We start from the raw sequence: 72,089 nt of genomic DNA, 5'->3' as shown, positions 1-72,089 counted from the left end.
GGCCGCGCCCCTTTCTGAGACCAGACATCCAGACAGCCTAAAGACACACAGCATTACACTCATGTGGAAACAAGGGGCAGAGTGCATGATGGGAGTGTCTCACCTGAGAGTCTCCAGTCTGCAGGGGGCGCTCTTCAGTCCATCACACAGCAGCTCCACTCCTGAGTCCTGGAGGTCATTTTGACTCAGGTCGAGGTGTGTGAGACTGGAGGAGCTGAGGACTGAGGCCAGAGGACCACAGATGCTGTTTGTCAAGTTACAGCCGGACAGACTGAGGACAGAGAGGGAGATTAGAGCGCACTCACACCTGATCGTGAACAAAGTGTCAACTATGAGGTCCGTTTGGCCGATGTCAGTCTGATTTGTGCTTCAGTGATGCTGCTGGAGGAAGTGGACCTTATGAAAGTCTGTGTGTAGTTGAACTTTAGGATTATATGGCCTCAAGGACATGTTTATGTACCAGTGTTTTCACATTTTAGCTGCTTTTGTTGGACACATTACCCTGGAATGTTCTGCCGTTTGTATTTAGGGTAGACTTAGAGTTGAGAGTGTTAACCACTCTGCCACAGTGTAGTTTGTACTCACATGGCTTTGGTGGAGGCCTTGATAACCGGCAGCAGATTCAGCAGAGCCTTCTCTGAGGGACAGTATTTCCTCAGGTCAAACTCCTCCAGGTCTGAGTCTGTAGACAGTAAGAGAAAGGCCAAGGCTGACCACCGAGCAGGAGAAAGTTTATCTGCCTTCAGGCGTCCTTCTCTCAGGGTGTTTTGGATGTCCTGCACCAGACTGCGGTCGTTCAGCTCGTTCAGACAGTGAAACAGGTTCAGGCTTTTCTCTGTAGACAGACCCTCATCATTGAGCTTCTGTTTAAGGTATTTTACTGTCTCTTGATTGGTCTGAGAGCCACTTCCTGTGTGAGTCAGCAGACCCTGCAGCAGCCTCTGATTGGTCGGCAGAGAAAGGCCCAGGAGGAAGCGCAGGAACAGGTCCAGGTGTCCGTTTGGACTCTTTAAGGCCTGGTCCACAGCAGAGCTAAAGAAGGCTTCTTCAGAAGAGTTTGATGGGGACAGCAGGTTCTCTCCAGAGCTGAGCAAGGTCTGATGGACGTGAAGAGCAGCCAGAAACTCCTGCACACTCAGATGGATGAAGCAGTAGACCTTATCCTGGTACAGCCCTGGCTCCTCTCTAAAGACCTGTGTGAACACTCCGGAGTACACTGAGGCCGCTGCAGCGTCCAGCCCACACTCGCTCAGGTCACACTGGTAGAAGATCAGGTTTCCTTTCTGTAGCTGCTCAAAGGCCACTTTTCCCAGAGACTTCACCATCTCCCTGGTCTCTGGAGTCCAGTGAAGGTCTGTCCCTGATTCTTGGTGATACTTGATGTTCTTTACTTTGGCCTGCACCACCAGGAAGTGGACGTACATCTGTGTGAGAGTCCGTGGCAGCTCTGGTTCCTCTGTTTGTTCCAGAAGCTTCTGTATAACTGTGGAGAGGATCCAGCAGAAGACCGGGATGTGACACATGATGTGGAGGCTGCGGAAGCTCTTGATGTGGGAGAGAACAAGTGTGACCTGCCGCTCGTCTCTGAACCTCTTCCTGAAGTACTCCTCCTTCTGCGGGTCGGCGAACCCTCGCACCTCTGTCACCATGGAGATGCACTCAGCAGGGATCTGATTGGCCGCTGCGGGGCGCGTGGTTATCCAGAGAAGAGCGGAGGGAAGCAGGCTCCCCCTGATGAGGTTTACCAGCAGCACGTCCACTGAGACGGACTCTGTGGGGTCGCTCAGGACCCGGGTTTGGCTGAAGTCCAGAGGAAGTCTGCACTCGTCCAGACCGTCAAAGATGAAGAGCACCTGGAGCTGTTGGAAGCTGCAGAGAGCGTTGGATGGACTGAAGAAGTGGTGCAGCAGCTCCACCAGGCTGACCTGTGTGTCTCTGAGCACATTGAGCTCTCTGAAAGTGAACGGGAACAGCAGCTGGAGCTCCTGGTTGGTCCTACCTTCAGCCCAGTCCAGACTGAACTTCTGAGTCAGCACCGTTTTCCCCACGCCAGCCACGCCCTTCGTCAGCACGACTCTGATTGGTCCCTTTGTCTGTGCTCTCATTGGTTCTTCTCCGATTGGGAGTTTAAACATGTCTTCACACTTGATGGCGGTCTCTGCAGAGGCCGGTTTCCTGGTCTCGATGTGTCTGACCTCATGTTGCTCTGTGGCCTCTCCCTCTGTGATGTACAGCTCTGTGAAGATCTGCTTCAGTTCAGAGGAGTTTCCTTCTTTAGCGATGCCCTCACACACACAGCTGAACTTCTGTAACAGACAAGTCTTCACTTCTCCCTGAACCTTAGAACACAGACCTGTAAAAAGAGAAATCTGCATCAGACGTGTAACTGGACACAGTTAGAGCAGAGAGAGCTCTGGAGATTTTATGAAATTCAACCCACTGTTACGGCCCCCGTCCTCCCTGTTGTGTGTTTGACTGTAATGTTCCCTGTTCCTGTTTCCTCTGGTTGATGGGCCAATCCACAGTCTTCACCTGCAGCCAGTCCCAGTATTTAAGGACCTGTTGCAGCTGCACAAGGCCATTTGTCTTCTCGTTCATCAGGGCTGTGGTGGTAGCGACTGACTTTGAGTTGAGACATTTGTAGTTTGTTTGTTTGTTTGTTATGTGTCTCCTTTTAAGTTGTCACTTTGATTCTGTTCATGGGCCTTTGTTTAGTTTGTCCTGTGTGACTAGTACCTTTTGGAGACGCTTAACTTGTTTTCTTAGTCGTGTCTGTGTTTGTTCATTTACCTTTGTGTTCCTGTTTATTGAACAAACTTTATTTCACCATTGAACATCTTGGTTTTATTACTTCTTTTACCCTCGCAGTTATAACACGCACACTTTGAAACATCAGAAACATTTGAATCCAGATAATCCTTTCTGATCAGTCCTTTTCAGCCAATAACAGCTGTAGCTCATCACATGAAATGTGCCTGTACCTAAAAAACCTGGAGCATCTGAACTGAATGATTTTCACCCAATAGCACTTACCTTCACTTTATGTAAGAGTGTGGAGCAAACTGTGAGTAAAAACATCATGTCGTCTATATCTAACTGTTTGGACATCTAACAGTTTGCATATGAAAGTCAGAAGTACAGAAGATGCAGCCATCACTCTATATAACACCTTAGCAAAGCACCTTCAGGCCCCTGACCATTATGCTAGAATCCTCTTTGTGGACTTTACATCAGCTTTCAGTTCTATGCGTGTACATATTTGACTGAACAGGCTCATGGACCTCGGTGTTAATGGAGGCATTATCAAATGGGCCAGAGACTTTATGTCCAATCGTTCCAAAGAGATATTTATCCTACTCTGGGTAGGCCCTGCCCACTGGGCGGGACCTTCCAATGAAAAGGTGTTATTGGTTTCAACAGAAACTAAACCTCTTTGTTTTCTATCAAACTAGCCTCTTTGTTTACAATCAGTCCTTTAATGGACTATCAGTAGTGATGCAGACCTAAACCCACGTTCAGGTTCAAGTCCGGATTCGAATCCAGAGCATTAGGTTCAGGTCCGGACTCATTAGGTCCGGACCTAAACCATGCCATATTTGCATAATGTTATAACAGCATAACACAAGCTACTTGGCTAAATTATGTTGAAGACACTTGAACAAGGACGACTATCAAACACAAGCCTTAACTGCAGATTGAAATAAACTCAACTTGTCTGGTTTATTCACAGTTTTTAACAGAAGTTACAACTTACAAATCACAAGCTACTAGCTACGAGCTAGCTGCTAAACTATAGCTTAACTAACAGTTAACACACATTCATGTGTTTTACTTGAGGAACAAGAGCATGTTGAGTATTGTTGACAGGGTCAGTCGGGGTCAAGGGTCAAAGCAGCTGTTTCATCTGATACAATGTTTTGCCTTTAGACACATTTCCATCTTTAATGTTACAGATCCATTGGCATCAAAAGTCAGGTAAAAACCTTCAAACAGACAAAACACCAGTGTAAATAATTAAATAACAGTGTAAAATAACAGAGTTATAAAAACTAGTATAAAAGTCAACTAGAATCACTATAAAGCATCAACTTAGCAGTATCAAAAGTAGAATATGAAAATATTTTACACAACACATCAAAATAATACATCATATTAGCAGCATTAAACACCAGACCAGATTTAACAACTGTAGAATACAAATACAAAATATAAACTCCAATTAATGAATGCAGCAATTAAGCAATATTACTTTGACTTTCCTTTGTATTTACTTAATGCCAAATACATCTCACCACAACATAACACTTAAGTTATTTCATTCATATTTACACAAAGCCCAAAGCACAACCCAGACAAGACCAAGCTGACCCCGCCCCTTTAACCATCACAACATGGCACGCGGCGGCCACAGCTTAAACAGTTCAGATAAAGCCAGCGATCTCACCGGCTTCACTTCAATGTTCACATGTGGACACACGGTTCTGCAGCTCGACACGTACCAGGCGCTCCCGTCTCTCGCATCTTTAAACTTATTTCACCGGCTTTAACTTCTGCCCGGAAGACGCGTGCGTCACTAATTAGGGTCCGTGTGCGCTATTGACGGCGGCGCATGGCAGTGTTTACGTCCAGCGCAAATTTCGCGATCAATGGAAGGTTTAAGATGGTTTAGATTCTAGAACGAAAAGGATATAGTATGTGAGTGCTATATTTTTTTATGAGTCCAGAACCGAATCACCGGGGTTTTTACAAGTCCAGATCCGGTCCGTCGTAGCGGTACACATCCCTAGATACATTATGAAATGTTGAGTGTGACATGCAGATCGTGTATATTTCTAATTGTTTTGATGAAACCAAAGGTAAATAGTTTTCATATTCGTATTATAACAGAAGAATGGTGCATTTGGAGCTCCGCCCCTCTGGTCACCTGACTGTCCAACACACAGAGGGTCCTGATGCCTCTGGTGGACTGTTCGGCTGCTCCGCCGTGACAAAACCTAATATCTAAAGCTAGTTTGTCTCACGACACGTGCTGCTTTCAGGTGAGTAAAGTCCCCGCTCTGAGGGATTATAGACACTTCAAACACCACAGGGACTAGAACAGTGTTTGATTTAGGTTAGCTCCACTTTAAAGGAGCTTTAACTGTGAGGGGCTGCCACACTCTGTTGTAGCTGGACCCAAGACCCTCACACCTTCACAGAGTTCTTAAGCCACGTTTGGACTGGCCCCGGCCCCTCAGACCGGTTTAGAGTTCTTTGGAACGGTTTGCTCCATGCTCAGGGCGCTGAGCAGCAGACGTTACACAAATATAAGAAATACAAAATCTAATCTAAAACCTGAATTATACCTTTGACAAGATGTTTAAAGGCTCGAAATAACAAATGAGCTGAAAACCAAGTGCAAAAGCCACTCTCAGTACTTGGGTACTCAGCCCCCAAAATGTTTGACTTCAGTGCAAAGCCTCTACGCAGAGTGCCGTGCTGCGACAAACAGAAAACAGCTGTTGCTAACGTGCTTTGCCTGCTTTGTGTGGCTAACGTGCTTTGCTAGCTTTGTGTTGCTAAGGCTCAACTTATAAGTTAGCATCAGTGTAAACGTGGCTTTACTGTTCTGCAGCCGCTGGACCAGCTGCTCCTGGTCCATCCTCCTCAGGAAGTCCAGGGTGATGTTCAGAACCGCCTCTCTGCTCGACTCCTCCTCCTCACTCTCAGAGCATTCTGGGTAATCTGAGGCCAGGAGCCTGTGGAGCCTCTGCAGCTGCTGTTTGACATAATCCAGGACCTGCTCCTCCAGACGCTGAAACACAGAGAACACAGAGGAGCAGGTCAGGCCCTGGGATCCACTCTGCAGGTGGAATCTCCTCTAAATGTTTCTGACCATGTGACGCTTTTGGTACAAACCTTGAAAACAGAGTCCAGGTCACAGTCTCCTCTGGGGCCCTCTGCGCTCTCCTCTCTGTGGGACAAACAAACCAATGATACAACATTACACTCTGTCCACTGCAGAACATCAGAGCCAACAAACCCCCGACGGGAGCAACAGGAGCGACAGGAGCGACAGGTGTTGAGAAAAACGTCTTTAAAGAAACAGGATTTGGAGAAGGTTCTTGAGGGACTTACTCTGAATCTGGTCCTGGTTCTTTAAACGATGGAGGTTCATGTCTGGAGCGGTCACTCTTTAAGGACAGGTGGCTCTGTCTGGACCTGGAAACATCAGCTCAGTCACAGAATAAACTGCAGAAGGTTCTAACCATCCAGTCCATACACCAGAGCTTCTCAAACTGTTTCTGCTGCGATCCCTTTAGGGGATTGTTAGTGAGAGCCCGGGACTGTGTGTCTGACACTCGGACCTGCAGTGTGGGGGCGCCCCAGGGCACTGTCCTCGCGCCCTTTCTCTTCACCCTTGACACTGCAGACTTCAGACATGACACGGACAGCTGTGTCCTGCAGAAGTTCTCTGACCACTCTGCCATCATCGGACTCATCACGGACGACGATGATGCGGAGTACAGAGGACTGGAGCAGGACTTTGTGGACTGGTGTCAGCGGAACCACCTCCTCATCAACGCGGGGAAGACCAAGGAGATGGTGGTGGACTTCCGCAGACGCCACGCCCCCCTCACCAGTGAACATCCAGGGACGGGACATTGAGAGAGTGACTCATACAAGTACCTGGTGTTCATCTGAACCACAAACTGGACTGGACTCATAACACAGACGCACTGTACAGGAAGAGCCAGAGTCGGCTCTACCTCCTGAGGAGACTCAGGTCTTTTGGAGTGACAGGGCCACTCCTGAAGACCTTCTACGACTCTGTGGTGGTATCAGCTCCTGTAGGCGTGGCCTGCTGGAGCAGCAGCATCACAGAGAGGGAGAGGAAGAAGCTGGACAAAGTCATCAAGACGTCCAGCTCCGTCCTGGGCTGTGCTCTGGACTCGGTGCAGGAGGTGGGGGACAGAAGGGTCCTGGCTAAACTCACATCTATGCTGGACCATGAGTGTCGCCCCCTGCAGGACACTCTGTCCACTCTGGAGAGCAGCTTCAGTGCCTGATCCACCCTCGCTGTGTGAAGGAGACGTGCTAGCCCTGAACACGTGCAATACTGACTTAACCATGTGCAATACCGTCATATTCATGTGCAATTACTGTCACACTCACACGTTATTAATGTCATTCATGTGCATATAACTGATGTAAATAAGAGTGTTTATTATTATTAGTATTATTTGTCTTATGCCAGCTATTTTTATTTGTATTATTATATTTTATCTTTATTTTCTTCTCTCCATTCCCTATTAAGATATGAGAGGAGTTTTGTTAATAAGAGTTTTTGTTTTTGTACATAAGAGTTCTTCTATTAAGAGTGTTTTTTAAACTTCCTATAAGTTATCTGTCCTTTCCCCCTGTATCTACTGCGTTGTAACACCAACATTTCCCCATGTGTGGACAATAAAGTTATATCTTATCTTATCTTGTTCACGCCCCCCACAGCCTCCAGAAATATAAACTCATCAAATAAAACACATGCACTTTTACTATAAATGCCTCAATTAAAGGCGTAATGGACGATTTTTTGGCCCAAATCTGAGTCTCATTTCCTCGTGGCGTGGACGGCCGATTAGTCCTGCCACGTATCAATCATAAAACGCACCTACTGCTCACCTGCAGCCTCTTTCTGGCTCGTCTCCAGGACAGCAGCACGTTTCACTGTGTCTAAGCGCATGGATCTATCATAATATAGTTCCCTCCGTGTACAGGACAACATTAAGACAGAGAAAGACAGTTTGAGCTCAGAAGAGACGGAAATCTACGGAGACGAGAGACGCGATGTGATCCGTCGCGCTAATAAACAAACGCACGTGTTGCAACGAGGCTTTGATGTGCCTCCGCAGGGGATGAGTGCACATGCGAAAAATCCTCCTTTATTCCTTTAACCTTAAATACACAGCAATAATGAGAGTTTGACATAAATTACATTCATTTTTAGTAAAAGTGTCACTCTCTCTTATGGTTATAGGAACTCTGAACTGCACATGAGAAGGTTCTGGGGTCTTACTCTGAATCTGGTCCTGGTTCTTTAAACGCTGGAGGTGGATCTTTAGAGCGGTCACTCTTTAAGGACAGATTCCTGGGTCTGGACCTGTAAAACACAGTCACAGCTGTTGTTAAAGCTGCTGCTGCTTCACTGAACTGTAACTGTCTAAAGTGTGAAGAGTCAGACTCACGGTGGATCAGTGCTGCCCCCTGGAGGCGGCTCCTTCACAGAGTCACTCATCATGGACCTGAGGAAAAGCACAGGAAACAGTGACTGAGACTGAGCTCACTTTACTCACACTAAAGTTTCCTTTATTCATGGGAAACACAGTGGTCACATATAGAAATAAGTCATTTAAATACAACGTAAAGTGCCTTTCATCTGGCTGTTTGTGTCACATTAAATGTACTTTATGAGTCAGAAAGTTTGATGTGATAAAGCTGCTCTCTAGAGTCACAGTGAGTCATTTGTGAATAAATGACTTGTTTGACCTCATCAATAATCATCAAATCTAGAATAAATTGACTCTGATGAGGATCATTCCGTCTCAATGGATTTAAACGCTCTAATATATTTGGAGAGGCTTTTAGAAAAATGATCAAACTGAACAAGAGACGTCCATAAGAATAACCCAGACTGTGGCATTAGTCCAGGATAAAGCTCAGTTTGTCTCTGTTGTTGTTGTTGTTGTTGTTGTTGTTGTTTTATGGCGGTTGGCATCCGAGTGTTGCAATACCGCCAGACTTTATTCCTCAGACGTTTCGTAGTCCTCAGACTCTGTCGTAGTCCGTAAAAGTACTCCTCCCATTGCTTTGGCGTTACAAAGCCCATGAGGTCATGATATGTTTTTGTGACTAGAATAGTTGTTGTGTCAGAGACCAACCGGCTTTATTCCAGGGAGACTCTTCTTCATCTTCCTCTCCCTCTTTGACGTTCGGTGCTTTGGAAGTACAAAGCCCATGAGATCATGGGACGTCTTTGTTGTTTTACAAAGCCCATGAGGTCATGGGACGTCTTTGTCGTTTTATCCTTTAGAAGTCCTTCTTCCATCACTTTGGCGTTTCTAGGCCCATGAAGTCCAAGCGCGTTAGAACATCCTCTTGCTCCTCATCCTCGGCTCAGTCTCCAACACCCCCCACCTCTATTGCACTTTCCGCACCGGTCCCCATATCATAGCGGGTCCCACCCCCATCATTCAGACAAACCAACTCCCATTGATTGATAAAACCCTCTACCACCTGCCCATACCTATCGGTACCACTACCGCCCCACAAAGCGCTATGCGCATTAAAATCCCCACACCACACGGCCTTTCCCCGAACATCCTTACCGATACTATGTAAGGACTCTGTTAAACTTCCACGTTACAAAAGCTCTTTAAAACACTTTAAAGCTCTTTAAAGCTCTTTAAAGTTCTTTAAAGCTCTTTAAAGCTCTTTAAAGCTCTTTAAAACTCTTACATTTGTGTTTTAGAACACGAGATCCGTCGAGTGTCAGTTTGTGACTCACATTTCTCTTACTTTCACTTTCCTCCAAAAACACGCACACGACTAAAACCGGATTAAAAGATATAAAAGAGATATAAAAGAGGCTTTGAATTAAAGTCACTCACGTTGTGTCGCTTCTTGGTCTCACTTCTCAGTCTGAGGAGATTTTTTTGCTCCTTAAAACTCTATAAACGTCTCTCAAGTTCGAAATAAACGCGGAGCAGAAACTGCGTCAGGTGTTCAAGTTTATGTCGCAGGTAGGTTAGCGGAAGTGGGCGGGGCTTGGGCTTCCACTCGCTTTAGCTCGGAGCATTTGTACTTTATTATGTGTCCCATACCACACGCAGGGGCCACACACGCAGGGGCCACACGCAGGGGCCACAAAACGCAGGGGCCACACACGCAGGGGCCACACGCAGGGGCCGTACTATAAAACGGCTCCGCTTTCCCTTACCTGACCTCGCCCCTCTCTGACGTCACATCCGCCGTGCAGCGCTCGGCCGCAGTCAGACAAAATGGTTGAAGTTGTGAGAAATAGTGACGCCAAATGAAGCCCCATGAACCATTTGAGGCTTCAGCCAATTGTATCGATACATGAGTCGATGCCTCACAAAGTGTTTCACTTGCTCCACTGCGCCATCTTGTGGTCAAATAAATGTAATGCATGTAAGATAGTACAAGCGTCACTGTTAGAATTGTTTTCTCATACATATTGTTATTTACGTGCACTTTATGTTCATGTATTATTTTGTTGTTATATTTGATCACTTCCGGTTGTGACCACTTCCTGGTGTCTTGGCGGGATATAAATTGATTGCTGTTGAGCTCTGCACCTGATGGAAATAAACTGGAACAAAGAAGCTACGAGTGTGTTTTCTTTTCACAAACCAAATAATAACCAATTTTATTGAGAAAATAACATCAATACACAAAAAAATAAAAGATCTACTCAATGATGCATATTTATTCCATAACAACAGCTTGTGTCACATGGTTCAACGATAAGTCCTGATCAGGTCTCGACCTCATGTTCCCCTGGTCCCAGGGCGGATGCAGCTCTGGTCAGACACACAGACTTCTGGAATCTTCAGGTTCATATTAGTATTTATCTATTTCAACTCTCTGATCTTTCTCAGAGCCAGACACTGACACGGATTATGAGACAGTTCATTTGTGCTTGTTCTCCTCCTCCAGACGCTGCTTCAGATCATCTTGATGGAGCTTTAGTTTAAAGTCTGTATCAGAACTTGACTCATTCATCACTGCTGCAAAATGAGTGTCTTATGTCAAAAAGTCTATAATATGAGGGATCATCACACATTGACATAATTGGAGCGTGAGTGAATCAACGCTTTGGGACTCATTCTTTGTTTGTTTTTTTACTCTAATGTGACTCGAAAGCCCAAGTTTTGAACAGGGCTGAATGAGACTTTGAACTCATGTGGAACTGAAGCCACATCATTTTAAACGACTATTGAAGCTCTAAATAAATGATCGAGTTAATCTATTGCCTCTGTCCATCGATTTTACTTTTCTGTGCGACTTATTTTAGCTTTTGTTTCCTCCAAGTGAAATAATGCGGCCGACAACCCATCGTCCAAACATACAAATAATCTGACTGGTTTATTTCTGGTGAGCACTAGTTTAGACCTGGTTTGTTCAACGTTTAGTCCTTGTTTAATTCTGCTTTAGACCTGTTTTGATTCATGGTCAGAGCTGTTTGTACTTGTCTGGTCTCAGTTTAATTCTGGTTCAGTTCTGGAGGAGCAATTTTAAAAAACAATGTTCCTAAAGCATTTTGTATGTTATTTTTTCACAAAAATCTAATCTATCAGTTTTTATTTTATTGTATTCTCTCAATTTATTGAAAACATGTTGGAGATATTTTGTGTGACCCAAACTTGTGTTACAGCAGTGGCCCAGAGGCCCAGGGGCCCAGGGGCCCAGAGGCCCAGGGGCCCAGAGCCAGAGGCCCAGAGGCCCAGAGCCAGAGGCCCAGAGCTAGAGGCCCAGAGGCCCAGGGGCCCAGAGGCCCAGAGGCCCAGAGGCCCAGAGCCAGAGGCCCAGTGGCCCAGAGGCCCAGAGGCCCAGAGGCCCAGAGCCAGAGGCCCAGTGGCCCAGAGGCCCAGAGGCCCAGAGGCCCAGAGCCAGAGGCCCAGAGGCCCAGTGGCCCAGGGGCCCAGAGGCCTTGGCCCCTGAAAAAACTGGCCTTTGGTAAAATAAAGTTGAATAGTCCTGGTTTACAGTTTTTTACGATTGAATAAACACAATTTTGATGGTTTTGTTTTATTTAGTAAAATCCTTCACACAATTATCACAAACACAAACACAATTATAAAACACCTGAGCTGCTTTGCAAAATGAAACACTCTTGTAAAAACTCTACACTAATTTATCAAAACCATATTTTTTGACCATATGAAACAAACACGGTGGTGCATGGGGTGCACGGTGGCAAAGGTGGTTAGCGCTCTTGCCTCCCAAGAAGGAGATCGTGGGTTCGATTTCCACATGATCTCTCTGGGTGGAGTCTGCATGTTCTCTCCCGTGGGTTCTCCCTGGGTTCTCCCTGGGTTCTCCCTGGGTTCTCCCTGGGTTCTCCGGCTTCCTCCCACCGTCCAAAGACATGCATGTGTTAGGCAAAAATTGGTGACTCTAAATTGGCCCTAGTGAATGAATGTGAGCGTGAACTGTCTGTAATGTCTATGTCTCTGTGTTGGCCCTGCGACACAGGGTGCACCCCGCCTAAGGCCCGAAGTCACTGGGATAGGCTCCAGTCACCCGCGACCCCGAAAGGGAACAAGCAGTAGAAAATGGATGGATGGATGAAACAAACACGTTGTATTTGACTTAATAATGTTTGCACCAGTTACACACCAGTTACACACAGTTACACACAGTTACACACCAGTTACACACCAGTTACACACAGTTACACACAGTTACACACAGTTACAGTTTCTAAGTGCACAGAGTCGTGTGGGTGAAGAACACAGTGAACATGGCTCGGATTTGCACAACTGTAAACACAATGTCTGCTCACACTTTGTGCACAACAACACACACAGTGAACACTACACACACTTGTGTGCATCACTGTAGACACCACACAGGACACAAGACTCATGCTGTTGACAACGTCATTTATTTTGTTCCATAAACTCAAGTCAACATGACGGAATAAAAACATTTACCACTTTTCATGAACATTACATTTTATCCAGTACAAAAAAGAACCTCCCAAACTCCTCATGGGTGTGGTCATTTGGCACATGGGTGTGGTCATTTGGCACATGGGTGTGGTCATTTGGCACGTGGGTGTGGTCATTTGACACGTGGGTGTGGTCATTTGGCACATGGGTGTGGTCATTTGACACGTGGGTGTGGTCATTTGGCACATGGGTGTGGTCATTTGGCACATGGGTGTGGTCATTTGGCACAAGGGTGTGGTCATTTGGCACATGGGTGTGGTCATTTGACACGTGGGTGTGGTCATTTGGCACATGGGTGTGGTCATGTGGCACATGGGTGTGGTCATTTGGCACATGGGTGTGGTCATTTGGCACATGGGTGTGGTCATTTGGCACATGGGTGTGGTCATTTGCCACATGGGTGTGGTCATTTGGCACATGGGTGTGGTCATTTGACACGTGGGTGTGGTCATTTGGCACATGGGTGTGGTCATGTGGCACATGGGTGTGGTCATTTGGCACATGGGTGTGGTCATTTGCCACATGGGTGTGGTCATTTGGCACATGGGTGTGGTCATTTGGCACATGGGTGTGGTCATTTGACAGTCAGTGCTTTAGAATTGCAGAAGTGACATCTTGATGTACTTCTGTGTGTAAATGCACAAGTGTGTTGAGTGTTGTAAGTCACTGTGTGTGTTGTTTAGCACAAAGTGTGAACTGACTTATTGTGTTACAGTGGAGCAGATCTGAGGCCCAGTTTTGCTCCTTGAGTTTAAGGTTTTGATATTTGGGCAAAACTTTAGATTTTAGAGTTTATTCAATCGTAAAAAACTGTATCATCACCAAAAGTGGAAATAAAGTGAGTTTATTTAAATAATTCAGATGTAAATGTGGATTTAAAATATGTATTTAAAGAAGTAAATGTTAAATATTCATTTTTGGACATTTAAAAAAACCAAAACACGCTCATGTCAAATAGCGCCCCCTATATTTAGCAGCACCAGCCGCCACTGCTGAAGTCTCATCAATGTGAGTAACAGACGTTCTGTTTCAGCCGCCATTTTGTAACTGTCAAATTCGACTGAAGAATTCAGACAAACTCAAACTTTTAACACAATTTTATCTGAAATACTTTGATAATTGGACGAGCGTCGGAGAACCTGGCGCTCCAGGTTGTATATGTGGCATTTAACGACATTTAATGAAACATCATCAAAACCATAACGCCACCAAAGAAATCAGATCCTCTGATGGAAGTTGTCCAAGACTTGGAGGAAATCAAGGCAGCGCTAAACGGCTTGTCTAAAGATATCGCCACCGTGAGGCAGCAGCAAGTGAAGCTAGTGGCACTGGTGGATGAAGTTAAAGAGCTACGGCAACGTCTAGAGGAAAAAGATCGGGTCATAAATGGATTGGAAAGACGTATCGATGACCTTGAACAATACACACGAATGGAGGACGTGATTATTAATGGGCTAGAAACAAAACATGGCAATTACGCAGGAGCAGCTGCTGGCGCCGGTGCCATGGTGGGACCGGACGCACCGGTGGAGGAGTTGCTAACACTGGAGCAACAAGTAGTTACATTTCTCTCAACTAAAGACATCAAAGTGCCACCTGCTTCCCCGGAAGTGTAGCCATGCCAAACCTGCGATAGTGGTTCACTTTGTGAACAGAAAACACAAAGTGGATCTGCTGCTCCAGGCACACAAGCTAAAGGGGAGCATGGTGTACATTCATGAACACCTCAGCAGCAAGAACGCAGATATCACAAGACATGCACGAATTCTGTGGAAACAAAAGAAAATACAAGCGACATGGACCAGGAATGCTGGTGTTTTTATTGGTCTAAATGGAACTGAACAAGCACGAGTGATCACAGGGACATCAAAGACTTGGACCAGTACAAATGAGGCAAATACTATTCAAATATGACTTTTCTTTGACTGAAATGACTTATGAACTTCATGAAGATGATGGTTTGTTTTGGATTATAGGGATGAGACTTTCTTCTTTAATGGACTATGAACTCTATGAAGATGAACCTTTCGTTTGGATTATGGAACAACTTGTGTTTGGACTAGTGGACTTTTCCAGACATTTTGCCATTATTTTTGTTATTGATACTATTATTATTTATATATATATATATATTTTTTCTTACAACATGCCAGAACTTGGATCCACGGTAGAACAAAATACACACTTAAATGATGAGACCATTAATGATATCGATGATCCAACTGATTTCTACAATAACTTAAATGATTTAAATGTTAAACATGGTAAATATGATGTTGAAAAGGAAATAAATCCTGATACTTATTGTAGTCAGACAAATTGTCAATATTACACAGAAGAACAGTTTAAGAGTGAACATGGAACATGCTTTCTCTGTGAGACATTTTAATAGTAGAAGTCCCATTTATTAAAGATTATTTAAGATTATTCCCAAAGTTTAGTGTAGTTGCTATTTCTGAAACATGGTTCGATGAGGATAAAGTCTCAGCTGTTGAACTGGAAGGACATGAACTGTTTGTAATGAATAGAAAAGACAAGAGGAGGTGGAGTTCTCTCTCTGTAGATTCTAACCTGCATTGTAATGCTATAGAAAGCATGTCTACTACAGTTGATCATATGTTAGAGTGTGTCACGCTTGAGATTCACATGGAGAAACAAACACAAATAACTGTTGCATTTATAGAACACCTGGTTCTTCTCTGGATCATTTGAATGACTTTATATCTAATATGTTTCACTCAATTGGAAATAAGTCTTACATTGTCTGTGGTGATTTGAATGTTGAGCTGCTTAACCAGGTGGACACAAGAAAACCACAGACTTTATCAATACTTTTTATAACAGGACATTATTTCCAGTCATAGTAAAACCAACTAGAATAACAACAGAATCAGCAACATTCATTGATAACATATTTACAAATGAAACTGGTCAAATTGATGGAGGTCTTTTAATGACTGATATTAGTGACCATCTTCCTGTTTTTGCAATTCTTCAAAATGTATTTAAAACACGGTGTAATGAGACGAGCGACATAAGAACAGTGAGACATAGAACACCTGAAGACATTCAGACTTTGAAAATGGAATGAAATAAACAAAATTGGGATGAAATTTATAGGTATGAAAATCCTAATGAAGCATATGAAGTCTTTTTAGCAAAATTACTTGATATTTATAATAATTGTTGTCCACTTAAGACAATAATTTGTAAAAAACAGATGCTGAAACCCTGGTTCACTAAAGGAATAATTAAGGCAGAAAGAAAAATCAACTATAGGAAATTCCTAAAATCCAGAACGCAGGTTTGTGAAAATAAATATAAAGCATACGAGAATAAATGAGTTAATATAATCAGAAATTGTAAGAAAGAATATTATACACAATTATTAATGCAACATAGACAGAAAATCCAGGGAACATGGAAAATAATGAATGATTTAATACACAAGAGACATAATAATAATAATAATAATTATCCTAATTATTTGAACAAAGACAATGACAAAATAAGTCATATTAAGGGAATTGTTCATGAGTTTAATGATTACTTTGTAAACATTGGCCATAAATTGGCAACACAAATTGTGGCCCTCAAAACAATGACATGGAGACTGGGGTCACGTATGAGGGTGTTTTTTCTAAACCCAACAAATGAAAATGAAATATTGAAAATTGTGAAGAGCTGTAAAAACAAACAATCAACAGATAATAATGGGTTCGATATGTTTTTAGTCCAAAAAATCATGGAACATATTGTCAATCCATTTACTCACATCTGTAACTGATCTTTTCAAACAGGAATTGTTCCTAATCAAATGAAAATAGCAGGTTATTCCCTTGTACAAAGGCCGTGACTAACATTTGACTTGTAATTATCGACCCATTTCTTTACTTTCACAATTTTCAAAAAGATGAGAGAAATAGTTTGTTAAAGATGAGATAACTATGTTGAAGTGAAGCATATATTAAATGAGCATCAGTTTGGTTTTAGAGCGCACAGGTCCACAACGATGGCAGTTGTTCATCTGGTTGAACATATTTCCCAATCATTAGATCAAAAACTCCATACAATAGGTTTATTTTTGGATTTACAGAAAGCATTTGATACAATTGACCACACAATTTTATTACAAAAATTGGAAAAATGTGGCTTTAGGGGAAAAGCAAATTCTTGGTTAAATAATGACTTATCGGATCGATTCTGATAAGTTCATCTGAAGGGAGCAGAGTCTAGTTGTCAGAGAATTAGTTGTAGGTGTGCCACAAGGCTCTGTTTTAGGCCCAAAATTATTTGTATTATATATTAATGATATCCAAAAAGTATCTGATGTTCTTAATTTGATGTTGTTTGCAGACGATGCCACAGTTTACTGCTCGGGTCATAATCTTAGTGAGTTGGTGAAGGTGATGGAGAGAGAAGTGCATCAACTAAACAACTGGTTTGCATTCAATCAATTATCATTGAACTGAAATAAAACAAAATTGATGGTATTCAGTAACAAACATGTAGATAATGATATCAAAATTAAAATAAATAGTTATGAAATTGAAAGAGTTAATTATATTAAGTTTCTTGGAGTGATCATAGATAAATTACATGGAAAACACATATTCAAAAACTATTGCAATTTTATACAAATTGCAGTATATTTTGAACAAAAATGCTTTATATTTACTTTACTGTTCTCTCATTACTCCATATTTAACATATGGTATTGAGATCTGGGGAAACACAAACAAAACTAGAACTAAACCAATTTTCATTCTACAAAAAAGGCCATTAGACTGATCAATCCTGCATCTTATAACTCGCCGAGTCCCTTTGTTCATTCAATCTAAGCTTTTAAAATGTTATGATTTGGTAAGACCTGTTTACTGCTATATTTATGTATTTAGTTCAATATAATCAAGTCCCTACATCATTGAGGATAAAGTTTACCCAGAGGGAAAGTAAATATAGTTTAAGGGGAACGTGTATATTTGACAGAGCTTATGTGAGAACCACGCCGAGGGTCATTGTTTGTCAAGTAAAGCAGTTCAATTATGGAACAATTGTTGCGATGAATTAAAAAATGCCACTTCTTTATTTCTGTTGAAAAGGATCTTTAAGAAAACAATCATTGATAAATATTTAGCAGAATGAAACTGCAGCTTTGTTCTAAAACCTTGAATGTTTGTGGAGGAAACTGTGAGCAGACTGTCCAGTTTTATGTGGTGTTGTTTGTGTTGATGAACTGTGGCTTGTGAACTATAAAATGTCCACCAATGTTGAGCGTTTGAGAGAAGGGTCGGCACAATAAGCCTTGGCTTCTGCTACACCTGGTCCAAAAACATGAATGTATCTCGAATTTAGTTTTGTGCTTGAATGTTGAGCACCTTTTGTTTTGTTTTTGACCAAACCACAATAATAAATAAAAAAATGCAGTTAAGATGAATATATTTAAAGTTTTGCTCAACATTATAACGTTTTACCCCAGAATCGCAATTTGTCGGTTGAAAGTCATGTTTTCTGGTGTCAAAAGCCTGGTAAAGACCTAAAAACAGGATCAAGTCTTGGGAGTCAGCGTTGCATCATCAGGTCCATCTAACACAGTCTGGTATTGGAACTAATGTGAGGGTTTTTCATGAAGCCAGTTTGTGCCTCGTTTATGTCCGAAAGGCCAGATTTAAGACGTTTGGCATAAACTGAGGCCAGTATTTTACACTCTGTATTGAAGCGTGTGATTGGACGCCAGTTTTCAATCATCAGCGGATCCTTTTGGGGTTCAGGGATCAGGCAGATCACGCCTTGTTTCACTGAAGCTGACATTTCTCCCAAGGTGACACATTGATTAAGCGCTTTAAACAATGGCTTTTCAATCATGTCCCAGAATGGAGCATTAAAACCCCCTGGAGACCCATCACACCGGGCAATTGGCCTTTTTTTAGGGCTTTTTTCCACTTCCTGTCATTCCACGATCGTTATCGTGAAACATCTGGTTGAGAATCTGACTGATTTCACTTTTTGACAAAAGGATTCAACATATTTCAGAATATCTAGAGACTTAGATAATAACACTTTGTCAGTTACTTTTAGGTCATTCACACCATTTCTTTTTTGGTTCCTTTTTTCTGTAGAAGAAGCTTGAGTTTTCCCCATATTCTCTCCATTTACACGTCGATGTCACAAAAGCACCTTCAGCCGTCTCGTCTTTTAAGCCTTTCATTTCTACTTCCTCCTCTTCACCGCAACTTTTACACTGGGAATATTCTGGAATAATCTTCATCCATTTGACAAAACACATCATGGTTCAATAGATTCACATTCAACTTCCAGAAGCCTCTAATATCTGGTTCTCTTCTGCACCAGCCTGAGGTCAGCTGACGGTCAGAGAATGGGGCATAATTATGACACACTTTGATCGATTGGAATTATGCCCAGAATATTCCTTGATATCAGATTTAGAAAGTGCCAAATGTCCGTCACATTTAGTCGCTCGTTCGTTCTGTGCTTTTAAATGTGGAGGTCAAAACTCTTCTGGGAGGTATTTGATCCACTAAATCATTTGGTGCATGTTTGAAATCACCTGCTACGATTAGACACGCCCGCTGGGATTCCTTTCTCAATTCTGATCATTTATTCACACGTTATAGATGTTGCAAATAATGAAAGTACATTTCTCCTCCTCAATATTGAGAATGATCCATCTCTTTGGGATGAATATGATTTTGAACAGTTCCTTCTGTTCAGTGCGATAGCGGCGGTTGAGGCGTGCTCCGCCCTATTGAACCTCAGCAAATGAACAATCAGTAACTTCATCTTTTCAAAGATCTAAAGTCCGTCATTTATTCACCAAAACAGTTAAAATGACCAAATGTTTAATAAAGAAACACACATAAAAGAGCTGATTTCCACACGAGCCGTCTCATGGTTTTTATTTGGGGTCTTATCGCTCTTCTGTCCAACTCTGTGTCAAACGTCCTGAAGTGTATTAAAACTAGGTCCATGCAAAGTTAGGCCTCATTCTGAGACTGGCTTTTAGGAATATGTGTGTTTCTACCAAAATGTCTATTCCACGGAATGTAAGGGGCCCACATCTGATTAACTACCGAATGAGAGATGTCTCCATCGGCTGCGAGGCCTTGAGATGCCTCGTATACATCTGTGTTTTCTCATGATCTCATTTCTGTAACTTCTCCCCTGGTGCTACCCAAATAAGGATACTTTTACATCTTGTTCTCTCATTGGCTAATCCGTTGGTACATGGATAGGGTCATACCTGTCAGATATTGTTTATCGGTCTTTGTGCGGTTTCAGTATATAAGGCGAGGTGCGCCCAGAGACGGGGTTCGTCTTCCTGATCACCAGCGGACCCAGGGCGCTGTTTTCTGCTGTCCTGTATTTGACACTGCTTTCTCTGTAAATAAACTAACTTGAAAAGTTGCAGAGCTTTGTCAGCGTGAATCCTTTGTCTACACCCTACGCCCCAAACGAGCATTGATCCAGCCACCACAAAATGGCGTCACGAACAGGATGGACCGGCAGGCAGGAGATCCGGTATCTGAACGGCGAGTTGTTATCTTATTGGCTTTGGTCCGGTGCTGTTTGGATGCTGGGGGTTCTTAAATGCCTGTTTCCGTAAAAAACACTGGTGCAGGTGATGCTCGGTGAGGCGCGTGTGTGGGAAAGGGGGACACGTCTAAAAATGTGTTAGTTGAATTTGGAAAGATAAATTGTTTTTGTCTAAATACTGAGGAGACGTAGTGATCAAAGACCCTAGATTTAGCATTATTTACCGTAGGCCTCGGTGAAGAGTCAGACTAGTATCTAAGTGATGATATACGTGTCCAAAAATGTATTTTGAACTAAAACTGAAAATATAGACGGATAACGGAAAGAACCTGTCAGAAATAAAACGGCAGAGAGGTGAGATCTAGCCCTGCCGTCCTGCAGTTCTGTGTGTCTGTGTGCGCCGAGCAGAGGGAGAAGGGGAGAAGAGAGGGGAAGAGAGAGAGGAAGACGTGATGTAAAGTCCTTACGTTAATAGATGTTAACCCTGGCCAGGAGAGAGAGAAAAAAAAGAAAGAAATGCATTATCGTTCCTAAGGTGGTTGTGTTGAAAAGAGAATAAAAAGTACCTGGGAATAGTTTCTTCAAGTTCGAAGAAACGTTGAAGTCTGAAGTTGAGAGTAACGGAAATGCATTATCGGTTCCTAGGACAGTTTTTGAGTGTTTATGGCTAGCAAAGTGTTTGTCTTGGTGTATGTGGATCCAGTGCGTTTTTGTTGATTACCCTGGAGATTGAAACTCCAAACATGTGTGGCGTTTGTCTTTGTGCGTTTACCTGTGTTTACAAAGTGCGTGAAAAAAGTGTTTTCAGAATGCGGTATGGAAGAGAATCGAGATTAAAAAGCATGCAAAAACCTTTCACGTTACTCGAGTTTGTTGTTTGTTTGTTGGTTTTTATGTGGGATTTTGCGGTTTTTGATTATAAGATATAGTTACCTTGTTTGTCTTTGTGTGTGTGAATCCAGAGAGCCTTGTTAGTTATCTTTGAGGCTGGAACTCGAAGGTTATTTTGTCTTTGTGCGTGTTTCGTTGTTTGCAGAGTAAAATTGTGTTTTCAGGGTGCGGTCTGAGAGAGGACACAGATAGTCTTTCTAAGTTTGAAGAAATGTGAAGTTTAACTTTAAGTAAAAAAGAAATTTACTTTAAGTTGAGCAGCAGATGTTGTCTTTGTGTGAGTGCTGATCCGGAGTGTGGAGTCATTTTTGTTGATCATTTTTATATCATTTTCTTCGCTCTGTGGAGTCTGTTAAGAGATGTTTCAAGGGGGACAACTGGACCGCGTTTGAGATAGTTTTTAGAAGTTGGGGGCGGAGTTTAGCTCCTCCTACAGGGTGTGAAGAAAGACAGAGCGGAGAGAGAGCGTAGGAAGTGCTCAGACAGCGGACCGGAAGAAGACTGAGAAGAGAGAACTCTATTGGGGGGCGGAGCTATTGGCTCCTCCCACATGTGTGTGAGGCAGAACAGGGCAAAACAGGGGAGAGAAAGAAAAGCAGTTTCTCAACCGTTTGTTACCACAGGCTGTACTCGATTTATTATTATAGGAGTAATAATAAAAGGGAGGAAGTTTGGAGATAAAGAGGTTAATTAACGAGAAAATAGAAATAAATGAATGAATTAATAAATAAATAAATAGATAAGTGAAGGACGAATGATGGTATTACAAAAATAAGATACTTTATTGGATGATTAAGAAAATTATTCATGATGAAAATTATGTTATGATAATTGTTTGAAATAACCTGAATTGGCAAAGGATTAACGTGAACTAATCACCGTTTTCTCTTTTCTGTTATTGCGACAACATACGAGATCGGAGTGACAGAAGGAGACAGGAAACGGAGCGGAACAGTTTGACGAAACCAAGCAGTCAACTGGAGGAGAAGACCTTGGAAAAGGCCAGTTTGTTTCTATTCACAAACTCTTGCATTAAAAAACACTGTGTAATTACACAGTTATAATCACATACTTCTGTTATACAAAAACTTGGCAATGACTGATTGTTGGGGTTACACATAATTACATAAGATAAGGCGTATCTTTACAATCGAGAACTGTTGCATTGGTGTGGTCCATTGTGAGTTAAGAGAATTGTTTTTATGCTACTTAATCGGATAAAAATTAAGTTGGTCCTATTATATCCTAAGTTGAATAACCAGTGGTACAATATCCTAATTTGAGTCGAATAAGGTACATTTTGGAATTGTGTATTGTTAAGTCAGATAGAAAATAACTTTGACCTGATTTATATTGGTCACCAATTTCAGATTGTTGATGTTGTCCATACGATAAGACATATTTCTACAATTAAGAATTTTACATTTTTAGTTGGTCCACTGCGTATCCTGAGATTTTGCTGAAATTTAACTTCAATTGAATAAAATATAGCTTTGATTTTCTCACATCTTAAGGTTAATTGGATAAGATATCATTTTGAATTTGTTTATTGTTACTCTTTAGTTAGATAAAAATAACTTTGATTTTTGATAGACATTGGATTTATTTGTACTCTTTAGTTATAATTTTGAATTTTGGTTGACATTGGACAACAATTTCTTCCCATCCGCTGAGATTGGCAAACGATCTTTGGAGTTTTTACCAAGGAGCTAAATAACTTGGGAAGTGTTAGAGAAAACACTACGTTGAGGTAAATTCATTTAATAAAAGAAAACAAAATAAATCTAAATAAAATACTTTAAAATATAGCAAAATGGCGACACCAAGACTGATAACTCCAGTGGGATTGGTGCAGAAAAAAAAACCCTCTTGTTGAAAATGTACCGAAGATTTCCAAAAAATGGAGCCGTCGCTGGCCGGACATTGAACAACCCTGGCCAACTGAAGGAACTCTGAATGTGGATGTAATCAAAACACTACAAGTATTGATTACAACATACAGAGTCGACCAGAAGAAAGGAAGAACTGGACGAAGACGCAAAGAGAAGAGAAGAATCGAATTGGGAGTGATGCAATTGTTTGAAAACGAAGGAGAGAAATGGCTAAAGAACAATAAAGAAAAACGGGAGAAAATAAAGACAGAAATGGAAAACAATAAACCAAAAGTGGACAAGCTGATGGAAGAGGTTAATAGACCATACTCACACATGCAGGCGACACTGAAAAAGACGCCGCCACCTTACGAGAAATTACAGGATATTGCAAAAGAATATCCACAGCTCCCAGTGATGACTCAAGATGGAAGATACAAAATTGAAGATGAAAATGAACAAGTAATAGAGACTGGTAAAGCTACAACAACTGTAACAATGTATCCAAAACTCAAAAACAAAAAGAAGAAGAAAAAGACAAGCTCAAAAACCGTGGGACAAAGACTCAGAAAATTGTCCTCCAAAAATGACAAAAGTGATGAAGAAGAAGGAGCAGCGAATGGATACGATCCAGCTGTGAAGAGAGTTTTGGCTGCCGCGGAGAAGAAAGGAAAGAAGTCATTAAAGGTGACATGCAAAACACAAAAGGAGAACAATGACACTGAAACAGAAGACAGCGATGAAGAGTCAGAAGATGGATCGGATTCAAATGAAGAGACTCAAGATCAGAGTGATGATTCTGATTCAACATCCTGGAGAGATGCAGAGAACAGACCGAAGCATCGACTTTCGTTCTCAGAGCCTTCACTTGCGCGACAAGACAGTGACAAAGGGAATAAACCAGAAGATGTGCCCAATAATAATAAAAGGACAACGTTTGGAATACAAGCCATGGCAAAATGTCGATATGTCGGATTTGATGGAAAAGTTGCCCATACTCCAAGATGGTGCACACCCCTGGATAGCTAAACTGGAGGAGATGCTAGTGGGGACACAAGCAGCAATGGGAGATATAAAGAGACTACTAGCAACTATTCTTGGCATGGCAGGGATGCAAGAAGTCTTGACAAAAGCAGGACTGAACCAATATGGGAAGACAGCAGTGTACGACGCAGAGCTGTTCGTTGCTTGTAAGGGAGCCATTTGTAGAGCAATGTGTGAGATGTTTCCAACAAACGTGCATCCAGACAATATCATTCTTCAACCGCTCGGAGAGGAGGAAAACCCGAGAGTATACGTATCAAAAGCTTATCAAGTGTGGAGAAATGTCACTGGCAACAATCCAGAGTTGAATCAAATGGAGAAATCAATTCTGCGAGCTAAAATTCAAAAAGGCTTGCCGATACCAGTAAAAAATAAACTGGCAGAAGTTGTTGGCCTTGGAAGCATGACAAATAAGATTTACACAGACCACATAGCTCACCAAGTGGAGCTATATCGGAAAAAGAAAGAAGATCAAAGAGAGCAAGATCAAGAAGTGCTTCGAAAACTGAATCAAGTAAAAGTTGGAGGAGGAAGAACAACGATTCATGAAGATTACAATTGAGGAAAGACTTCCCATGGGACTAAAACGGAGTCTAAATTTTTTTAAGAAAATTTGGCTGAAATTGAACAAGAATCTGAAAAGGACGATTATTCAAAGACATGGATGACATGATAATTATTCACTGAATAAAGAAATGTGTCATAAAGACTCTATCAAGTGTTACAGAAACTATTGGGAAGAGGGAGACAGAGTCTCAAAAGAAGTTACCATACTGCAAGAAGAATTGGATTATATAATAATAATAAATAAATACATAGCAATAGCTAAATGTACTACATAAATCAAGTGCTAAAAGTCTCACAAAGTAAACAGAACAGCCGAAGAAGCTGCAAACCTTGTGACCGGTGAAAATGCAGTGAGGAGAAGTTCTTTAAGTCACATATTAGGTGAATTTGAAAGAAAATATTACATTAAAGATGATTTTGATTTAAAGATGTTAAAGATTTGATGTTAGACTGTTGGTTCTAATTATTCTTGAAGCACATGGCTTAGCGCATGGTGCAAGGAGGAGGTTAAGAGACAATTAGACACCAACCAGAGACAATATTTACTTTGAACTACTTTCAAAACTTGAACAGAAGAGATGCATAATCTGTTGCCAAGTTTGTGTGTAGTGAAGTTTTGTGTAGACAATCATAAGGAGGTGGAGACTGTCAAACAGAATCTTTCTGGAGAAAGACAGAATTTGTGAATAATAAAAAACTGAATAAATTTTGAAATATAATACAATTAGATCAAATTGGGGTTCAATAGGATTTAAGGAGATTAAACTAGATTAAAGACTAGATTAATGTAGGAAACAAATTAGAAATGGAGTTTTGGAAAATAATCTAGCAAAATAGAGGTTTAAACTGGAAGAAGAGCTTCCACTGACATTGACAACGTTCAAGTGAGTTACAATTTCAAATGAAACCACATGAGTGGTGACGGGTGCACATATGTCAACGCAGCGTTTGCACTAGTGGTAAGAACCATAGTTTAAAGCTATTAGAGAACAAGATGCAAACAGATGTTAAGATATGATGGTACATTTGATGAGAATTTTCTACAGACATTGCAGACAAATCGGTCTGAAATGGGGAAAACAGTGGTGACATTACAACAGAAATTAATCTCCATACTAAGGGTTTAAGCAATTTCCACTGACGAAGTTGATTTGATAACTGGGTTCAAAACCAAATAGGAAGCTAAAATTTAGTAGTGACTAAAAAGGGGAAATCTTGAATTAAGGGAAAATACGGAAGAGAAAATAATCAGAGAAGATATATTCTCTATAATAATGGGAGAAATATCTAGATTAGAAGAAATTAGGAATGGCGTTTTGCATTAGAAAATTATTGGTGAAGACAAAATTATAGATTGGTGCTGTTTAGAAATATTTGCATTAATGATTACATTAATGATTAAGTACAAGATGACTCTGTGAGTGAGAGTCAACGTTGACATCAACATTAACTAGGACAACAGCAAAGATGAAGTTGTCTGTTATAACAGCAAGAACATTGACTATTACATCAACAGATAAAATGGAAATCGGGTTTAGAATTAGTTAATAGTAAATTAGCTTAACTCAACAGGAGTTATCATTCATGGTGATGGTTCCTTAAAGGGGATGCATGCACATGATCATGAATGATGGTTAGCCTAGCACTCACATAGAAGGAGTGTTCTGGTTTAAGGGAGGAGTACAGTACATTACATTACAGTACATTACATTCCATTACATACATTTTTAACATTTATTTTCTATTGTTTTTGTTTTATATATTCCATGATTTGTTTTACTTATTAAATTTGGTTAACCATTATATTATCACACTTATATATATATACATATCTATATTCTGTTCACATAAAAAATAAAAATACTTTTTAGAGGATGTTTTTACATGAAAAGATTGCAAGCTACAAGATACTGTTCAGTTATTTTTGTTCCCAGGACGATGCTGAAATGCTGTTAAAAGGGACAATGGACATGGACAATAACTGGAGTGGACATTGAGAATATCAGATGAGAACGCTGGAGCCAAACATCACAACAAGACCAACACCTTTGAAGACAACATAATCATCGCTGAGGAGTGGTGAAAAGAGTTATAATAGAATGTTAAAAGGGTTAAATAAATGATTGGGGTAAATAAGTAAAGGGTTGATGAAATAAAATATACTCATGTGTTGATGTGTTGAGGTGTTGTTGATAATCCAGTGCTGATGTTTAGGTTGTGCGGCGACACAAATATCCTCACACAGCAGCGATTAAGGATTGATTCAATTGGATAATAACTTAATACATAAAACTAAATACTAAATACAAATTTACTCTTAAAGTTAATGATAATCAAAGAAGTGAGGCTGTTTAGGTCGCTAGGTAACACGATCAAGGACAGCCAGAAGGGGTGGTAGCCAAGATCGGTCAGAACAACTGACGGTTGGTGCCGCGAGAGAATTTTCCGGCTAAACAAAAGTAAATATCGACAAGCAGGTTTTAGCTCTCGCTTGTCGCTGATCGTGTCTAATTAATTAATTGATCTGAGCTTAATCACTCAGAAAGGGAGGAATATGAAGTGTATTAAAACTAGGTCCATGCAAAGTTAGGCCTCATTCTGAGACTGGCTTTAAGGAATATGTGTGTTTCTACCAAAATGTCTATTCCACGGAATGTAAGGGGCCCACATCTGATTAACTACCGAATGAGAGATGTCTCCATCGGCTGCGAGGCCTTGAGATGCCTCGTATACATCTGTGTTTTCTCATGATCTCATTTCTGTAACTTCTCCCCTGGTGCTACCCAAATAAGGATACTTTTACATCTTGTTCTCTCATTGGCTAATCCGTTGGTACATGGATAGGGTCATACCTGTCAGATATTGTTTATCGGTCTTTGTGCGGTTTCAGTATATAAGGCGAGGTGCGCCCAGAGACGGGGTTCGTCTTCCTGATCACCAGCGGACCCAGGGCGCTGTTTTCTGCTGTCCTGTATTTGACACTGCTTTCTCTGTAAATAAACTAACTTGAAAAGTTGCAGAGCTTTGTCAGCGTGAATCCTTTGTCTACACCCTACGCCCCAAACGAGCATTGATCCAGCCACCACAGTCCCCCAGTAAGTGGAGACACTGCTGGTCTCTGGATCCACAGACTCACACGTGTCCACAATCATCTTCTTCAGGCTTTTTGTGAGCTCAGAACCTCCTTTTGCACCTTTGGAATTCTTTAAGAAGAGACTCTGACGTTTGCTCCACCATCTCATTTATGTTCAGAGAGATTAAGTTTTTAAGTCTTGTGATGGCAAAAGAGATATAAAAGAGATATAAAAGAGATACAAAAGAGATATAAAAGTGGATTAAAGTCACTCACGTTGTGTCACTTCTTGGTCCGAGGAGGTTTTTCTGCTTCTTAAAACTCCATAAACGTCTCTAAAATGTGAAATCAAAGCTGAGCAGAATCTGTGTCACACCCATAGACCATGAAAACGAGTGGACTGTTGGACTGTGAGGTCAGAGGCCACGCCCCCAAATACTCACACAGGTATATAAATACACACGTGGTACATTCTGTCAGTCAAAGTCTGAAACAGTAACTCTTCTGCTCATGTCCCAACACTGCCACCTTCTGGAAATGTCGTGTCAGGTTCATTCATAAATCTAACACCCAAACTTGACTTTTCCATTTCGAGACGAGCTCTTTGCTTTTTTACAACAATCTGAACAAACGTTACATTATAAACCTTCTGGTCATTCTGGAAAAATGTCATATTCACAAATCCAGACTCAGAAATAAAGAAAAGAACTAAAAAGAAATGGACCTGGAGCGACTAAAGTCCAGTGTGCTCTCTCTGCTACTATATTCACAGTTTAATATTGATAAAGTTGTGTGGTCTTGACTTCCTCTTGAGACGTGAGTGGGACATTTTCATCTGCAGGTCCTTCTTGATGAAAAACTCCTCTTCAAACACAAGTTCAAGCGCACAACTCTCCCACGTGGAATAACAGATATGTACTTGTGAACAGGAGATGGACCTTTCTCCACCAGAGCTTTTCTAACGCTGTTCGTGGAGAAAGAAGAACATTGTGTGTGAATTCTGTGCCAAATATCAGATCTGCTGTAGCCAAAGAAGATCTAAACAGAGTGTCCAGTCTCTCCCAGGATCTCTGACCAACACGGTTAAACAGGATCTAATACAGTCTAAGGTGACCCCTGTAATGAGGGCTCTTTGTGTGGACGCTGCTGAGTTATCGGCCACTTTATTAGGTACACCTGTCCAACTGCTCGTTAACGCAAATGTCTCATCAGCCAATCACACGGCAGCAGCTCAATGCATTTAGGCTGTAGACTTGGTCAAGAGGATCTGCTGCAGTTCAAAGCAGCATCAGGACGGGGAAGAAAGGTGATTGAAGTGACTTTGAAGGTGGCGTGGTTGTTGGTGCCAGACGGGCTGGTCTGAGTATTTCACAAACTGTTGATCTACTGGGATTTTCACACATCTCTAGGGTTCACAGAGAATGGTCGGAAAAAGAGACAATATCCAGTGATTATTATGAAACCCTCTTTTATTATAAATCACATCATCAGCAAAATGTCAACCATCATCAGTCAATTCATCCTGAAAATCAAAGAAATATTAAATACATTTATTAAACATGAAGCAAAACATTTCATCACAAATGTTCAGGGAGTAAATACCATTTTGTCCTGGGACTTTTGAAAACATAAAACTATAATAATAATAATAATAAAATGTTTGAGAATGAGTGACAGTTTCTGACTCCATGAGAGTTTAGTCAGATTTGACAAATTCCTTTTTGAAGCGTTCCAATGTAAAACAGAAATAATTGTTTGATTCGTCGAACACTAAAATAATCTCGACAAAATAATATGAATAATAAAATGCTCATTGAAGTTAAATGTTTTTTCTAAATGTGTTTGTGTTTGGGGTGAGACCAGACTAACAGGACCTGAAGTGTCAGTCCTCCAGGGGGCGCTGTGTGCTCAGCTCCACCAGAGACACTGAACTGTCAAACCACCTCAGTCCAAACCCAGGAAACAGAGGCTCAGTGAAGGAGGAGCTGAAGGTGTGGAGGTGGGACAGTTCTCCACCAGAGAGGACCTGATAGAAGGACAGAGCTCCAGCCTCAGAGTCCAGGAACACGCCCACTCTGGAGGTGAATGGAGATAACTGAGATGACAGCGCATCTCTTATCGAACTTGACATAAACTCATGTCTTTCTTTCTCATTGTGCATAAAATAATATTTTCCTCCCCAGATCCTCAGATTCCAGGACTGATCATTGAGTCCAAACTCACACTTCTCACTCTTTCCTCTCCGTCTGATTCCTCTGTAACTCACGGCTACATCAACGTTCCCCCTGCACTGCACCTCCCAGTAACAGCGCCCCCTCAGGCCGGAGGAGGCCAGGACCTGACACCAGTGTGTGAACCTGTCCTCATGATCTGGAACTTGTTCTGACTCAGAGAGTTCCACAGTCCGTTTGTCCTCAGACAGATGGAGTCTTCCGTGTGCCGTGTTTGGATCCAGAGTGAGCTCACAGTGATCTGAAACACAAAGACACATTTAAAATGTGATGATTTAAACAGGTTAGTGAGAGTAAATATGAAGTGTGAAAGTGCTGTTTCTTCTCAAAGGTAAATCAATGATAATGAGGTGGTTGGAGGCTCAGCTCATGTGTGATCAGCTTCAACATGTTTAGTTTGGCTCAAAACCTCATCAGTGTTTTGAACTGGGACGTTCAGTTTGTGCGGCTCCAGATCCAATACTGATCTTTAATGTTTGTTCTTTATGATACTGATCCGATACCGATCTGATACCGATCTGATCTTCTTATGTTTCATGTTTTTGACCCTTAGTTTAGTCTGATCTTGAGCCTTTATAAAACATGAAGAACACAAAGCTGAATTTGGCTCCAGTTTAATTCCATGACGACAGTTTCAATATGAATATTACAGAATAGTGTTTTAAAGTGGTCCACAGCTTCAGAGCATCACACTCACTGTGACAGACACATTGATGGATTGATGCAGGTCAAATGAGATGTACATTTATATATTTGTGAATAAATCATTGGTGGACGACCTAAACTGTGCTTTCTTCACCTGTGAATGTGGATGTTTTTCAGACGTTCCACATTCTGCTTTGGAGCCTCTCAAAATCCACATTTAGTCAAAGACAGATTTGTTCTCATCAATTCTCATTTATAAACATGAACGTTGAGATGACATGATTGACAGTTTAAAAGTGGGCGTGGTGTTCAGGGGAGATGTCCGTGGACACAGTGTGGATATTTGCTCCAACTAAAAGACTCTTTAGGCCCTTTTTACTTTAGTTTTTAGACTTGTTTTAGACCGGAGCGCCAAGGCACACGCATTTCCCGAGTCCTCACGGAGCGAGACGAGCCGGTCGTGACACACGGCTGTAAAAACACAAGATTCTATCAAGTCAAAGTACAGCACATTTACTATGTTGTGGAGACACCAGATTGTTGAACTTTAGCCTTCTTCTTTCACCAATAAGTGACTTTTGACTCCTTTGACTCGTCTACTGCCTCTTAAGTCTCTCACACACATGGATTGTAGAAGAACAAGCAACATTTTTAACTGGAACAAGAAAATATGAGCACATTTCTCCTATTTTAGCTTCACTCCACTGGCTGCCCGTCCATTTTAGGATTCATTTTAAAACTCTTTTATTTACGTTTAAAGCCTTAAATGGTCCTGCCCCTCCTGACCTCTCCGAGCTGCTACACCCCTACACTCCCAGCCGTTCCCTCAGGTCAGCTGACCAGCTCCTGGCAGTGCCACGGGCTAAAGGTCAGAGGTGAACGAGCCTTTGCAGTGGCAGCTCCAGTGGAACAAAGTGCCACTCCCCATAAGAAAAGCCTCTTTTGAAATCGCTTCTAAAAACATCTGTTTTCTCTGGCTTTTAACTCCATGTAGTGTGTTGATTGTATGTTTTATATGTGTTGGGAGGGCAGCACCTTTATATTTATTTTATTTTGTTTATTTTTATTCCATTGATTTTAGTGTGTTTGTTTGATTTAATTTTCTATTTGATTTTGTTTTTATATCTTATTTTATTACTTTTATCCTATTTATGCCTCTGTAGTCTTTTACCTGCTGTGAAGCACTTTGGAACACTCTGGTTGTGTAAATCGTGCTGTATAAATAAAGTGGATTGGATTGGATTGGAAAATACACAACTTTATTGATTTAGGATCAGATTTTGCTCCAACTAAAAGACTCTTTAGGCCCTTTTTACTTTAGTTTTTAAGACTTGTTTTAGACTGAAGCGCCAAGGCACACGCATTTCCCGAGTCCTCACGGAGCGCTTTAATTCATATTAAATGATATATTAATATATCTTGAGTAACAGTTAATATGTAAAACGCAGCCTAATTGTGTCTCAGACATAAACATATCAGTGTTTATTTGTGTCTGATACAATATGTCTTTGTGTCTTACATTCAATTAAAAAAGTCAAAGGTCCAAACGTGACTGTGTCATATTAAATAATGATTGAGACACGTCAATATCTCTTTGTGATATGAATCCATTATTATTTGTAGAAAGGATGAACAAAAACAAGTCAAAGACATTTCTTACATTAATACATGACATGTCCTCTGAGTGCGCCATCTAGTGGTGAAATCAGCCTTATTCAAAAGTGACTCCTTATTTATTTCTTCTTTATTTTCAGCTTTAATTGGCATAAAAACACAATAAACAGTAATAAACGTGTAGTTTTGAGGAGAAAGAGAGCATAGATCATGTGACGTCTGCAGAGCTGAGCCGATGGTGCCCAGGCACATTGTACTCACAGCTCCTCAGTGTTTCTGCTGCTCTGGACTTCAGCCTTAACATGAGCAGTGACCGCTGCGTGTGGACCACGTGAGGACCATATGCACTTGTATGGAGCCCATCTAGTCACAGGTTCTGATCCCATACTCAAACATACATGTGTCTGTGTGACGGGGGAAAGGGTGGAGTCTGTGGGAGCTGTGGTGGAGGAGGACCAGGGCATCAGGAGTAACTCAACAATGTGGGCTCAGGAGTAACCGCAGCAACAGCCTCCTCTCACTGCCACCAAGAACACGACCTTTTAAGACATCGTTTGTCCCGTCTGCCGTGTCCAGGGCCCAAGCCTTCAGGGGCTTTTTCATCTTATATATGTTGTTTTATCATTGTTCATCGTTTGATGTTGCACCGAATCACCAAAGCAAGTTCCTATTTTGTGAATTATGTTCAGTGACAATAAACCTTTTCTGATTCTAATTCTGATTCTGACTTCTTCTTTTGCATTTACCCCTTGACTACAGATGACACAAACTGCTGCACAAACAGACGGGCAAAGTGTGAGCGGCGGCCGAGGCGTCGGAGCAGGACAATATGTTTCCAAGTCCAATTCATGACGACAGACGAGTACGAGAGCGAAAGCTCAGGATAAAGAAGACGCCATCATAAATCTGTCTTATAATAATAAGGTATTATCATATTTACCTGTAAGATTAGGAGAATAAAGATGAATGTAAAGATCGCCCTAGTTCAAATGTAAAGTTGGACAGTTCCTCCAGTGAAACAGTTTCAGTCTGATGTTTGTGGAAGTTGCTGCTTGTCAAACCTCTAAATGTGTCGATAAGTTCAAATAAAAACATCAGATCTACAGCTGTGAGTCTTCTACATGTGAAGTTGTACCAAATAAAATACTACTCACATTTTCTAAGACCTGGAACCATCCAGCGCTTTCCAGAAGGATCCAACCTGGAAAACACAAGTCTAGTTTAGACCAGAACCTGGACCAACCCCTGAACCAGGGCCCACACCTGACAGACTGTAGGGGGCAGTGTGGTCTCACCTGACAGACTGTAGGGGGCAGTGTGGTCTCACCTGACAGACTGCAGGGGGCAGTGTGGTCTCACCTGACAGACTGTAGGGGGCAGTGCGGTCTCACCTGACAGACTGTAGGGGGCAGTGTGGTCTCACCTGACAGACTGCAGGGGGCAGTGTGGTCTCACCTGACAGACTGTAGTGGGCAGTGTGGTCTCACCTGACAGACTGTAGGGGGCAGTGTGTTCTCACCTGACAGACTGCAGGGGGCAGTGTGGTCTCACCTGACAGACTGTAGGGGGCAGTGTGGTCTCACCTGACAGACTGCAGGGGGCAGTGTGGTCTCACCTGACAGACTGTAGGGGGCAGTGTGGATCGTCCCGTAGAGCGGTCAGTCTCTCTGCTGAGGGTCCTGGATGGTTGTAGCTCAGGTCTAACTCTCTTAGATAGCAGTGGGTGGAGCTTAGAGCTGAGGCCAGATAGGCCCCGCCCCTTTCTGAGACCAGACATCCAGACAGCCTAAAGACACACAGCATTACACTCATGTGGAAACAAGGGGCAGAGTGCATGATGGGAGTGTCTCACCTGAGAGTCTCCAGTCTGCAGGGGGCGCTCTTCAGTCCATCACACAGCAGCTCCACTCCTGAGTCCTGGAGGTCATTTTGACTCAGGTCGAAGTGTGTGAGACTGGAGGAGCTGAGGACTGAGGCCAGAGGACCACAGCTGAGAGAGGACAGGCCACAAGTACTCAATCTGGGGACAATACATTGTTATTTATTATGCCCCGAAATAGTAAAAAATAGTATTGCAGTAGTACACAAACTTTGTAACAAAAAATAACTTTAAATGCAAGTTATTCAGACGAATAGAATAGAAATGTAAATGGACTAATAAAAAACAAACACTGAAAGAGCAAAGTGTAGCTGATCTAACCTGAGAGTCTCCAGTCTGCAGGGGGCGCTCTTCAGTCCATCACACAGCAGCTCCACTCCTGCGTCCTGGAGGTCATTTTGACTCAGGTCGAAGTGTGTGAGACTGGAAGAGCTGAGGACTGAGGCCAGAGGACCACAGCTGAGAGAGGACAGGCCACAAGTACTCAATCTGGGGAAAATACATTTTTATTTATTATGCCCCGAAATAGTCATTGCAGTAATAGTATTGAAGCAGTACACAAACTTAAAAATAACTTTAAATGCAAGTTATTATGATGAATAGAATAGAAATGTCAATAGACTAATAGACAAACAAACACTGGAAGAGCAAAGTGTAGTTGATCCAACCTGAGAGTCTCCAGTCTGCAGGGGGCGCTCTTCAGTCCATCACACAGCAGCTCCACTCCTGAGTCCTGGAGGTCATTTTGACTCAGGTCGAGGTGAGTGAGACTGGAGGAGCTGAGGACTGAGGCCAGAGGACCACAGATGCTGTTTGTCAGGTTACAGCCGGACAGACTGAGGACGGAGAGGGAGATTAGAGCGCACTCACACCTGATCGTGAACAAAGTGTCAACTATGAGGTCCGTTTGGCCGATGTCAGTCTGATTTGTGCTTCAGTGATGCTGCTGGAGGAAGTGGACCTTATGAAAGTCTGTGTGTAGTTGAACTTTAGGATTATATGGCCTCGAGGACATGTTTATGTACCAGTGTTTTCACATTTTAGCTGCTTTTGTTGGACACATTACCCTGGAATGTTCTGCCATTTGGATTTAGGGTAGACTTCGAGTTGAGAGTGTTAACCACTCTGCCACAGTGTAGTTTGTACTCACATGGCTTTGGTGGAGGCCTTGATAACCGGCAGCAGATTCAGCAGAGCCTTCTCTGAGGGACAGTATTTCCTCAGGTCAAACTCCTCCAGGTCTGAGTCTGTGGATAGTAAGAGAAAGGCCAAGGCTGACCACTGAGCAGGAGAAAGTTCATCTGCCTTCAGGCGTCCTTCTCTCAGGGTGTTTTGGATATCCTGCACCAGACTGTGGTCGTTCAGCTCGTTCAGACAGTGGAACAGGTTCAGGCTTTTCTCTGTAGACAGACACTCATCATTGAGCTTCTGTTTAAGGTATTTTACTGTCTCTTGATTGGTCTGAGAGCCACTTCCTGTGTGAGTCAGCAGACCCTGCAGCAGCCTCTGATTGGTCGGCAGAGACAGGCCCAGGAGGAAGCGCAGGAACAAGTCCAGGTGTCCGTTTGGACTCTTTAAGGCCTGGTCCACAGCAGAGCTGTAGAAGGCTTTTTCAGAGGAGTTTGATGGGGACAGCAGGTTCTCTCCAGAGCTGAAGAAGGTCTGATGGACGTGAAGAGCAGCCAGAAACTCCTGCACACTCAGATGGATGAAGCAGTAGACCTTATCCTGGTACAGCCCTGGCTCCTCTCTAAAGACCTGTGTGAACACTCCGGAGTACACTGAGGCCGCTGCAGCGTCCAGCCCACACTCGCTCAGGTCACACTCGTAGAAGATCAGGTTTCCTTTCTGCAGCTGCTCAAAGGCCACTTTTCCCAGAGACTGCACCATCTCCCTGGTCTGTGGAGTCCAGTGAAGGTCTGCCCCTGATCCCTGGTGATACTTGATGTTCTTTACTTTGGCCTGCACCACCAGGAAGTGGACGTACATCTGTGTGAGAGTCCGGGGCAGCTCTGGTTCCTCTGTTTGTTCCAGAAGCTTCTGTATAACTGTGGAGAGGATCCAGCAGAAGACCGGGATGTGACACATGATGTGGAGGCTGCGGATGCTCTTGATGTGGGAGAGAACAAGTTTGACCTGCCGCTCGTCTCTGAACCTCTTCCTGAAGTACTCCTCCTTCTGCGGGTCGGCGAACCCTCGCACCTCTGTCACCATGGAGATGCACTCAGCAGGGATCTGATTGGACGCTGTGGGGCGCGTGGTTATCCAAAGGCGAGCGGAGGGAAGCAGGCTCCCCCTGATGAGGTTTACCAGCAGCACGTCCACTGAGACGGACTGTGTGGGGTCGCTCAGGACCCGGGTTTGGCTGAAGTCCAGAGGAAGTCTGCACTCGTCCAGACCGTCAAAGATGAAGAGCACCTGGAGCTGTTGGAAGCTGCAGAGAGCGTTGGATGGACTGAAGAAGTGGTGCAGCAGCTCCACCAGGCTGAACTGTGTGTCTCTGAACACATTGAGCTCTCTGAAAGTGAACGGGAACAGCAGCTGGAGCTCCTGGTTGGTCCTACCTTCAGCCCAGTCCAGACTGAACTTCTGAGTCAGCACTGTTTTCCCCACGCCGGCCACGCCCTTCGTCAGCACGACTCTGATTGGTCCCTTTGTCTGTGCTCTCATTGGTTCTTCTCTGATTGGGAGTTTAAACATATCTTCACACTTGATGGCGGTCTCTGCAGAGGCCGGTTTCCTGGTCTCGATGTGTCTGACCTCATGTTGCTCTGTGGCCTCTCCCTCTGTGATGTACAGCTCTGTGAAGATCTGCTTCAGTTCAGAGGAGTTTCCTTCTTTAGCGATGCCCTCACACACACGGCTGAACTTCTGTACCAGACAAGTCTTCACTTCTCCCTGAACCTTAGAACACAGACCTGTAAAAAGAGAAATCTGCATCAGACGTGTAACTGGACACACTGGGTTCAGTTAGAGCAGAGAAAGCTCTGGAGATTTTATGAAATTAAACCCACTGTTACGGCCCCCGTCCTCCCTGTTGTGTGTTTGACTGTAAATGTTCCCTTCCCAACACGGCTGTAACAAGGGACAAGTTGGTTTCTTTTTTCTACTTCCTGATTCCTCTGGTTGATGGGCCAATCCACAGTCTTCACCTGCAGCGACTCCCAGTATTTAAAGACACGTGTTGCAGCTGCACAAGGCCATTTGTCTTCTCGTTCATCAGGGCTGTGGTGGTAGTGCCTGACTTTGTGTTTTGAGACATTTGTAGTTTGTTTGTTTGTTATGTGTCTCCTTTTAAGTTGTCACTTTGATTCTGTTCATGGGCCTTTGTTTTGTTTGTCCTGTGACTCGTACCTTTTAGAGACACTTAACTTGTTTTCTTAGTCATGTCTGTGTTTGTTCATTTACCTTTGTGTTCCTGTTTATTGAACAAACTTTATCTCACCATTGAACATCTTGGTTTTATTACTTCTTTTACACTCGCAGTTGTAACACGCACACTTTGAAACAGCAGAAACATTTGAATCCAGATAAGAGAGCTCTGATCAGTCCTTTTCAGCCAATAACAGCTGTAGCTCATCACCTGACATTTAATGCTGATATGCAAGTATAATTTAGGTAATAAAATAGACTTACAATAGACTAGTTCAGTCAGTAAAAAGCAATGTTCTCGCTGGGCTGAGGTTGAAGGATGTCGGTGGGACAAACCGTACTAGCGCCGTAGGCAGCGCGAGCAAAAAGTACTACGGCGCTTGTGATCTTAATATCCTATTATGATCACTCTTTTCATACCTGAATATTGCCTATAGGTTCTCGGTCAATTGAAATTTACGTTCGTGAATTGTCACTATCCCGTTTTTGTGTGTCTGTGTGTGAGAAAACAGGTCCATCACTTTCACCCACGACTGCCACAGACGCTCTCGCAGAACAGGAGCCAAATAAACATTTGGGACCAGAATGGAAGTCGTCTGTTATCGAGTGTAACTTTCTTAACTATATGATCGCGTTATATAAAAAACTCGCAGTATCTTTTTGGCATGGCGCCCCGCCATGATAAAACCCCTCAGCGAGAACACTGAAAAAGGTGTGTAGATTTGTGCTTTAGCATCAAATCTTCTTCCTTGTGCCTATGTAACATAGTTGATATGAGCGCGTTAAATCCCAGCATATTAAGGCGCACTGCCATCTTCTGGTACCTGTTTGTACCTACACTTGTACCTGTACTGATATCGCGAGAACTCTCTAGAGCTCTCCTCACTGTAATGGAGGACTCAAGACGAGATAACATGTCCATGAATTGGAGTGGATAAAATGTGTAATTCATTCATGTGTAGTCATTGTGCAGCTAAACTAGTAATTGTATGAGTGTTGTATTTATCTTATTTTTACCGTCTTCTGCTGACGTAAACTCGCAGTATATATGATTTGACCGTGTTTTTCTAACGAGCTAGTTAGCGGCTAACAAACCGCTGTCTCCGCAGACGACAGAGAACATGGTGAATGTCCACTGAAAAGCCAATTCACTCTTGTTTTATCTTGTGCAGGTATGTAAATGTGTGGGAAATGTTTTATGTTGAAATGTTGTTTTTGATGTCGATGATGTTGATTTGAGGGTGTTTCACTCACACACAAAAGAAAAGAAAAAAATGACAGACAAATTGCATTAAGATATTTTCAATTGATTAGAAATAAAATTATTGCATTATACGATCACGAAAGCTACATTAACAATGGGTCATATTACATATTGTAATGTAGGACTCACTGTAATGGAGGACTCGAGACAAGATGACAGAGCACATGGTGAATGTCCACTGAAAAGCCAATGCACGACTCTTGTTTTATCTTGTGCAGATAATAAACTGCTGTCAGACCAAACCAGCCGCCTCCGTGAGTCATTGAAATAAATGAGAAGGCAAAATACACTGGTCACACCTGTACCTAAAAACCTGGAGCATCTGAACTGAATGATTTTCACCCAATAACACTGACCTTCATTTGATGTAAGAGTGTGGAGCAAACTGTGAGTAAAAACATCATGTCGTCTATATCCAACTGTTTGGACATCTAACAGTTTGCATATGAAAGTCAGAAGTACAGAAGATGCAGCTATCACTCTATATAACACCTTAGCAAAGCACCTTCAGGCCCCTGACCATTATGCTAGAATCCTCTTTGTGGACTTTACATCAGCTTTCAGTTCTATGCGTGTACATATTTGACTGAACAGGCTCATGGACCTCGGTGTTAATGGAGGCATTATCAAATGGGCCAGAGACTTTTTGTCCAATCGTTCCAAAGAGATATTTATCCTACTCTGGGTAGGCCCTGCCCACTGGGCGGGACCTCCTAATGAAAAGGTGTTATTGGTTTCAACAGAAACTAAACCTTTTTGTTTTCTATCAAACTAGCCTCTTTGTTTACAATCAGTCCTTTAATGGACTATCAGTAGTGATGCAGACCTAAACCCATGTTCAGGTTCAAGTCCGGATTCGAATCCAGAGCTTTAGGTTTAGGTCCGGACTCATTAGGTTCGGACCTAAACCATCCCATATTTGCATAATGTTATAACAGCATAACACAAGCTACTTGGCTTAATTATGCTGAAGACACTTGAACAAGGACGACTATCAAACACAAGGCTTAACTGCAGATTGAAATAAACTCAACTTGTCTGGTTTATTCACAGTTTTTAACAGAAGTTACAACTTACAAATCACAAGCTACTAGCTACGAGCTAGCTGCTAAACTATAGCTTAACTAACAGTTAACACACATTCATGTGCTTTACTTGAGGAACAAGAGCATGTTGAGTATTGTTGACAGATTCAGTCTGGGTCAAGGGTCAAAGCAGCTGTTTCATCTGATACAATGTTTTGCCTTTAGACACATTTCCATCTTTAATGTTACAGATCCATTGGCATCAAAAGTCAGGTAAAAACCTTCAAACAGACAAAACACCAGTGTAAATAATGAAATAACAGTGTAAAATAACAGAGTTATAAAAACTAGTATAAAAGTCAACTTGAATCACTATAAAGCATCAACTTAGCAGTATCAAAAGTAGAATATGAAAATATTTTACACAACACATCAAAATAATACATCATATTAGCAGCATTAAACACCAGACCAGATTTAACAACTGTAGAATACAAATACAAAATATAAACTCCAATTAATGAATGCAGCAATTAAGCAATATTACTTTGACTTTCCTTTGTATTTACTTAATGCCAAATATATCACACCACAACATAACACTTAAGTTATTTCATTCATATTTACACAAAGCCCAAAGCACAACCCAGACAAGACCAAGCTGACCCCGCCCCTTTAACCATCACAACATGGCACGCGGCGGCCACAGCTTAAACAGTTCAGATAAAGCCAGCGATCTCACCGGCTTCACTTCAATGTTCACATGTGGACACACGGTTCTGCAGCTCGACACGTACCAGGCGCTCCCGTCTCTCGCATCTTTAAACTTATTTCACCGGCTTTAACTTCTGCCCGGAAGACGGGTGCGTCACTAATTAGGGTCCGTGTGCGCTATTGACGGCGGCGCATGGCAATGTTTACGTCCAGCGCAAATTTCGCGATCAATGGAAGGTTTAAGATGGTTTAGATTCTAGAATGAAAAGGATATAGTATGTGAGTGCAATATTTTTTTATGAGTCCAGAACCGAATCACCGGGGTTTTTACAAGTCCAGATCCGGTCCGTCGTAGCGGTACACATCCCTAGATACATTATGAAATGTTGAGTGTGACATGTAGATCATGTTTATTTCTAATTGTTTTGATGAAACCAAAGGTAAATAGTTTTCATATTCGTATTACAACAGAAGAATGGTGCATTTGGAGCTCCGCCCCTCTGGTCACCTGACTGTCCAACACACAGAGGGTCCTGAAGCCTCTGGTGGACTGTTCGGCTGCTCCGCCGTGACAAAACCTAATATCTAAAGCTAGTTTGTCTCACGACACGTGCTGCTTTCAGGTGAGTAAAGTCCCCGCTCTGAGGGATTATAGACACTTCAAACACCACAGGGACTAGAACAGTGTTTGATTTAGGTTAGCTCCACTTTAAAGGAGCTTTAACTGTGAGGGGCTGCCACACTCTGTTGTAGCTGGACCCAAGACCCTCACACCTTCACAGAGTTCTTAAGCCACGTTTGGACTGGCCCCGGCCCCTCAGACCGGTTTAGAGTTCTTTGGAACGGTTTGCTCCATGCTCAGGGCGCTGAGCAGCAGACGTTACACAAATATAACAAATACAAAATCTAATATAAAAACTGAATTATACCTTTGACAAGATGTTTAAAGGGCTCGAAATAACAAATGAGCTGAAAACCAAGTGCAAAAGCCACTCTCAGTACTTGGGTACTCAGCCCCCAAAATGTTTGACTTCAGTGCAAAGCCTCTACGCAGAGTGCCGTGCTGCGACAAACAGAAAACAGCTGTTGCTAACGTGCTTTGCCTGCTTTGTGTGGCTAACGTGCTTTGCTAGCTTTGTGTTGCTAATGTGCTTTGCTAGCTTTGTGTTGCTAAGGCGCCACATATAAGTTAGCATCAGTGGAAACGTGGCTTTACTGTTCTGCAGATGCTGGAGCAGCTGCTCCTGGTCCATCCTCCTCAGGAAGTCCAGGGTGATGGTCAGAACCGCCTCTCTGCTCGACTCCTCCTCCTCACTCCCAGAGCATTCTGGGTAATCTGAGGCCAGGAGCCTGTGGAGCCTCTGCAGCTGCTGTTTGACATAATCCAGGACCTGCTCCTCCAGACGCTGAAACACAGAGAACACAGAGGAGCAGGTCAGGCCCTGGGATCCACTCTGCAGGTGGAATCTCCTCTAAATGTTTCTGACCATGTGACGCTTTTGGTACAAACCTTGAAAACAGAGTCCAGGTCACAGTCTCCTCTGGGGCCCTCTGCGCTCTCCTCTCTGTGGGACAAACAAACCAATGATACAACATTACACTCTGTCCACTGCAGAACATCAGAGCCAACAAACCCCCGACAGGAGCAACAGGAGCGACAGGTGTTGAGAAAAACGTCTTTAAAGAAACAGGATTTAGAGAAGGTTCTTCTGGGACTTACTCTGAATCTGGTCCTGGTTCTTTAAACGCTGGAGGTTGACGTCTGGAGCGGTCACTCTTTAAGGACAGGTGGCTCTGTCTGGACCTGGAAACATCAGCTCAGTCACAGAATAAACTGCAGAAGGTTCTAACCATCCAGTCCATACACCAGAGCTTCTCAAACTGTTTCTGCTGCGATCCCTTTAGGGGATTGTTAGTGAGAGCCCGGGACTGTGTGTCTGACACTCGGACCTGCAGTGTGGGGGCGCCCCAGGGCACTGTCCTCGCGCCCTTTCTCTTCACCTTCTACACTGCAGACTTCAGACATGACACGGACAGCTGTGTCCTGCAGAAGTTCTCTGACCACTCTGCCATCATCGGACTCATCACAGACGACGATGATGCGGAGTACAGAGGACTGGAGCAGGACTTTGTGGACTGGTGTCAGTGGAACCACCTCCTCATCAACGCGGGGAAGACCAAGGAGATGGTGGTGGACTTCCGCAGAGGCCACCCCACTGCCCCCTCACCAGTGAACATCCAGGGACGGGACATTGAGAGAGTGACTCATACAAGTACCTGATGTTCATCTGAACCACAAACTGGACTGGACTCATAACACAGACGCACTGTACAGGAAGAGCCAGAGTCGGCTCTACCTCCTGAGGAGACTCAGGTCTTTTGGAGTGACAGGGCCACTCCTGAAGACCTTCTACGACTCTGTGGTGGCATCAGCTCCTGTAGGCGTGGCCTGCTGGAGCAGCAGCATCACAGAGAGGGAGAGGAAGAAGCTGGACTAAGTCATCAAGACGTCCAGCTCCGTCCTGGGCTGTGCTCTGGACTCGGTGCAGGAGGTGGGGGACAGGAGGGTCCTGGCTAAACTCACATCTATGCTGGACCATGAGCAGGACACTCTGTCCACTCTGGAGAGAAGCTTCAGTGCCTGATCCACCCTCGCTGTGTGAAGGAGACGTGCTAGCCCTGAACACGTGCAATACTGACTTAACCATGTGCAATACCGTCACATTCATAAGATAAGATAAGATATTCCTTTATTGTCCCACATGGGGAAATTTCATTGGTGCAACGCAGGAAGATACAGAGGTAGATACAGAAGAACAGATCACTTGTGCAATTACTGTCACACTCACACGTAATTAATGTCATTCATGTGCATATAACTGATGTAAATAAGAGTGTTTACTTTACCATTATTAGTAGTATTATTTGTCTTATGCCAGCTATTTTTATTTGTATTATTATTATTATATTTTATCTTTATTTTCTTCTCTCCAGTCCCTATTAAGATATGAGAGGAGTTTTGTTAATAAGAGTTTTTGTTTTTGTACATAAGAGTTCTTCTATTAAGAGTGTTTGTTAAACTTCCTATAAGTTATCTGTCCTTTCCCCCTGTATCTACTGCGTTGTAACACCAACATTTCCCCATGTGTGGACAATAAAGTTATATCTTATCTTATCTTGTTCACGCCCCCCACAGCCTCCAGAAATATAAACTCATCAAATAAAACACATGCACTTTTACTATAAATGCCTCAATTAAAGGCGTAATGGACGATTTTTTGGCCCAAATCTGAGTCTCATTTCCTCGTGGCGTGGACGGCCGATTAGTCCTGCCACGTATCAATCATAAAACGCACCTACTGCTCACCTGCAGCCTCTTTCTGGCTCGTCTCCAGGACAGCAGCACGTTTCGCTGTGTCTAAGCGCATGGATCTATCATAATATAGTTCCCTCTGTGTACAGGACAACATTAAGACAGAGAAAGACAGTTTGAGCTCAGAAGAGACGGAAATCTACGGAGACGAGAGACGCGACGTGATCCGTCGCGCTAATAAACAAACGCACGTGTTGCAACGAGGCTTTGATGTGCCTCCGCAGGGGATGAGTGCACATGCGAAAAATCCTCCTTTATTCCTTTGACCTTAAATACACAGCAATAATGAGAGTTTGACATAAATTACATTCATTTTTAGTAAAAGTGTCACTCTCTCTTATGGTTATAGGAACTCTGAACTGCACATGAGAAGGTTCTGGGGTCTTACTCTGAATCTGGTCCTGGTTCTTTAAACTCTGGAGGTGGATCTTTAGAGCGGTCACTCTTTAAGGACAGATTCCTGGGTCTGGACCTGTAAAACACAGTCACAGCTGTTGTTAAAGCTGCTGCTGCTTCACTGAACTGTAACTGTCTAAAGTGTGAAGAGTCAGACTCACGGTGGATCAGTGCTGCCCCCTGGAGGCGGCTCCTTCACAGAGTCACTCATCATGGACCTGAGGAAAAGCACAGGAAACAGTGACTGAGACTGAGCTCACTTTACTCACACTAAAGTTTCCTTTATTCATGGGAAACACAGTGGTCACATATAGAAATAAGTCATTTAAATACAACGTAAAGTGCCTTTCATCTGGCTGTTTGTGTCACATTAAATGTACTTTATGAGTCAGAAAGTTTGATGTGATAAAGCTGCTCTCTAGAGTCACAGTGAGTCATTTGTGAATAAATGACTTGTTTGACCACATCAATAATCATCAAATCTAGAATAAATTGACTCTGATGAGGATCATTCCGTCTCAATGGATTTAAACGCTCTAATATATTTGGAGAGGCTTTTAGAAAAATGATCAAACTGAACAAGAGACGTCCATAAGAATAACCCAGACTGTGGCATTAGTCCAGGATAAAGCTCAACCTTATGATTCTCTTAAGAATTATCTTATATTTGTATTAGTTTAAATGTGTGAAAGAATAACATATATAAATATATATGATACTGTGTCAGCACGCCGAGTGTCTCTTTCGTTCCCGTGGGGCGGTTTGAAAAGCGAGGATTTTGGAAAATGGGGATTTTTAGCCAATTAAATCAATATCAAAAGTGACTTCGTCACTATGGGAAATGCCACAGGGAAATGGCGAGTGAGGGGCAAAGTCCGCCGCCCAATTTAACGTAGCAGTTACACCATGAAGCTACACGGTTTACCCTGATTTCATATCATGTGATGTGTCAAACTCCGTTACCTTGACAACAAACACTAAAGAGGAGTGTTTTTATTAGTTTATTACCTTGATAAGGCTCACGCTAAGCATTAAGTATCACTTAACTTATTTTCATAAAAACATGTTTTGGTTTTTAGAAAACCCATGAAAGAATGTTATAAATGACACGTCTTTAACTTTCCATAAAACAATAATGTCTGTGATTAAATATACAAATGTAAATGTTACACATGTAGTTCAGAGTAACTAATGCCACTTAGAAGCTGTTTTATGAAACACCAACAATTGTTTGTTTTTTATATTCTCGTCCTGTAGTAATTGTTACTCTGCAGTAGAAGTGACAGTATCACTGATGTTTGATTTGATCTTTACAATCTGATATTTTATAAAGTGTAAAATGTCATTTTATGTCAAATGTATTTTCTCACAAATGGAATTTGCCTCTAAGTCATTGTATCATCATACATCATCCAAAAGTGGAAATAAAGTGAGTTTATTTAATTAATTCAGTTGTAAATGTGGATTTAAAATATGTATTTAAACAGTCAATGTTAAATATTAAATTTTAGACATTTAAAAAAACCAAAACACGCTCATGTCAAATAGCGCCCCCTATATTTAGCAGCACCAGCCGCCACTGCTGAAGTCTCATCAACGTGAGTAACTGACGTTCTGTTTCAGCCGCCATTTTGTAACTGTCAAATTCGACTGAAGAATTCAGACAAACTCAAACTTTTAACACAATTTTATCTGAAATACTTTGATAATTGGACGACTCGTTGAACTAAAATGCAGTTAAGATGAATATATTTGAAGTTTTGCTCAACATTATAACGTTTTATCCCAGAATCGCAATTTTGTCGGTTGAAAGTCATGTTTTCTGGTGTCAAAAGCCTGGTAAAGACCTAAAAACAGGATCAAGTCTTGGGAGTCAGCGTTGCATCATCAGGTCCATCTAACACAGTCTGGTATTGGAACTAATGTGAGGGTTTTTCATGAAGCCAGTTTGTGCCTCGTTTATGTCCGAAAGGCCAGATTTAAGACGTTTGGCATAAACTGAGGCCAGTATTTTACACTCTGTATTGAAGCGTGTGATTGGACGCCAGTTTTCAATCATCAGCGGATCCTTTTGGGGTTCAGGGATCAGGCAGATCACGCCTTGTTTCACTGAAGCTGACATTTCTCCCAAGGTGACACATTGATTAAGCGCTTTAAACAATGGCTTTTCAATCATGTCCCAGAATGGAGCATTAAAACCCCCTGGAGACCCATCACACCGGGCAATTGGCCTTTTTTTAGGGCTTTTTTCCACTTCCTGTCATTCCACGATCGTTATCGTGAAACATCTGGTTGAGAATCTGACTGATTTCACTTTTTTGACAAAAGGATTCAACATATTTCAGAATATCTAGAGACTTAGATAATAACACTTTGTCAGTTACTTTTAGGTCATTCACACCATTTCTTTTTTGGTTCCTTTTTTCTGTAGAAGAAGCTTGAGTTTTCCCCATATTCTCTCCATTTACACGTCGATGTCACAAAAGCACCTTCAGCCGTCTCGTCTTTTAAGCCTTTCATTTCTACTTCCTCCTCTTCACCGCAACTTTTACACTGGGAATATTCTGGAATAATCTTCAACCATTTGACAAAACACATCATCGTTCAATAGATTCACATTCAACTTCCAGAAGCCTCTAATATCTGGTTCTCTTCTGCACCAGCCTGAGGTCAGCTGACGGTCAGAGAATGGGGCATAATTATGACACACTTTGATCGATTGGAATTATGCCCAGAATATTCCTTGATATCAGATTTAGAAAGTGCCAAATGTCCGTCACATTTAGTCGCTCGTTCGTTCTGTGCTTTTAAATGTGGAGGTCAAAACTCTTCTGGGAGGTATTTGATCCACTAAATCATTTGGTGCATGTTTGAAATCACCTGCTACGATTAGACACGCCCCCTGGGATTCCTTTCTCAATTCTGATCATTTATTCACACGTTATAGATGTTGCAAATAATGAAAGTACATTTCTCCTCCTCAATATTGAGAATGATCCATCTCTTTGGGATGAATATGATTTTGAACAGTTCCTTCTGTTCAGTGCGATAGCGGCGGTTGAGGCGTGCTCCGCCCTATTGAACCTCAGCAAATGAACAATCAGTAACTTCATCTTTTCAAAGATCTAAAGTCCGTCATTTATTCACCAAAACAGTTCAAATGACCAAATGTTTAATAAAGAAACACACATAAAAGAGCTGATTTCCACACGAGCCGTCTCATGGTTTTTATTTGGGGTCTTATCGCTCTTCTGTCCAACTCTGTGTCAAACGTCCCCCAGTAAGTGGAGACACTGCTGGTCTCTGGATCCACAGACTCACACGTGTCCACAATCATCTTCTTCAGGCTTTTTGTGAGCTCAGAACCTCCTTTTGCACCTTTGGAATTCTTTAAGAAGAGACTCTGACCTTTGCTCCACCATCTCATTTATGTTCAGAGAGATTCAGTCTTTAAGTCTTGTGATGGCAAAAGAGGTATAAAAGAGGTATAAAAGAGATACAAAAGAGATATAAAAGAGGTATAAAAGAGGTATAAAAGAGGCGGTGGATTAAAGTCACTCACGTTGTGTCGCTTCTTGGTTTTTCTGCTTCTTAAAACTCCATAAACGTCTCTAAAATGTGAAATCAAAGCGGAGCAGAATCTGTGTCACACCCATAGACCATGAAAACGAGTGGACTGTTGGACTGTGAGGTCAGAGGCCACGCCCCCAAATACTCACACAGGTATATAAATACACACGTGGTACATTCTGTCAGTCAAAGTCTGAAACAGTAACTCTTCTGCTCATGTCCCAACACTGCCACCTTCTGGAAATGTCGTGTCAGGTTCATTCATAAATCTAACGCCCAAACTTGACTTTTCCGTTTCGAGACGAGCTCTTTGCTTTTTTACAACAATCTGAACAAACGTTACATTATAAACCTTCTGGTCATTCTGGAAAAATGTCATATTCACAAATCCAAACTCAGAAATATAGAAAAGAACTAAAAAGAAATGGACCTGGAGCGACTAAAGTCCAGTGCGCTCTCTCTGCTACTATATTCACAGTTTAATATTGATAAAGTTGTGTGGTCTTGACTTCCTCTTGAGACGTGAGTGGGACATTTTCATCTGCAGGTCCTTCTTGATGAAAAACTCCTCTTCAAACACAAGTTCAAGCGCACAACTCTCCCACGTGGAATAACAGATATGTACTTGTGAACAGGAGATGGACCTTTCTCCACCAGAGCTTTTCTAACGCTGTTCGTGGAGAAAGAAGAACATTGTGTGTGAATTCTGTGCCAAATATCAGATCTGCTGTAGCCAAAGAAGATCTAAACAGAGTGTCCAGTCTCTCCCAGGATCTCTGACCAACACGGTTAAACAGGATCTAATACAGTCTAAGGTGACCCCTGTAATGAGGGCTCTTTGTGTGGACGCTGCTGAGTTATCGGCCACTTTATTAGGTACACCTGTCCAACTGCTCGTTAACGCAAATGTCTCATCAGCCAATCACACGGCAGCAGCTCAATGCATTTAGGCTGTAGACTTGGTCAAGAGGATCTGCTGCAGTTCAAAGCAGCATCAGGACGGGGAAGAAAGGTGATTGAAGTGACTTTGAAGGTGGCGTGGTTGTTGGTGCCAGACGGGCTGGTCTGAGTATTTCACAAACTGTTGATCTACTGGGATTTTCACACATCTCTAGGGTTCACAGAGAATGGTCCGAAAAAGAGACAATATCCAGTGATTATTATGAAACCCTCTTTTATTATAAATCACATCATCAGCAAAATGTCAACCATCATCAGTCAATTCATCCTGAAAATCAAAGAAATATTAAATACATTTATTAAACATGAAGCAAAACATTTCATCACAAATGTTCAGGGAGTAAATACCATTTTGTCCTGGGACTTTTGAAAACATAAAACTATAATAATAATAATAATGATAAAATGTTTGAGAATGAGTGACAGTTTCTGACTCCATGAGAGTTTAGTCAGATTTGACAAATTCCTTTTTGAAGCGTTCCAATGTAAAACAGAAATAATTGTTTGATTCGTCGAACACTAAAATAATCTCGACAAAATAATATGAATAATAAAATGCTCATTGAAGTTAAATGTTTTTTCTAAATGTGTTTGTGTTTGGGGTGAGACCAGACTAACAGGACCTGAAGTGTCAGTCCTCCAGGGGGCGCTGTGTGCTCAGCTTCACCAGAGACACTGAACTGTTTAACCACCTCAGTCCAAACCCAGGAAACAGAGGCTCAGTGAAGGAGGAGCTGAAGGTGTGGAGGTGGGACAGTTCTCCACCAGAGAGGACCTTATAGAAGGACAGAGCTCCAGCCTCAGAGTCCAGGAACACGCCCACTCTGGAGGTGTATGAAGGAAACAGAGGTGACAGCTTATATCTTCTCAAACTTGACATAAACTCAGGTCTTTCTTTCTCATTGTGCATAAAATAATATTTTCCTCCCCAGATCCTCAGATTCCAGGACTGATCATTGAATCCAAACTCACACTTCTCACTCTTTCCTCTCCGTCTGATTCCTCTGTAACTCACTGCTACATCAACCTCCCCCCAGCACTGCACCTCCAAGTAACAGCGCCCCCTCAGGCCGGAGGAGGCCAGGACCTGCCACCAGTGTATGAACCTGTCCTCATGATCTGGAACTTGTTCTGACTCAGAGAATCTCACAGTCCGTTTGTCCTCAGACAGATGGAGTCTTCCGTGTGCCGTGTTTGGATCCAGAGTGAGCTCACAGTGATCTGAAACACAAAGACACATTTAAAATGTGATGATTTAAACAGGTTAGTGAGAGTAAATATGAAGTGTGAAAGTCCTGTTTCTTCTCAAAGGTAAATCAATGATAATGAGGTGGTTGGAGGCTCAGCTCATGTGTGATCAGCTTCAACATGTTTAGTTTGGCTCAAAACCTCATCAGTGTTTTGAACTGGGACGTTCAGTTTGTGCGGCTCCAGATCCAATACTGATCTTTAATGTTTGTTCTTTACGATACTGATCCGATACTGATCTGATACCGATCTGATCTTCCTATATTTCATGTTTTGACCCTTAGTTTAGTCTGATCTTGAGCCTTTATAAAACATGAAGAACACAAAGCTGAATTTGGCTCCAGTTTAATTCCATGACGACAGTTTCAATATGAATATTGCAGAATAGTGTTTTAAAGTGGTCCACAGCTTCAGAGCATCACACTCACTGTGACAGACACATTGATGGATTGATGCAGGTCAAATGAGATGTGCATTTATATATTTGTGAATAAATCATTGGTGGACGACCTAAACTGTGCTTTCTTCACCTGTGAATGTGGATGTTTTTCAGACGTTCCACATTCTGCTTTGGAGCCTCTCAAAATCCACATTTATTCAAAGACAGATTTGTTCTCATCAATTCTCATTTATAAACATGAACGTTGAGATGACATGATTGACAGTTTAAAAGTGGGCGTGGTGTTCAGGGGAGATGTCCGTGGACACAGTGTGGATATTTGCTCCAACTAAAAGACTCTTTAGGCCCTTTTTACTTTAGTTTTTAGACTTGTTTTAGACCGGAGCGCCAAGGCACACGCATTTCCCGAGTCCTCACGGAGCGAGACGAGCCGGTCGTGACACACGGCTGTAAAAACACAAGATTCTATCAAGTCAAAGTACAGCACATTTACTATGTTGTGGAGACACCAGATTGTTGAACTTTAGCCTTCTTCTTTCACCAATAAGTGACTTTTGACTCCTTTGACTCGTCTACTGCCGCTTAAGTCTCTCACACACATGGATTGTAAAAGAACAATCAAAATACACAACTTTATTGATTCAGGATCAGATTTATATTCATGTCCACATCCAGAAACACTGCCCCCAGTGGTCACCACAGGAACTCTGAATGTGACAAAAAGATCAAACTCTCACAAGCAAAACGACAGATTTAAAAAGAAAATGTCAATCATGTCAAGTCATTTCAACGTTCATGTTTATAAATGAGAATTGATGTGAAAAAATCTGCCAAAACATTTATAATTTATATGTATTACCTTCTGATAGATTTGCAGTGATTTTTCACTAGAACTAAAGTCTCAATAACAAAACTCTGCTGAATATGACTGAGAATTAATATCATTTATGATGAAAAATGATGAGATCATCTTTGATTATTACAAAGGGTTATTAGGGATATTAGTGTGATTCTTCCCATTATTTATTTATTCTGCCCTAAAGCTGTTTGGACCTTTTAATTCATATTAAATGATATATTAATATATCTTGAGTAACAGTTAATATGTAAAACGCAGCCTAATTGTGTCTCAGACATAAACATATCAGTGTTTATTTGTGTCTGATACAATATGTCTTTGTGTCTTACATTCAATTAAAAAAGTCAAAGGTCCAAACGTGACTGTGTCATATTAAATAATGATTGAGACACGTCAATATCTCTTTGTGATATGAATCCATTATTATTTGTAGAAAGGATGAACAAAAACAAGTCAAAGACATTTCTTACATTAATACATGACATGTCCTCTGAGTGCGCCATCTAGTGGTGAAATCAGCCTTATTCAAAAGTGACTCCTACTTATTTATTTCTTCTTTATTTTCAGCTTTAATTGGCATGAAAACACAATAAACAGTAATAAACGTGTAGTTTTGAAGAGAAAAAGAGCATAGATCATGTGACGTCTGCAGAGCTGAGCCGATGGTGCCCAGGCACATTGTACTCACAGCTCCTCAGTGTTTCTGCTGCTCTGGACTTCAGCCTTAACATTAGCAGTGACCGCTGCGTGTGGACCACGTGAGGACCATATGCACTTGTATGGAGCCCATCTAGTCACAGGTTCTGATCCCATACTCAAACATACATGTGTCTGTGTGACGGGGGAAAGGGTGGAGTCTGTGGGAGCTGTGGTGGAGGAGGACCAGGGCATCAGGAGTAACTCAACAATGTGGGCTCAGGAGTAACCGCAGCAACAGCCTCCTCTCACTGCCACCAAGAACACGACCTTTTAAGACATTGTTTGTCCCGTCTGCCGTGTCCAGGGCCCAAGCCTTCAGGGGCTTTTTCATCTTATATATGTTGTTTTATCATTGTTCATCGTTTGATGTTGCACCGAATCACCAAAGCAAGTTCCTATTTTGTGAATTATGTTCATTGACAATAAACCTTTTCTGATTCTAATTCTGATTCTGACTTCTTCTTTTGCATTTACCCCTTGACTACAGATGCCACAAACTGCAGCACAAACAGACGGGCAAAGTGTGAGCGGCGGCCGAGGCGTCGGAGCAGGACAATATGTTTCCAAGTCCAATTCATGACGACAGACGAGTACGAGAGCGAAAGCTCAGGATAAAGAAGACGCCGTCATAAATCTGTCTTATAATAATAAGGTATTATCATATTTACCTGTAAGATTAGGAGAATAAAGATGAATGTAAAGATCGCCCTAGTTCAAATGTAAAGTTGGACAGTTCCTCCAGTGAAACAGTTTCAGTCTGATGTTTGTGGAAGTTGCTGCTTGTCAAACCTCTAAATGTGTCGATAAGTTCAAATAAAAACATCAGATCTACAGCTGTGAGTCTTCTACATGTGAAGTTGTACCAAATAAAATACTACTCACATTTTCTAAGACCTGGAACCATCCAGCGCTTTCCAGAAGGATCCAACCTGGAAAACACAAGTCTAGTTTAGACCAGAACCTGGACCAACCCCTGAACCAGGGCCCTCACCTGACAGACTGTAGGGGGCAGTGTGGTCTCACCTGACAGACTGTAGGGGGCAGTGTGGTCTCACCTGACAGACTGTAGGGGGCAGTGTGTTCTCACCTGACAGACTGTAGGGGGCAGTGCGGTCTCACCTGACAGACTGTAGGGGGCAGTGCGGTCTCACCTGACAGACTGTAGGGGGCAGTGCGGTCTCACCTGACAGACTGTAGGGGGCAGTGCGGTCTCACCTGACAGACTGCAGGGGGCAGTGTGGTCTCACCTGACAGACTGTAGGGGGCAGTGTGTTCTCACCTGACAGACTGTAGGGGGCAGTGTGGTCTCACCTGACAGACTGTAGGGGGCAGTGTGGTCTCACCTGACTGACTGCAGGGGGCAGTGTGGATCGTCCCGTAGTGCGGTCAGTCTCTCTGCTGAGGGTCCTGGATGGTTGTAGCTCAGGTCTAACTCTCTTAGATGGCAGTGGGTGGAGCTTAGAGCTGAGGCCAGATAGGCCCCGCCCCTTTCTGAGACCAGACATCCAGACAGCCTAAAGACACACAGCATTACACTCATGTGGACACAAGGGGCAGAGTGCATGATGGGAGTGTCTCACCTGAGAGTCTCCAGTCTGCAGGGGGCGCTCTTCAGTCCATCACACAGCAGCTCCACTCCTGAGTCCTGGAGGTCATTTTGACTCAGGTCGAAGTGTGTGAGACTGGAAGAGCTGAGGACTGAGGCCAGAGGACCACAGCTGAGAGAGGACAGGCCACAAGTACTCAATCTGGGGAAAATACATTTTTATTTATTATGCCCCGAAATAGTCATTGCAGTAATAGTATTGAAGCAGTACACAAACTTAAAAATAATTTTAAATGCAAGTTATTATGATGAATAGAATAGAAATGTCAATAGACTAATAGACAAACAAACACTGGAAGAGCAAAGTGTAGTTGATCCAACCTGAGAGTCTCCAGTCTGCAGGGGGCGCTCTTCAGTCCATCACACAGCAGCTCCACTCCTGAGTCCTGGAGGTCATTTTGACTCAGGTCGAGGTGTGTGAGACTGGAGGAGCTGAGGACTGAGGCCAGAGGACCACAGATGCTGTTTGTCAGGTTACAGCCGGACAGACTGAGGACAGAGAGGGAGATTAGAGCGCACTCACACCTGATCGTGAACAAAGTGTCAACTATGAGGTCCGTTTGGACAATGTCAGTCTGATTTGTGCTTCAGTGATGCTGCTGGAGGAAGTGGACCTTATGAAAGTCTGTGTGTAGTTGAACTTTAGGATTATATGGCCTCGAGGACATGTTTATGTACCAGTGTTTTCACATTTTAGCTGCTTTTGTTGGACACATCACCCTGGAATGTTCTGCCATTTGGATTTAGGGTAGACTTAGAGTTGAGAGTGTTAACCACTCTGCCACAGTGTAGTTTGTACTCACATGGCTTTGGTGGAGGCCTTGATAACCGGCAGCAGATTCAGCAGAGCCTTCTCTGAGGGACAGTATTTCCTCAGGTCAAACTCCTCCAGGTCTGAGTCTGTGGATAGTAAGAGAAATGCCAATGCTGACCACTGAGCAGGAGAAAGTTCATCTGCCTTCAGGCGTCCTTCTCTCAGGGTGTTTTGGATATCCTGCACCAGACTGTGGTCGTTCAGCTCGTTCAGACAGTGGAACAGGTTCAGGCTTTTCTCTGTAGACAGACCCTCATCATTGAGCTTCTGTTTAAGGTATTTTAATGTCTCTTGATTGGTCTGAGAGCCACTTCCTGTGTGAGTCAGCAGACCCTGCAGCAGCCTCTGATTGGTCGGCTGAGACAGGCCCAGGAGGAAGCGCAGGAACAGGTCCAGGTGTCCGTTTGGACTCTTTAAGGCCTGGTCCACAGCAGAGCTAAAGAAGGCTTCTTCAGAAGAGTTTGATGAGGACAGCAGGTTCTCTCCAGAGCTGAAGAAGGTCTGATGGACGTGAAGAGCAGCCAGAAACTCCTGCACACTCAGATGGATGAAGCAGTAGACCTTATCCTGGTACAGCCCTGGCTCCTCTCTAAAGACCTGTGTGAACACTCCGGAGTACACTGAGGCCGCTGCAGCGTCCAGCCCACACTCGCTCAGGTCACACTCGTAGAAGATCAGGTTTCCTTTCTGCAGCTGCTCAAAGGCCACTTTTCCCAGAGACTGCACCATCTCCCTGGTCTCTGGAGTCCAGTGAAGGTCTGTCCCTGATCCCTGGTGATACTTGATGTTCTTTACTTTGGCCTGCACCACCAGGAAGTGGACGTACATCTGTGTGAGAGTCCGGGGCAGCTCTGGTTCCTCTGTTTGTTCCAGAAGCTTCTGTATAACTGTGGAGAGGATCCAGCAGAAGACCGGGATGTGACACATGATGTGGAGGCTGCGGATGCTCTTGATGTGGGAGAGAACAAGTTTGACCTGCCGCTCGTCTCTGAACCTCTTCCTGAAGTACTCCTCCTTCTGCGGGTCGGCGAACCCTCGCACCTCTGTCACCATGGAGACGCACCACTCAGGGATCTGATTGGCCGCTGCGGGGCGCGTGGTTATCCAAAGGCGAGCGGAGGGAAGCAGGCTCCCCCTGATGAGGTTTACCAGCAGCACGTCCACTGAGACGGACTCTATGGGGTCGCTCAGGACCCGGGTTTGGCTGAAGTCCAGAGGAAGTCTGCACTCGTCCAGACCGTCAAAGATGAAGAGCACCTGGAGCTGTTGGAAGCTGCAGAGAGCGTTGGATGGACTGAAGAAGTGGTGCAGCAGCTCCACCAGGCTGAACTGTGTGTCTCTGAGCACATTGAGCTCCCTGAAAGTGAACGGGAACAGCAGCTGGAGCTCCTGGTTGGTCCTACCTTCAGCCCAGTCCAGACTGAACTTCTGAGTCAGCACCGTTTTCCCCACGCCAGCCACGCCCTTCGTCAGCACGACTCTGATTGGTCCCTTTGTCTGTGCTCTCATTGGTTCTTCTCCGATTGGGAGTTTAAACATGTCTTCACACTTGATGGCGGTCTCTGCAGAGGCCGGTTTCCTGGTCTCGATGTGTCTGACCTCATGTTGCTCTGTGGCCTCTCCCTCTGTGATGTACAGCTCTGTGAAGATCTGCTTCAGTTCAGAGGAGTTTCCTTCTTTAGCGATGCCCTCACACACACGGCTGAACTTCTGTACCAGACAAGTCTTCACTTCTCCCTGAACCTTAGAACACAGACCTGTAAAAAGAGAAATCTGCATCAGACGTGTAACTGGACACACTGGGTTCAGTTAGAGCAGAGAGAGCTCTGGAGATTTTATGAAATTCAACCCACTATTCCGGCCCCCGTCCTCCCTGTTGTGTGTTTGACTGTAATGTTCCCTGTTCCTGTTTCCTCTGGTTGATGGGCCAATCCACAGTCTTCACCTGCAGCCACTTCCAGTATTTAAGGACCTGTTGCAGCTGCACAAGGCCATTTGTCTTCTCGTTCATCAGGGCTGTGGTGGTAGCGACTGACTTTGAGTTTTGAGACATTTGTAGTTTGTTTGTTTTTTGTCTCCTTTTAAGTTGTCACTTTGATTCTGTTCATGGGCCTTTGTTTTGTTTGTCCTGTGACTCGTACCTTATAGAGACACTTAACTTATTTTCTTAGTCGTGTCTGTGTTTGTTCATTTACCTTTGTGTTCCTGTTTATTGAACAAACTTTATTTCACCATTGAACATCTTGGTTTTGTTACTTCTTTTACCCTCGCAGTTATAACACGCACACTTTGAAACATCCGAAACATTTGAATCCAGATAATCCTTTCTGATCAGTCCTTTTCAGCCAATAACAGCTGTAGCTCATCACATGAAATGTGCCTGTACCTAAAAAACCTGGAGCATCTGAACTGAATGATTTTCACCCAATAGCACTTACCTTCATTTTATGTAAGAGTATGGAGCAAACTGTGAGTAAAAACATCATGTCGTCTATATCCAACTGTTTGGACATCTAACAGTTTGCATATGAAAGTCAGAAGTACAGAAGATGCAGCTATCACTCTATATAACACCTTAGCAAAGCACCTTCAGGCCCCTGACCATTATGCTAGAATCCTCTTTGTGGACTTTACATCAGCTTTCAGTTCTCTGCGTGTACATATTTGACTGAACAGGCTCATGGACCTCGGTGTTAATGGAGGCATTATCAAATGGGTCAGAGACGTTATGTCCAATCGTTCCAAAGAGATATTTATCCTACTCTGGGTAGGCCCTGCCCACTGGGCGGGACCTCCTAATGAAAAGGTGTTATTGGTTTCAACAGAAACTAAATCGTTGTTTTCTATCAAACTAGCTTCTTTGTTTACAATCAGTCCTTTAATGGACTATCAGTAGTGATGCAGACCTAAACCCACGTTCAGGTTCAAGTCCGGATTCGAATCCAGAGGTTTAGGTTTAGGTCCGGACTCATTAGGTCCGGACCTAAACCATGCCATATTTGCATAATGTTATAACAGCATAACACAAGCTACTTGGCTAAATTATGTTGAAGACACTTGAACAAGGACGACTATCAAACACAAGGCTTAACTGCAGATTGAAATAAACTCAACTTGTCTGGTTTATTCACAGTTTTTAACAGAAGTTACAACTCACAAATCACAAGCTACTAGCTACGAGCTAACTGCTAAACTATAGCTTAACTAACAGTTAACACACATTCATGTGCTTTACTTGAGGAACAAGAGCATGTTGAGTATTGTTGACAGAGTCAGTCTGGGTCAAGGGTCAAAGCAGCTGTTTCATCTGATACAATGTTTTGCCTTTAGACACATTTCCATCTTTAATGTTACAGATCCATTGGCATCAAAAGTCAGGTAAAAACCTTCAAACAGACAAAACACCAGTGTAAATAATTAAATAACAGTGTAAAATAACAGAGTTATAAAAACTAGCATAAAAGTCAACTTGAATCACTATAAAGCATCAACTTAGCAGTATCAAAAGTAGAATATGAAAATATTTTACACAACACATCAAAATAATACATCATATTAGCAGCATTAAACACCAGACCAGATTTAACAACTGTAGAATACAAATACAAAATATAAACTCCAATTAATGAATGCAGCAATTAAGCAATATTACTTTGACTTTCCTTTGTATTTACTTAATGCCAAATATATATCACACCACAACATAACACTTAAGTTATTTCATTCATATTTACACAAAGCCCAAAGCACAACCCAGACAAGACCAAGCTGACCCCGCCCCTTTAACCATCACAACATGGCACGCGGCGGCCACAGCTTAAACGGTTCAGATAAAGCCAGCGATCTCACCGGCTTCACTTCAATGTTCACATGTGGACACACGGTTCTGCAGCTCGACACGTACCAGGCGCTCCCGTCTCTCGCATCTTTAAACTTATTTCACGCGTGCGTCACTAATTAGGGTCCGTGTGCGCTATTGACGGCGGCGCATGGCAGTGTTTACGTCCAGCGCAAATTTCGCGATCAATGGAAGGTTTAAGATGGTTTAGATTCTAGAACGAAAAGGATATAGTATGTGAGTGCTATATTTTTTTATGAGTCCAGAACCGAATCACCGGGGTTTCGTTTTTTTTGGACCTGAACCGAAACGTTTTTACAAGTCCAGATCCGGTCCGTCGTAGCGGTACACATCCCTAGATACATTATGAAATGTTGAGTGTGACATGTAGATCGTGTATATTTCTAATTGTTTTGGTGAAACCAAAGGTAAATTTTCACATCTGTGGACAATAGTTTTCATATTCGTATTACAACAGAAGAATGGTGCATTTGGAGCTCCGCCCCTCTGGTCACCTGACTGTCCAACACACAGAGGGTCCTGATGCCTCTGGTGGACTGTTCGGCTGCTCCGCCGTGACAAAACCTAATATCTAAAGCTAGTTTGTCTCACGACACGTGCTGCTTTCAGGTGAGTAAAGTCCCCGCTCTGAGGGATTATAGACACTTCAAACACCACAGGGACTAAAACAGTGTTTGATTTAGGTTAGCTCCACTTTAAAGGAGCTTTAACTGTGAGGGGCTGCCACACTCTGTTGTAGCTGGACCCAAGACCCTCACACCTTCACAGAGTTCTTAAGCCACGTTTGGACTGGCCCCGGCCCCTCAGACCGGTTTAGAGTTCTTTGGAACGGTTTGCTCCATGCTCAGGGCGCTGAGCAGCAGACGTTACACAAATATAACAAATACAAAATCTAATATAAAACCTGAATTATACCTTTGACAAGATGTTAAAAGGGCTCGAAATAACAAATGAGCTGAAAACCAAGTGCAAAAGCCACTCTCAGTACTTGGGTACTCAGCCCCCAAAATGTTTGACTTCAGTGCAAAGCCTCTACGCAGAGTGCCGTGCTGCGACAAACAGAAAACAGATGTTGCTTTGCCTGCTTTGTGTGGCTAACGTGCTTTGCTAGCTTTGTGTTGCTAACGTGCTTTGCCTGCTTTGTGTTGCTAACGTGCTTTGCCAGCTTTGTGTTGCTAACGTGCTTTGCTAGCTTTGTGTTGCTAACGTGCTTTGCTAACTTTGTGTTGCTAAGGCTCCACATATAAGTTAGCATCAGTGGAAACGTGGCTTTACTGTTCTGCAGATGCTGGAGCAGCTGCTCCTGGTCCATCCTCCTCAGGAAGTCCAGGGTGATGGTCAGAACCGCCTCTCTGCTCGACTCCTCCTCCTCACTCTCAGAGCATTCTGGGTAATCTGAGGCCAGGAGCCTGTGGAGCCTCTGCAGCTGCTGTTTGACATAATCCAGGACCTGCTCCTCCAGACGCTGAAACACAGAGAACACAGAGGAGCAGGTCAGGCCCTGGGATCCACTCTGCAGGTGGAATCTCCTCTAAATGTTTCTGACCATGTGACGCTTTTGGTACAAACCTTGAAAACAGAGTCCAGGTCACAGTCTCCTCTGGGGCCCTCTGCGCTCTCCTCTCTGTGGGACAAACAAACCAATGATACAACATTACACTCTGTCCACTGCAGAACATCAGAGCCAACAAACCCCCGACGGGAGCGACAGGAGCGACGGGAGCGACGGGTGTTGAGAAAAACGTCTTTAAAGAAACAGGATTTGGAGAAGGTTCTTCTGGGACTTACTCTGAATCTGGTCCTGGTTCTTTAAACGCTGGAGGTTCATGTCTGGAGTGGTCACTCTTTAAGGACAGGTGGCTCTGTCTGGACCTGGAAACATCAGCTCAGTCACAGAATAAACTGCAGAAGGTTCTAACCATCCAGTCCATACACCAGAGCTTCTCAAACTGTTTCTGCTGCGATCCCTTTAGGGGATTGTTAGTGAGAGCCCGGGACTGTGTGTCTGACACTCGGACCTGCAGTGTGGGGGCGCCCCAGGGCACTGTCCTCGCGCCCTTTCTCTTCACCTTCTACACTGCAGACTTCAGACATGACACGGACAGCTGTGTCCTGCAGAAGTTCTCTGACCACTCTGCCATCATCGGACTCATCACGGATGACGATGACGCGGAGTACAGAGGACTGGAGCAGGACTTTGTGGACTGGTGTCAGCGGAACCACCTCCTCATCAACGCGGGGAAGACCAAGGAGATGGTGGTGGACTTCCGCAGACGCCACGCCCCCTCACCAGTGAACATCCAGGGACGGGACATTGAGAGAGTGACTCATACAAGTACCTGGTGTTCATCTGAACCACAAACTGGACTGGACTCATAACACAGACTGTACAGGAAGAGCCAGAGTCGGCTCTACCTCCTGAGGAGACTCAGGTCTTTTGGAGTGACAGGGCCACTCCTGAAGACCTTCTACGACTCTGTGGTGGCATCAGCTCCTGTAGGCGTGGCCTGCTGGAGCAGCAGCATCACAGAGAGGGAGAGGAAGAAGCTGGACTAAGTCATCAAGACGTCCAGCTCCGTCCTGGGCTGTGCTCTGGACTCGGTGCAGGAGGTGGGGGACAGAAGGGTCCTGGCTAAACTCACATCTATGCTGGACCATGAGTGTCGCCCCCTGCAGGACACTCTGTCCACTCTGGAGAGAAGCTTCAGTGCCTGATCCACCCTCGCTGTGTGAAGGAGACGTGCTAGCCCTGAACACGTGCAATACTGACTTAACCATGTGCAATACCGTCATATTCATAAGATAAGATAAGATATTCCTTTATTGTCCCACATGGGGAAATTTCATTGGTGCAACGCAGGAAGATACAGAGGTAGATCCACAAGAACAGATCACTTGTGCAATTACTGTCATACTCACACGTAATTAATGTCATTCATGTGCATATAACTGATGTAAATAAGAGTGTTTACTTTACCATTATTATTAGTATTATTTGTCTTATGCCAGCTATTTTTATTTGTATTATTATTATATTTTATCTTTATTTTCTTCTCTCCATTCCCTATTAAGATATGAGAGGAGTTTTGTTAATAAGAGTTTTTGTTTTTGTACATAAGAGTTCTTCTATTAAGAGTGTTTTTTAAACTTCCTATAAGTTATCTGTCCTTTCCCCCTGTATCTACTGCGTTGTAACACCAACATTTCCCCATGTGTGGACAATAAAGTTATATCTTATCTTATCTTGTTCACGCCCCCCACAGCCTCCAGAAATATAAACTCATCAAATAAAACACATGCACTTTTACTATAAATGCCTCAATTAAAGGCGTAATGGACGATTTTTTGGCCCAAATCTGAGTCTCATTTCCTCGTGGCGTGGACGGCCGATTAGTCCTGCCACGTATCAATCATAAAACGCACCTACTGCTCACCTGCAGCCTCTTTCTGGCTCGTCTCCAGGACAGCAGCACGTTTCACTGTGTCTAAGCGCATGGATCTATCATAATATAGTTCCCTCTGTGTACAGGACAACATTAAGACAGAGAAAGACAGTTTGAGCTCAGAAGAGACGGAAATCTACGGAGACGAGAGACGCGATGTGATCCGTCGCGCTAATAAACAAACGCACGTGTTGCAACGAGGCTTTGATGTGCCTCCGCAGGGGATGAGTGCACATGCGAAAAATCCTCCTTTATTCCTTTGACCTTAAATACACAGCAATAATGAGAGTTTGACATAAATTACATTCATTTTTAGTAAAAGTGTCACTCTCTCTTATGGTTATAGGAACTCTGAACTGCACATGAGAAGGTTCTGGGGTCTTACTCTGAATCTGGTCCTGGTTCTTTAAACGCTGGAGGTGGATCTTTAGAGCGGTCACTCTTTAAGGACAGATTCCTGGGTCTGGACCTGTAAAACACAGTCACAGCTGTTGTTAAAGCTGCTGCTGCTTCACTGAACTGTAACTGTCTAAAGTGTGAAGAGTCAGACTCACGGTGGATCAGTGCTGCCCCCTGGAGGCGGCTCCTTCACAGAGTCACTCATCATGGACCTGAGGAAAAGCACAGGAAACAGTGACTGAGACTGAGCTCACTTTACTCACACTAAAGTTTCCTTTATTCATGGGAAACACAGTGGTCACATATAGAAATAAGTCATTTAAATACAACGTAAAGTGCCTTTCATCTGGCTGTTTGTGTCACATTAAATGTACTTTATGAGTCAGAAAGTTTGATGTGATAAAGCTGCTCTCTAGAGTCACAGTGAGTCATTTGTGAATAAATGACTTGTTTGACCTCATCAATAATCATCAAATCTAGAATAAATTGACTCTGATGAGGATCATTCCGTCTCAATGGATTTAAACGCTCTAATATATTTGGAGAGGCTTTTAGAAAAATGATCAAACTGAACAAGAGACGTCCATAAGAATAACCCAGACTGTGGCATTAGTCCAGGATAAAGCTCAGTTTGTCTCTGTTAAACTTCCACGTTACAAAAGCTCTTTAAAACTCTTTAAAACTCTTTAAAACTCTTTAAAGCTCTTTAAAGCTCTTTAAAACTCTTACATTTGTGTTTTAGAACACGAGATCTGTCGAGTGTCAGTTTGTGACTCACATTTCTCTTACTTTCACTTTCCTCCAAAAACACGCACACGACTAAAACCGGATTAAAAGATATAAAAGAGATATAAAAGAGGCTTTGAATTAAAGTCACTCACGTTGTGTCGCTTCTTGGTCTCACTTCTCAGTCTGAGGAGGTTTTTTTGCTCCTTAAAACTCTATAAATGTCTCTAAAGTGTGAAATAAACGCGGAGCAGAAACTGCGTCAGGTGTTCAAGTTTATGTCGCAGGTAGGTTAGCGGAAGTGGGCGGGGCTTGGGCCTCCACTCGCTTTAGCTCGGAGCGTTTCTACTTTATTATGTGTCCCATACCACACGCAGGGGCCACACACGCAGGGGCCACAAAACGCAGGGGCCGCACTATAAAACGGCTCCGCTTTCCCTTACCTGACCTCGCCCCTCTCTGACGTCACATCCGCCGTGCAGCGCTCGGCCGCAGTCAGACAAAATGGTTGAAGTTGTGAGAAATAGTGACGCCAAATGAAGCCCCATGAACCATTTGAGGCTTCAGCCAATTGTATCGATACATGAGTCGATGCCTCACAAAGTGTTTCACTTGCTCCACTGCGCCATCTTGTGGTCAAATAAATGTAATGCATGTAAGATAGTACAAGCGTCACTGTTAGAATTGTTTTCTCATACATATTGTTATTTACGTGCACTTTATGTTCATGTATTATTTTGTTGTTATATTTGATCACTTCCGGTTGTGACCACTTCCTGGTGTCTTGGCGGGATATAAATTGATTGCTGTTGAGCTCTGCACCTGATGGAAATAAACTGGAACAAAGAAGCTACGAGTGTGTTTTCTTTTCACAAACCAAATAATAACCGATTTTATTGAGAAAATAACATCAATACACAAAAAAATAAAAGATCTACTCAATGATGCATATTTATTCCATAACAACAGCTTGTGTCACATGGTTCAACGATAAGTCCTGATCAGGTCTCGACCTCATGTTCCCCTGGTCCCAGGGCGGATGCAGCTCTGGTCAGACACACAGACTTCTGGAATCTTCAGGTTCATATTAGTATTTATCTATTTCAACTCTCTGATCTTTCTCAGAGCCAGACACTGACACGGATTATGAGACAGTTCATTTGTGCTTGTTCTCCTCCTCCAGACGCTGCTTCAGATCATCCTGATGGAGCTTTAGTTTAAAGTCTGTATCAGAACTTGACTCATTCATCACTGCTGCAAAATGAGTGTCTTATGTCAAAAAGTCTATAATATGAGGGATCATCACACATTGACATAATTGGAGCGTGAGTGAATCAACGCTTTGGGACTCATTCTTTGTTTGTTTTTTTACTCTAATGTGACTCGAAAGCCCAAGTTTTGAACAGGGCTGAATGAGACTTTGAACTCATGTGGAACTGAAGCCACATCATTTTAAACGACTATTGAAGCTCTAAATAAATGATCGAGTTAATCTATTGCCTCTGTCCATCGATTTTACTTTTCTGTGCGACTTATTTTAGCTTTTGTTTCCTCCAAGTGAAATAATGCGGCCGACAACCCATCGTCCAAACATACAAATAATCTGACTGGTTTATTTCTGGTGAGCACTAGTTTAGACCTGGTTTGTTCAACGTTTAGTCCTTGTTTAATTCTGCTTTAGACCTGTTTTGATTCATGGTCAGAGCTGTTTGTACTTGGTCTCAGTTTAATTCTGGTTCAGTTCTGGAGGAGCAATTTTAAAAAACAATGTTCCTAAAGCATTTTGTATGTTATTTTTTTATCAGTTTTTATTTTATTGTATTCTCTCAATTTATTGAAAACATGTTGGAGATATTTTGTGTGACCCAAACTTGTGTTACAGCAGTGGCCCAGAGGCCCAGAGGCCCAGAGGCCCAGAGGCCCAGGGGCCCAGAGCCAGGGGCCCAGAGGCCCAGGGGCCCAGGGGCCCAGAGCCAGAGGCCCAGTGGCCCAGGGGCCCAGATGCCCAGGGGCCCAGTGGCCCAGAGGCCTTGGCCCCTGAAAAAACTGGCCTTTGGTAAAATAAAGTTGAATAGTCCTGGTTTACAGTTTTTTACAATTGAATAAACACAATTTTGATGGTTTTGTTTTATTTAGTAAAATCCTTCACACAATTATCACAAACACAAACACAATTATAAAACACCTGAGCTGCTTTGCAAAATGAAACACTCTTGTAAAAACTCTACACTAATTTATCAAAACCATATTTTTTGACCATATGAAACAAACACGTTGTATTTGACTTAATAATGTTTGCACCAGTTACACACCAGTTACACACCAGTTACACACAGTTACACACCAGTTACACACCAGTTACACACCAGTTACACACCAGTTACACACAGTTATACACAGTTACACACCAGTTACACACAGTTACACACAGTTACACACAGTTACACACAGTTACACACCAGTTACACACAGTTACACACAGTTACACACCAGTTACACACAGTTACACACCAGTTACACACCAGTTACACACCAGTTACACACCAGTTACACACAGTTACACACCAGTTACACACCAGTTACACACCAGTTACACACAGTTACACACCAGTTACACACCAGTTACATACCAGTTACACACACAGTTACACACACAGTTACACACCAGTTACACACCAGTTACACACAGTTACACACAGTTACACACCAGTTACACACAGTTACACACAGTTACACACAGTTACACACCAGTTACACCCAGTTACACACAGTTACACACAGTTACACACCAGTTACACACAGTTACACACAGTTACACACCAGTTACACACAGTTACACACCAGTTACACACAGTTACACACCAGTTACACACCAGTTACACACCAGTTACACACACAGTTACACACCAGTTACACACCAGTTACACACAGTTACACACCAGTTACACACCAGTTACACACCAGTTACACACAGTTACACACAGTTACACACAGTTACACACCAGTTACACACAGTTACACAGAGTTACACACAGTTACACACCAGTTACACACAGTTACACAGAGTTACACACAGTTACACACCAGTTAAACACAGTTACACACAGTTACACACAGTTACACACAGTTACACACCAGTTACACACAGTTACACACAGTTACACACAGTTACACACCAGTTACACACAGTTACACAGAGTTACACACAGTTACACACCAGTTAAACACAGTTACACACAGTTACACACCAGTTAAACACAGTTACACACAGTTACACACAGTTACACACCAGTTACATACCAGTTACACACCAGTTGCACACAGTTACACACAGTTACACACAGTTACACACCAGTTACACACAGTTACACACAGTTACACACAGTTACACACCAGTTGCACACAGTTACACACAGTTACACACAGTTACACACCAGTTACACACAGTTACACACAGTTACACACAGTTACACACAGTTACACACACAGTTACACACAGTTACACACCAGTTACACACAGTTACACACCAGTTACACACAGTCACACACCAGTTACACAGTTACACACAGTTACACACAGTTACACACAGTTACACACACAGTTACACACCAGTTACACACCAGTTACACACCAGTTACACACACAGTTACACACCAGTTACACACCAGTTACACACCAGTTACACACAGTTATACACAGTTACACACCAGTTACACACAGTTACACACAGTTACACACAGTTACACACAGTTACACACAGTTACACACCAGTTACACACAGTTACACACCAGTTACACACCAGTTACACACCAGTTACACACAGTTACACACCAGTTACACACCAGTTACACACCAGTTACACACAGTTACACACCAGTTACACACCAGTTACATACCAGTTACACACCAGTTACACACACAGTTACACACACAGTTACACACCAGTTACACACCAGTTACACACAGTTACACACAGTTACACACCAGTTACACACAGTTACACACAGTTACACACAGTTACACACCAGTTACACACAGTTACACACAGTTACACACAGTTACACACCAGTTACACACAGTTACACACCAGTTACACACAGTTACACACCAGTTACACACCAGTTACACACCAGTTACACACACAGTTACACACCAGTTACACACCAGTTACACACCAGTTACACACAGTTACACACCAGTTACACACCAGTTACACACCAGTTACACACCAGTTACACACAGTTACACACAGTTACACACCAGTTACACACAGTTACACACAGTTACACACAGTTACACACCAGTTACACACAGTTACACAGAGTTACACACAGTTACACACCAGTTAAACACAGTTACACACAGTTACACACAGTTACACACCAGTTACACACAGTTACACACAGTTACACACCAGTTACACACAGTTACACAGAGTTACACACAGTTACACACCAGTTAAACACAGTTACACACAGTTACACACCAGTTAAACACAGTTACACACAGTTACACACAGTTACACACAGTTACACACCAGTTACACACAGTTACACACAGTTACACACAGTTACACACCAGTTACACACCAGTTGCACACAGTTACACACAGTTACACACAGTTACACACAGTTACACACCAGTTACACACAGTTACACACAGTTACACACAGTTACACACCAGTTGCACACAGTTACACACAGTTACACAGAGTTACACACAGTTACACACAGTTACACACAGTTACACACACAGTTACACACAGTTACACACCAGTTACACACAGTCACACACCAGTTACACAGTTACACACAGTTACACACCAGTTACACACAGTTACACACAGTTACACACAGTTACACACAGTTACACACCAGTTACACACCAGATACACACCAGTTACACACAGTTACACACCAGTTACACACAGTTACACACAGTTACACACAGTTACACACAGTTACAGTTTCTAAGTGCACAGAGTCGTGTGGGTGAAGAACACAGTGAACATGGCTCGGATTTGCACAACTGTAAACACAATGTCTGCTCACACTTTGTGCACAACAACACACACAGTGAACACTACACACACTTGTGTGCATCACTGTAGACACCACACAGGACACAAGACTCATGCTGTTGACAACGTCATTTATTTTGTTCCATAAACTCAAGTCAACATGACGGAATAAAAACATTTACCACTTTTCATGAACATTACATTTTATCCAGTACAAAAAAGAACCTCCCAAACTCCTCCCCCTCTTCCTCCTGCTTGAAGTCTTCCTCTTCCTCTTCTTCTACCTCCACCTCCACCTCTGGCACGGCTTCCTCCTCCTCCTCCTCCTCCTCCTCCTCCTCCTCCTCATCCTCCTCCTTCTCATCTTCCTCTTCCTTTTGATGAACTCACCTGCTGCATTTTTATCGTGCTTAAACCTGATTGGTGCGTCTACAATTAAGCGATCTTGTGTTTGTGCGCCTGATGACAGTGTTCAATGAGCTGGCACATGGGTGTGGTCATTTGGCACATGGGTGTGGTCATTTGGCACATGGGTGTGGTCATTTGGCACATGGGTGTGGTCATTTGGCACATGGGTGTGGTCATTTGGCTCATGGGTGTGGTCATTTGGCACATGGGTGTGGTCATTTGGCACATGGGTGTGGTCATTTGGCACATGGGTGTGGTCATTTGGCACATGGATGAGGTCATTTGGCACATGGGTGTGGTCATTTGGCACATGGGTGTGGTCATTTGGCACATGGGTGTGGTCATTTGGCTCATGGGTGTGGTCATTTGGCACATGGGTGTGGTCATTTGGCACATGGGTGTGGTCATTTGGCACAAGGGTGTGGTCATTTGGCACATGGGTGTGGTCATTTGACACATGGGTGTGGTCATTTGGCACATGGGTGTGGTCATTTGACACATGGGTGTGGTCATTTGGCACATGGGTGTGGTCATTTGGCACATGGGTGTGGTCATTTGGCACATGGGTGTGGTCATTTGACAGTCAGTGCTTTAGAATTGCAGAAGTGACATCTTGATGTACTTCTGTGTGTAAATGCACAAGTGTGTTGAGTGTTGTAAATCACTGTGTGTGTTGTTTAGCACAAAGTGTGAACTGACTTATTGTGTTACAGTGGAGCGGTGACGTCATTTCCGGTGAGTGTGTCGCGTTTTCAGAGCTGTTCGTTCTTAGAGCCTTTTACCGATTAATCCACGAATTATACACACTATTTACGCATCATATACACGAAAGTGAACGTTTGATTTCTCCGCAAACAATCCGGAGCCTCAAGCCGCTCGCTTTTCAGTATTTCGTGGATTAAAAAGCCCTCCTCACTTTCTAGCTCCAGCCTGAACTAGCCTAGCGTAGCCTAGCCGCTAGCGTCATGGCTGGATCTACCTTTACCTGTTTGAGCTGTCATATGTCGAGTCAGAACCCTGGCTCCTTCTCTGATGATAGGTGCGTGAAGTGCAGTGTAGTGGTAGTTTTGGAGGCCAGGGTTACGGAGTTAGAAGCGCGGATCCGCTGTTTAGAGGAGCTTAAGTCCAGTTATAGTTCGGTTTTAGCGCGAGGGCTACCGGACCGCGCTGCAGGGCGTAGCATTAGCATTAGCAGTAGCAGTAAGGCCGAGCTCAGCCCCTCAGCGTCTCCCGTGCAGCCGGGACTAGACCAGGAACAGAATAGGGACCATTTTGTGACAGTTCGGAGGGGACAAGGCGCTAAACGCCGAACCTCAGAGCGCCGTGAGCTTCACGTCTATAATAGGTTTTCTCCCCTCAGCGATCACACGCCCGCTGAACACACGAGAGAAACTCTTGTAATCGGGAGTTCTATTGTCAGAGACGTGAAGCTGCCAGCTGCTAGCGTTAGGTGTTACCCGGGGGCCAGAATGGGTGACATCGAAGGAAACCTTAGGATCTTAAAGCGGAGTAGGACCCGTTTCCGGCGAGTCGTGGTTCACGCAGGCGGTAACGACGCCCGGCGGAGACAATCAGAGGTGCTCAAAGTTCAAGTAGCCGCGGTGTGTGACCTAGCGAAGTCGATGTCAGACACTGTAATATTTTCTGGTCCCCTGCCCAATCGGATCAATGCTGAATTGTACAGCCGTCTCTCAGCATTCAACAACTGGTTATCCAGATGGTGCCCTCAAAACAACGTTGTCTTTATTGATAACTGGAGTGCGTTTTGGGGAAAGCCCGGGCTCATACGCAGGGATGGCATCCATCCGACTTCGGAGGGTACATCCCTATTAGTTCGGAATTTGACCGATAGTCTTAGTCGTGTTAAGTGACCATCTAGGGATGAGCCCCAGGTGCAGAGCAGCAGTTCAAGACGCTCCTCTGTCGCCGAACTCTCGCCCGTTCTGTTACATGTGAAGTGTTCAGATTCAAGACAGATAGAGACTGTGTGTGTCCCTCGTGTCCCTCGTGTCCCTCGTACAAATAATGCCAAAAAGTCACATCTCAGAAAAAATATTTCAGGCGTCAGACCAAATAACTTAAGGAAAATAACAATCACAAATGACACAAATACACAAATGAATAAACACGTAAAATGTGGACTGCTAAACATTAGAGCAATTTCCTCCAAATCGCTCTTAGTTAATGAATTAATTAGTGACTATAACATAGATCTTCTAGCTCTAACTGAAACGTGGCTTCAACAAGACGACTACGTCAGACTAAATGAGTCCACCCCACCCACCCATGTTAACTTTCAGACTGCCAGGAGCACAGGCCGAGGTGGTGGTGTGGCAGTGATCTCACACTCAAGCCTACTCATGAGCCCTAAAACTAACAATGCATTTCACTCATTTGAAAGCCTTATGCTGTCGATCACATGTCCAAATATGAAAAACCAAAAAGGAGTTTTGTTCATAGTTATCTACCGACCTCCTGGTCCCTATTCAGAGTTTTTAACAGAGTTTTCTGACTTTATATCAAACTTAGTGTTAGCCTGGGATAAAATAGTTATAGTTGGAGACTTTAATATCCACGTGAACATGAGTGATGACGCTCTCAGTAATGCCTTCAGCGCCTTGTTAGACAGCATTGGTTTCACTCAGAATGTAAATAAACCGACTCACACTCACAAGAACACTCTGGATCTTGTCCTAACGTATGGAACAGAGATTAGTGACCTCATTGTCCTCCCTCAAAACCCTATATTGTCAGATCATTTCCTAATTACCTTTCAGTTTATTCTTAAAGATCATCCAGTCCCACAAAATAAAGTTATAATGAAAAGGACAATATCTGAAAAATCTATCTCAAAATTCAAAGAAATAATAGAGCCAATATTCAGTGACATGTCATGTGATCCTGCTGAGAACAGTTTTAGTCCCAGTTTAAGTGATCAATTTGTCGACTTGACCATGAATTCTCTGAAGTCTGCTCTTGACGTTGTCGCGCCGTTAAAACAGAAGGTCATTAGGCCAAAGCGCGCCTCCCCATGGTACAACCAAGAACTGCGTTCACATAAACAAAGAGTTAGAAAGTTAGAGGGATTATTTCGTCGCTCTCACACCGAAGAATCCCTAAAAGCATGGAAAAGTTGCCTGCTGTCCTATAAGCAGGCTCTGCGTAAGGCCCAAACCAGATATTATTCAAATCTAATAGAAGTCAACAAAAGTAACACTAAATTCCTTTTCAGCACTGTAGCTAGGCTAACAAACTGTCACAGTGCAGTAGAGCCCTCAATCCCAGCTACACTTAGCTCTGATGATTTCCTCCTATTTTTTAATAATAAAATAAAAACAATCAGAGATAAATTAGATGAAATTACCCCCGCTATTAGCCCTGAACTAGCCCAAGCTGTAAATCTAACGTCCCATATAAATCCACCTGTAAACCTAGAAAGGTTCACAGCTGTTGATCAAGCAGAGATAACTTCAGCCATTATGTCCTCTAAAAGCTCAACTTGTGTCCTAGACCCCATTCCAAGCAGACTCCTCAAAGACATTCTTCCCCTAATTATAGACCCTATTCTTAATATAATAAATACTTCACTCCAAAGTGGCTATGTTCCACAGTCCTTCAAACATGCAGTCATTAAACCTCTTCTGAAAAAGCCTAATCTAGATCCCGACCTATTGGTAAACTACAGACCTATTTCAAATCTTCCCTTCGTCTCTAAAATCCTTGAAAAAGTTGTAGTAAAACAGCTTTGTCGCCACCTGCAGGACAATAACTTATTTGAAGTTTTCCAGTCAGGGTTCAGAGCCCACCACAGCACTGAAACTGCACTAGTTA

At 42.9% G+C, this 72,089-nt stretch overlaps 3 protein-coding genes across 3 annotated transcripts in view; all 3 read right to left on the bottom strand.

Moving 5' to 3' along the window:
* The window catches only part of LOC140355952 (protein NLRC3-like), an 8,562-nt gene extending 4,991 nt beyond the window's left edge, over window positions 1-3,571 (bottom strand). The window contains exons 1-3 of the mRNA XM_072440616.1: window positions 586-3,571; window positions 104-271; window positions 1-37 (exon numbers count right to left, since the gene is read on the bottom strand). The exon at window positions 1-37 is cut by the window's left edge and continues 125 nt beyond it. Of these exons, the coding sequence (XP_072296717.1) occupies window positions 1-37; window positions 104-271; window positions 586-2,375 (1,995 nt within the window). The 5' untranslated portion in view covers window positions 2,376-3,571. The remainder of the gene's footprint in view (window positions 38-103; window positions 272-585) is intronic.
* A 25,819-nt stretch (window positions 3,572-29,390) lies between these two features.
* Window positions 29,391-56,347, bottom strand: LOC140355716 (uncharacterized). The gene is made up of 14 exons (XM_072440372.1): window positions 54,390-56,347; window positions 53,908-54,075; window positions 53,561-53,698; window positions 53,333-53,494; window positions 44,406-44,462; window positions 44,237-44,320; window positions 41,986-42,040; window positions 41,692-41,881; window positions 35,251-37,018; window positions 34,769-34,936; window positions 34,074-34,241; window positions 33,837-34,007; window positions 33,376-33,422; window positions 29,391-30,203 (listed from the first exon to the last, which is right to left on the bottom strand). Exons 1-14 carry the CDS (start codon window positions 56,177-56,179, stop codon window positions 29,614-29,616), a joined length of 5,556 nt encoding a protein of 1,851 aa, XP_072296473.1. The 5' UTR covers window positions 56,180-56,347; the 3' UTR covers window positions 29,391-29,613.
* On the bottom strand, window positions 48,991-50,204 carry LOC140355947 (stonustoxin subunit beta-like). Its single transcript, XM_072440610.1, has one exon. The coding sequence runs from the start codon at window positions 50,012-50,014 to the stop codon at window positions 49,406-49,408; it is 609 nt and encodes a 202-aa protein (XP_072296711.1). The 5' UTR covers window positions 50,015-50,204; the 3' UTR covers window positions 48,991-49,405.
* Window positions 56,348-72,089: the final 15,742 nt, after the last annotated feature.

The sequence above is a fragment of the Eucyclogobius newberryi genome, unplaced genomic scaffold, assembly GCF_026437365.1.
Source record: "Eucyclogobius newberryi isolate DKJ021-1_F unplaced genomic scaffold, fEucNew1.0.hap1 SCAF_12, whole genome shotgun sequence".
Taxonomy (NCBI): Eukaryota; Metazoa; Chordata; class Actinopteri; order Gobiiformes; family Gobiidae; genus Eucyclogobius; species Eucyclogobius newberryi.
Note: the sequence above shows the minus strand (reverse complement) of the source record. Positions and strands in the feature narration are given on the sequence as shown.

Bases quoted from the DNA above. Each gene is read 5' to 3' on its own strand.
- LOC140355716 (XM_072440372.1), bottom strand. From the start codon at position 56,179: ATGCAGATTTCTCTTTTTACAGGTCTGTGTTCTAAGGTTCAGGGAGAA. The intron at 44,321-44,405 runs GTGAGTCTGACT...TGTGTTTTACAG, and splicing joins GGGGGCAGCACTGATCCACC to GTCCAGACCCAGGAATCTGT. The intron at 42,041-44,236 runs GTAAGACCCCAG...TTTGTCCCACAG, and splicing joins GAACCAGGACCAGATTCAGA to AGAGGAGAGCGCAGAGGGCC.
- LOC140355947 (XM_072440610.1), bottom strand. From the start codon at position 50,014: ATGTGTCTTTGTGTTTCAGATCACTGTGAGCTCACTCTGGATCCAAAC.